The sequence below is a fragment of the Neovison vison genome, chromosome 2 (genome assembly GCF_020171115.1).
Source record: "Neovison vison isolate M4711 chromosome 2, ASM_NN_V1, whole genome shotgun sequence".
Taxonomy (NCBI): Eukaryota; Metazoa; Chordata; class Mammalia; order Carnivora; family Mustelidae; genus Neogale; species Neogale vison.
The window spans coordinates 75,953,571-76,025,659 of NC_058092.1; the positions used below are offsets into that span (position 1 = coordinate 75,953,571).

Genomic DNA, 72,089 nt, shown 5'->3' on the forward strand with positions numbered 1-72,089 from the left:
GTTCTCAGATGAACTTTACTCTTATTTGAAAACCAATACTAGACCCCATTTAGTTGCTCCTGGTCCAGGACTGCATTTTTTTACTGGATCCTATGTGTCCTGTTTTAATAAGGAGACTGTGTGTCTTTCTGGTATCTGGGTATCACTGCTGACTTGGATCCTGATTGCAAGAGTCCACAAATGTCCAGGCATTCCCATTTCCCCAGGACACTGGCTACATAGTACTCCCATGCATGCACATGTTCAATTTATACTACCAATTTATGTAGATAGATACTTAAATAATTGAATTAAGCAATATTTTGTCATTTAAAGTGATGCCTGAGTGGATTTTATATATATTTACAATTTTGCACATGTATTCTTCCTAAAAGTTAACACGGAATATCGAAGTATACATGCACTTATTCTATCTGATGTGAGTCAGGCACTGACATTTTCTTATAGGCGATTTTTATATTTAAAACTTTGCTGAATAAAAGTGAAAACCATGAGCACCAAAAATAGGCCAGAGGATATAGCCACAGGAGTATATAGCTGTCCTTTAAAAGGAGTGCTAATTCCCTTTAAATAGTGAGACCATACCTGTCACTATGCGATCAACAAATCTAATAGGGGCAGTAACTATTTTAAGAACATCACGGCCGAATCCCTCCACAGCTTGTGTGAACCAGGAAGTAGTGTTTTTTTCAGTAGCAGCAAGCCTAGATTTCAACTTCTTTATCTCTGCATCCATGCTCTCAGATTTCTCTCTAAATCCTTCATTTAATAGATCTTTTTGGACCTAAACAAAAATTAAGAAAATAAAATTGTTAAAATCATCATTCTTTTCAAGAATTGCACTTCATATCCAGAAACATGGTCAAACTATCTATGTTTTACTCTTAAAATTGCTCCTTTTTACTCAATCCTGAAAGGAGATTTGGCATTGAGGATTATCTCCAGTCTTGCATCGAAACATTGAGAGGAAGCATAATTTAAAGCCTTCCTCATATTCACACGACATTAAGATTTTGCTAGGATGCTCAGCTTGATATGAGGACAAATTTACATGTTTCAGTCAAAAAATGCCAGTTAAAGGTAGCCTTGGTCTGATTGCACTACCTCTTAATCCCACTTGGGTTGGTATAGTCACCCAAATAATAGAAATGATGGGAACTTATAAACTCTTCTAGAAATCTATTATAAACATGTTTGATGGACAATGAGAGAATTCCTCCCAATGCCATCTGATAACTTGGGTAAACTACCCACACCTGGAGACAATATAGCAAGTTTAGAAGCTATCACTTCCCTGTGTTTTTAAGTCTGTACATTTCTGATAGTTGTATGTCAACATAGACCTATCTCAAGGACTTTGGGCAGCAGTAGAGTTTCTGAATTGTCAGTGATCTTGGTAAAGCAAACCAGTCGCTGCTCAAATTAAGTACGTATAGTTGGAATATCTATCTAATCAAGCCTCATGAGATCATTTAAAAATCCCCCAAATAGCAGCTCAAATGCTATTTGTATTCTCCAAGGACTTGGAGGGACCATAGTCATCTTGAACCCTCCAGAGTCAATGTACAGAGTGCAATCCAAAGGCTTCTTTAGAAAAGAAGGAGGAAGAAGAAGGGAAGGAAGAGGGGCTACAGGAGGGAAAGGAGAAAGAAAAGGAGAGGCAGAGGAAGAGGGAGAAGAGAAGAATTCAAAGAATTCAGTGTTTTAATAAGTCACAAGTGGTTAATGACAATGGTGCTTCCTGTCATGAGCTCAATGTAGCCTTCTTTTCCTGGGATACCAGAAGAAGGACCACCAAGTATTACCAAGACCATGACTAGACTTACCTTCAATTTATGCTCCAATATCATGTTCTGTTCTTTTATTAGGTTTTCTCTCTCATTCTCCAGTTTCTCTTTCAGTTGGTCTATGTTTTCCTGGAGAGTCTTTTCTTGAGCCTCCATATGCTGTTGCTGCTCCAGTAGTTTCTGTTTTAGCATCTCCTGTTCCCTCTCAGCTGCCTCCTTGCTGACCCACTCCTCTGCCCCAAGGAAAGTTTAGAGAGGCAAGACAATTAAGCAAGGATTGATATCTATCTTTCTAAGCTCAGAGACAAAACCAAATTGGAAGGGAAGGTGGAAAATCTCTGAATCATTCATGTCCTCACCATCGGAACCACATTTCAGAATATTTTGGAAAAGTCCCTGTCTGGCTAACATACCACAACAACTTGCCTTGTTTTTAGACTTAGCAGAGTTGTTCCAAGAAGAGGAAGCTCCTTGTTTTGCCCTCACACCTGCCTGAGGGCTATACCCAACCCATTGTGAGCCAAGCCCTGTCCCATACCTGCTATGGCCTTCTCCCCATCAGTGAGGGCTTTATCTGCCTGCCAGATGGATTCCTCTATTGAAGCCTGTGACTGCAGAAAGCTCTGGAGGACCTCATTCGCCTGAGGAACCAAGAAGAAGCAAAGAACTTAGAGTTCCACTATGGAGATTAGTGATGCAAAAACAAGTATATCCATATAATTTTTGCCTCATGCTTAAAATTCTACAGTGGCTCCATACAAGGTGTCCAAGCTCCTTTGTGTGACCAGAGATTCTCCATAACTTCTGCTTACTGTCTCTCTCCAGGCTCTCCCCCAGTGCTACCTACTTTCTTCTATCCAGGAAGTTACTACTAATAACTTCTTCTTCTTCTTTTTTTTCTTTTCAGCATAACAGAATTCATTGTTTATGCACCCCACCCAGTGCTCCATGCAATCCATGCCCTCCATAATACCCACGACCTGGTTCCCTGAACCTCCTACCCCCTGCCCCTTCAAAACCCTCAGATTGTTTTTCAGAGTACATAGTCTCTCATGGTTCACCTCCCCTTCCAATTTCCCCCAACTTGCTTCTCCTCTCCATCTCCCTATGTCCTCCATGCTATTTGTTATGCTCCACAAATAAGTGACACCATATGATAATTGACTCTCTCTGCTTGACTTATTTCACTCAGCATAATCTCTTCCAGTCCCATCCATGTTGATACAAAAGTTGGGTATTCATCCTTTCTGATGGAGGCATAATACTCCATAGTGTATATGAACCACATCTTCCTTATCCATTCGTCCACTGAAGGGCATCTTGGTTCTTTCCACAGTTTGGTAACTGTGGTCATTGCTGCTATAAACATTGCGGTACAGATGGCCCTTCTTTTCACTACATCTGTATCTTTGGGGTAAATACCCAACTACTAATAACTTCTAGTAACAAGTAACTTCTAGTAACCTACTTCTAGGTTCCAGCCAGTCAGAACTGTGTTTAGTTCTATAAATCTGCAATCTCTAGTACTTTGATATATTTGCTTCTCACTGGGAAAAGCTGCCTGTAATTTGTGCCATTGCTCTCCTCTGTTATTTGCTGGCTTTAACTTTAGGCAAGTTATTTTAACCTGCCTGTGCCTCTCAGTTCATATCTATAAAATGTCGACAATAGATGTAGATGTGTCTTAATGTTGTTTGAAGGATTAAGCTAAAAAATCCAGTGAAACAGCTTTATGTTATGCCTATAGGAAATAAGAGTCCAGTATATATTAGTTGCATTTATTATTATCATTATTTAAAAATTATTATTATAGTTGTTACCACAACCTATGCAGCCCATTCTCTTTATTTAGTTATATCATTTTTAAATCCAAGTATAGTTGACACACAGTATTACATTAGTTTCAGATGTACAACAGAGTGTTTTGACAAGTTTATCTATTATGTTATGTTCACCACAAGTACAGCCAGCATCTGTCTCATTACATTGCTATTAGAATATCTTTGACTGTATTCCTTATGCTGTGTCTTTTATTCTCATGACTTATTCAGCTTCATAACTGGAAGCCTGTATCTCTCACCACCCTTTACCCATTTTGTCCATTCTACCAACGCCCCCCTTGGCAACCATCCTTTTGTTTTCTGTGTTTATAGATCTGATTCTTTTTGTTTGCTTATTCATTTGTGTGTGTGTGTGTGTTTTAATATTCCACTTATGAGTGAAATCACATGGTATTTCTCTTTCTCAGTCTGACTTATTTCACTTAGCAAATATCCTTTAGGTCCATCTCTGTTATCTCAGATGGCACGATCGCATCCTTTCTATGACTGCATAACAGTACACCATATGGAGACCATCGTCACAGATTGATATGTATTATAACTTTGTATGCAATTGTCCGTGTATTTGACTTCCTCTCTTACATTTGATCATACTTAAGTACAATGACTCTAACTTGTAAATTGTCAGCACTTGGCATCGTCAATGCTGTGTTGTTGGATGAAGAAATGAGTAATTTCTGTTCTGTCTCTTGTTGATTTCAGAAATCCATACTCTTTTGGGGAAATAGGCATTTGCACTCTTCTCAGGAGTAAATAGCAAATAGTGGACTTCAGAAGCTAAACTGTCATGATATCCCCATGCTGTTGTCACCCACAACAGGGGCTGTGCTCTCAGATTATTTGGCGACCCCTTAGACTCTATCATGTAGGCTCCCCATGCTCCCCTATTCCTCACCTTCACTCCTTTCCTGGGTACTTGTGAATATTTCCATTCAATACTTTCTTTTGCTTCCCTGTAGAGCTTGTATCCCCCAGGAACAGAGAAAGTTCCTGCTGAAATACTTTCCCTTAGGACCTGTGACATCTCATCAAGCCTGGACTGGCAGTATTTAAGGGATGCCTCTTCATTCTGCTGCAAGAAATGCTCTTTCTTATCCTTTATGAGTTCCTACAAGGGGAAAGTAGAGAGATGTCACCTGAAGAAAGGAACAGAAACAATACCATTCCAAAGAATCTGGTAGAAGGACTGGTCTAACTGTGGTCCTCATGAGAAAAGTGTTCTGTTGCAGAAGGACATGGAATAAAACAGGAATCACAAGACTTGATTTACTCACAACCTTGAAGGCTCTCTGCAAGACTCTGGGCAAGTTTCTTAAACTTCCTGGTTCTTCTGAAATGTTGGAGTTGTATTGCCTAATCTCTGGGACTCCTTGCCACTGGAGCATTCAGTGATTTCATCGTCAATGATACAGTGATACAACAGGGAGCAATATAAGTTGAAAATGACTTGGAATGAGCATCTGATAAGAGAAAATTTCCTTCGTGACAATGGGAGTATGTTCCAGAAAGCAGAAAGCACCCATGCTTAAGAATGACTTTTGGGTGTTGTGGGCAGGCTTGGAATCCACAGAAGTATTCAGATCAGGAAGATATCTATTGATTTTACTTCAGAGATAAGAGAGATAAAGTGCTCCAGTTTTAGGAGGAAAGGAAAAAGAAAGAAATGTAGTCATTTGAAACTCTCTTTCTCATGAGAATCTAGATTTCTTTTATCCTTGAGTAAGACATGAGCCACCGGGTCAATAAAGGTAATTCTAGGGTTCATTCTTTAAAGGGAAGGGTCCTGAAGAATAATTACTAAGACACATTACCACAAGAGACTTCTGGAACTCCTGTTTGTCATCCTTGAAGGAATGATTCATGAACACTTCAATGGCTTCCTTCTCACAGTCTGCATGCACATCCAGCAGCTCCTGGAGCGTGTCTGTGGGGAGTGCCAGTCGCTGGGACATCTGCTCACTGTAGTGGTTGGCTGCCTTCTGCACGGCCTAAGAGTTCTCAAACTGGGCTAGTGTTTTCATTGCATTCTCCAAACAAGGCACTGCTCCAGTATTGATGGCATCCACATAGGTCACCACCAGAGTCTTCAGCCCTGAATGAGTCAGGATATTGAAAGGATAAATATAGAATATTAGACTGAAGTCACAGGTGTGCACACATACTCACACCTCCCCCCACCCACCACAAACATAGAGCCCTGTGTCCTATCTTCACCTTTGTTTTCCTATTGACTCTTAATTTTTATGGTTCTCCAGGGCACATGGCTAAAATAATTTTTTAAAACTCTTTCCTCAACATTCTAAATGGTATCTGGAGAACATAACTTCCCATTTAAAAAAAAAAAAGCAAAATAGATTACACAGGTAGACAGATGAGACAGGATAAATCAGATTATATTTATTCCTAATTCTGAATTCTGAATGGATTTTTACTGATTCCTGAGCTAATATTTATTTTTAGACTGCTCTAAATTCCTCAAATATTTTTTATATTCTTTTTGCAAATAACACTTATGAGATAGGACTTCCCGTGGAGGGGGAATGCAAATATTCCATTCTTATACCCACTTAGTGATTTATTTTTGTCAGTGAAGGATTTAAAACAAAAATTTATTTATTTATTTGAAAGAGAGCAGGAAAGGGGATGGGGCCAGAGGGAGAAGCAGACTCCCCGCTGAGCAGGGAGCCTGATGCAGGACTCAATCCTGGGACTCCAAGATCATGGCCTGAGCCAAAGGGAGTCATTTAACCAACTGAGTCACCCAGGCACCCAGTGGAGGATTTTTTTACATAAGTAGATGCCATAGGTATCAGTGACAAAGTGTGTCATTTGGGAGAGTGATTTATAAACCCCTAAAAGTGAGATAATTATAAAATATACACATCTCTTCATGGAGTTAGAATGTGTGTATACCTAGAATTCCATATAGAATCAAACAAAATGGCTGATATTAGGCCCCACAGAAATGGGAAAAGGAGACTCACGATTTCCAGTGACTGTGACTCCTTCTCTGAGAGTCTTGGTCCTTGCCTGGGTGAGGATGTAAGAACAAAAATTTTTTGCTTGTGTCAGGAATTTAGGACCCAGTTGATGTTCAGGTATATTCTCAATATCAGCTAGGAGTTTTGTGTCATTTACTGGCCGATCAAAGACAAAACACTTAACACTTCCGTTTTGGAAAGAAATGCCTGATGCACTCTCTGAGTAGATTGGATGCTTGGATTCTAGAGTTGTTGCCTGAGGGATAGGAACAACAGATTACCTTGGGAACAGTCTTCAGGCAAGGGGGCTAATAGTTTGTATGATGGGTATTTTTATTCTTTGCTGTCTCCTGTGCTTGAAACACCTTTAACACAGACATTCAATACTTCCTTGAACAGCAAACTCATACCAATGGTAGCATTTTGGAAAGAAATTAGGGGAGACAACTGATCCAGGTAAATGAAACCTGTCGCTCATAACTCCAGACCTAAAAATGGTGGTAGAGTTGTCCATTAGATGTTTACTGAACAAATGGCAAAAAAAAAAATCAAGAGTCAAATGGAACTTTTTGGTCTAATGTAGAAACTGAGCTTGGGACAAAGAGCCACAGTAAAGGGATAATGGAGCAGTGTTAGGAACAATGGTATTAGACATATTCGAACACTCTGATTATTGAAGGAAAACTTCTTTGATGCTAGAAATAATTTGCATAATGTTAGCTTTTTTTTTTTTTTTTTTTTTTTTTTTTCACAAAAACCTCAGAAGAGTAAATGTAACTAAAATGTAATTCTAGGATGTCACCACTAGTCTACAAACTCCTTGAGGTAAAGAACTAGATATGACTTAACACCATTGCTTTTCTACCTATCCAGTTTCTCATTAAATGTTTTCAGAAACTTTTAGTAGAAAACTGAAAGCAAGAATGAGTAAATCAGAATTGATCTTTCTCTCAAGGTTTAATGAGATCTATACCATTGTAAATGTAACCCATTAAAATAATTTATTATTTCAAAATTATAAGATGATAAAAATATGGGAATAATGAGAAAACTATGATATATACAGTAAAATGAATATTCTGATAGTTATCAGAAATATTGAAAAGGTATAGATTGAAAAGGCATACTTCTTCAGGTTTATTTAAAACACATAGTCATTTTTGTATACTATATATCTATATAGGCATTAGAAAATTATATCCTTCTTTGAAAAGATTAATATCTAACTATAAAATATATTTTTATTGAAACATATTGTAGTAAATGTTGATTTTCCTTATAATTTTATGCCTAATATGTTTTGGTTAGTTTTCTTCAACACGGAAGGACAGAAGCCAAAGTAAGGAACGGGTATCTGGTCTTTGGAAAGTTCAAGCACCCTTTGGAATCTAGTAGCTACATTAGCCATTGTTTAAAGAACAGATCAGTTTTGAATAATTTCATTCAAGCCTAGGCTCTGCTTTTCTTGAGTGAACTGATACTCCAGTTCTTAGAGCTTTTCAGCCCAACCTCAAGTAACCATTTATACAGACTTCAATCTAGTCTTGAATACGAATACAAATGCCATCCCAAAGATAACAGACTGTGTTCAGCAGCTTCCACCCTCTGTTGGACCACCCACTGCCCAGGCCTTGTTCTGATACCTCCCATCAGCTTCAAGGCATTCTCCAGGTACTCATCTTCTGTGATAGGATGATCATTTAACTTCAGCTCCAGGGTAAAATCCCATACAGCCCAGATAAAGTGTGGAAAAAAAAACTCACAAACTCAGTTGAATCTTCTGCTCCATCCTTTTCTGGGAAGGACTGTGCCCTGATTAGTTTTGTGAGCTCTGTCACATAACTAGGGTTCAGTTAAGGAAAACAAGTTCCCACTCATCATTCCCACTTTCCTCTAACAATATTATTATAAACACTCTCTTTTGCCCCTCTCTCCACCAAAGGCAGCTAAGCGATAGGGAAGGAGAAACTAACTAGAACTCTATTCCCATCAACATAATGAGATGAGTGGTTTGGTCCCTGGAAGGATACTGCAACTGCTCCAGGGCCTGGTGGTTGATGGTGCCCATGCTGTTGTAGACAAAGGTGCTGCACAGAAGCACAGCCAGTGCAAAGATCCATGAGTCATTCTTAGGGTCACCCTAGAAAGCACATTAGAGCAAGAGTTTTAGGAGTTTAGTCTTTAGAAATTCATTCAGGGGGCACCTGGATGGCTCAGTGGGTTAAGCCGCTGCCTTCAGCTCAGGTCATGGTCTCAGGGTCCTGGGATCGAGCCCCACATCAGGCTCTTTGCTCAGCAGGGAGCTTGCTTCCCCCTCTCTCTCTGCCTACCTGTGATCTTTCTCTGTCAAATAAATAAATAAATAAATCTTTAAAAAAAAAAAGAAATTCATTCAGATACTTCTTCTATCAGTCTTCTATTACTTTAGCTTACATACTTGCCATGCAAAGAAATAACTTTGAAGACAGACATATATACAGATATCAACTTTGACAATTAAAAAAACATTTTTTTGTGATTGTGAGTCTTCCATATATAAAGAGATTCCAATATTGCAGAGGTTTCTTTTTCCTCAATTGGATGAAATAAAGTAACATATATAGAAAAACGAGTACAGTACCTGGTGTGCAATGGTGAGTGTTAGCATTCTATGTAGAGCTATATAAAATATACCAAAGTTGCCATAACTGGGGATTCAAATTATATTCAATTAAATTCCACAAATGTTTATAGGAAGCTACTGAATGTATCCCACTGCTTTTTTTTTCCAATTTATTTATTTTCAGAAAAACAGTATTCATTATTTTTTCACCACACCCAATGCTCCATGCAAGCCGTGCCCTCTATAATATCCACCACCTGGTACCCCAACCTCCCACCCCCCCGCCACTTCAAACCCCTCAGACTGCTTTTTTATTTAAGAAGCAAACTTGAAAATGGCAATCGTTACTTTCAGGGTGACTGTTTTAAAGTGGTGGTGACAAACATCCATAACAATGAATGTAATAAAGATGACAATACCTATAAAGATATTAGTAATCTTATATTTTAGTAATGTCCATAAGCAGTGGAACCTATAGCTATAATAGAAATTAAGATTTAGAATTTTATCAAGGAAGGCCGGAACTGTGGAACTTGGAGAAAGAGTATATATTTTGAAGGCTTACTGGAAGTCTTGAGCTGAGTGTTCAAATGGTCAAATACAGACATGAAGAAACACAGCCTTCGTTCTCAGCATGTCTCATGTGCATGTTGTTTCTTAATACATTTGTGTGTGTGTGTTTGTGGGTCTTAGATTCCACATATGAGTGAAGTCATGAGGTATTTGTCTTTCTCAGTCTTTCTCAGGTATTTGTCTTTCTCAGAAATAAGTCTTTTGACTTATTTCACTTAGCATAATACTCTTTAGGGCTATCCATGTTGTTGGAAATGGCATGATCTCATCCTTTTTTATATCATTGTAATATTATGTTGTGTATTTATACCACATCTTCCTTATCCATTTGTCTATTAATTGACTCTGAGGTTGCTTCCTTATCTTGGCTATTGTAAATAATGCTGCAGTAAACATAGATGTGCATATATCTTTTTGGATTAGTCTTTTCATCTTCTTTGGGTAAACACCCACTAGTGGAATTACTGGAACATATGATATTTCTATTTTTAACTTTTTTAAAAATTTCTTTTCAGGATTCCAGAATTCATTTTTTCTATTTTTAACTTCTTGAAAAATTGCCATACTGATTTCTACAAATAAAAAATTAATAAAAATACAAATAAGCACAGAATGTCTAACTTCTCTTTGGGCCGAAATAGAGAGCTACAGAAATTTAAATACCATTTCCAAGTAAGTCTAAAAGTAAGGCACAAAAGAAGCAATCATTCATGTCACCTATTAGTAGAAAATTAAAATACCAAAAATCCATCTGAAAATATTTTCTATAGAGCAAACATATGCTTTTGTAGAACCAGCACATTCAGAGGTATCTCAAACCCTTCCAGAATGCCCTTTGGATAGCTGGTGAACTTTACCAAAGGAAATGTAAACCCTAATCTTAGCTCCAAACCTCAAATACACGTGTTCATCAGCAAGATAAATCAGAAATATTTCTTCTCCTAGGAAAGCGTTGATATTTCTCCTCTTTCCTACCAAGGCACACTTATGCTTCACATATGTGATGCCACTGTGTTGTGCTGCCCAGATCACCTTATAAAATTAAAGGACTGATTCCCCCAGCTAGTGGGAGTGCTGATGGAAGACAGCTCAAACGTGCCATTCCCTTTAATCAGAAAGGCTTCCAGAGCAGCCTTTCCATGATTTATCAACACCCTTGTCCCAACTCAGGATAACTCAAAAGAGCCATCCCAGCCACAGAACACTCATGGAATTGACAGAATTTAGCAGTTGCCTTCCAGTGCAACTTCTTCCCCTGTCCCAACTTTCTTCTTTCTAATCATATTTTATTAAATCTGACTGCATATATGTGGTCTTCTCAACTGGACTAGATGCTTTGAGGGCAGGAGTTTTACTGCGGTGACTTGCATCCAGAGTACTAAGCCAAAAGACTACAACTCAGCTATTTATTAATTATTTCTTAAATTTATTTTTAAAAAGATTTCATTTACTTATTTGACAGAGAGAGAGAGAGAGAAAGATCACGTAGGCAGAGCAACAGGTAGAGATAGAGGGGGAAGCAGGCTCCCTGCTGAGCAGAGACCCTGATGTGGGGCTCCATCCCAGGACCCTGAAATCATGACCTGAGTTGAAGGCACAGGCTTAACCCACTGAGCCACACAAGCACCCCAGTTATTTCTTAAATTTATTCAAATAACTCACCCAGTGCCAAGAAATAAAATTTTATCTAATGTACCTTGATATCTTACCTAGAAGTGAGATTCAAACAAACCAGCATGCCTTATTTACTATAGTTGGAGTTCAGATTTTGTAAATAGATCACAGCAGTTAAATCACAAAATAATCATGAAGAGGTAAGGAGCAAATCCAGAATAAAAAAGATTTATCTGTAACTGTCTGCCTTACCTTTTCCACATCACCCAGGCCTTCAGTATCCAGAAGGACCAGAGTGTGGTTTGGCTTGCAGGGGTGAGGCACACACCACATCCAGATGCCCTTGGTTTTAGACTGCACTGTAGAGCCCAGAGGGAAGCCTGCAAGCAGACAGGAGAAGGCAACATTCAGTGACAGGAGATTCATCCAAGCAGCCAAAGGGTATGAAGTCACACTTTGGGAAATGTAAGTACTCCAGCATGTAATATGGTTCTTTCTTTATTTCATCAAGAGTGCCCTACTTTGTGTCATCTTTTTCAAGGAGGAGGAGATGTTAAACATGATAATGATGCCAGGCAATGGCTCAAGATGGAGACAAAGGCATTCATGAATCAGGAAAAAAAAAATGGAGATCATTGATAACCATCCATGAGCATTTTGAAAGAATAGTGAGGCACAAAGTCAAAGAGCAGTGTATTAAAGATAGACATGGGAAAAGGAATAGTGGGAAAAGGAAATTGACATCGTATGTTTTCCCAAAGTGATTAAAAAAAAAAAAAGAGGGGAAGAAGGTTGGTAGCTACAATGATATGTGAAACCCAGGAAAAACTTTTAAGATGATAGTTGTTGTGGGATAATTGAGCACAAAGATCAAGAAAGAATTCTTGAGATGTTTCAAGGTGTGCAACTTCGTAAGTTTATTCAGGTAGCATGGGGACAGGACCTGTAGGCAGAAAGAGCTGCAGTTTTGTTGTATGAAGTTGGTGGTTATATGCTTATGACTCAAGAGGAAGGGGATGTGCAGGGAGTATTAGATCATAAATATTTCTTTGAATTTCTACTTGTAAAACTATTCTCACAAGGATTCTCTGGTGCTTATCATTCAGTTCAATATCAACTATTGGTGAGAGGCACAGGCAGCCAGGAGACCCATTCAGCACATATTTGATTCTTAATGGAACTATGCAAGCTATAGGCCAGCCTTCTGGGCTTAAGGTAAACATTTTTCTGCTTCTATCCCTCCTCAATAGATATTCAAACTTCTTTATATGTTGATGGGAATATCCCTTAAAAAAGAAAATGTGTTTCAAGAGAGAGGAGATGCAATTATAAGAGCTCAGTACTCGATCAGGTTAAGAAGGCAGGATCCTGAGCATTAGCAGGGGAGATTTTCCTTAACAGTAGTAAAACAGCATGGTAACAGATTACAATAAGAGTAATTTAGTGGTGAGAATTAGAATCAGAAGGTTAGTTGATTGTGAGGAGTTTGGTTCTCCTTTCTTGTGACCAGGGAAAAAAATGAAAGGCCTAATAGATACAGCTAGAGGTAACCAGTTGGCCCCAGGCTGAGTACAACACTCACCTCGGTTCTGTCCCGCAAGACGGTTCATCAAGTAGGATTTGCCGGTACGATACAGTCCTACAATGGCTACAACCACTACTGGTTGAGAAATACCTTCAAGAATCTGTACAGCTGTCTGGTTCACTGACAGCTGCATATTGTTGTTTTCCACCAGACAGATGGGAGCCGTCATATGGAGTCCAGATGCCATGGCAACCTGACAACCTAGAAAAGCCTCCTAATAGAAATAAAATAACAAAGTAATTCTCTGACTTGGGGTTATCCAAAACACTCATCAGTTTAGGACTAGGTGAAACTTCTGTACTTTCTATGAGACAAAATATAACCTGGAGTTACCTGCAGAGAGCTTCCTCTATTACTCCCCCAAATCTGTGATATTAGTGAAGAAACATTGAGTATTGTTATTCTCCAAAGTTTTGCTTCAATAGTAATAATAAAATTCAAGCAAGTGTTACTGTCACTGAGGGCCTAAAATATACCAGGTCCTGTGATACATACCTTACATATCCAGCTTCATTGATACTTATAAGAACCTACAAGTTCGAAATTATTGTACCCACTTTGCAAGAAAATTAAATGAGTCTAACAAAAGCTGAGTAAGACACAGAGCCAGGATTAAAATTATACAACTGAGGAAAATGGCAAGCTAGGAAGCTCTAAGCTCCAAGAAGATACCAAAAATTACCAAAGCATTGGCTAGAATAATCTTATAGTGATTCTGTAAAGAGTGTCAAATATCTAAAGCAACCAAGGAAGCATCCGATCAAGAAACACACACACACACACACACACACACACACATATTAGAATGGAAGGAAATTCTGTGGTGTTTTTGTTTGTCTTTGGCCCACACACTCCCTGGTGTGGTATTAGTCTTGGTCTGGAGTAGGTGGCAACCCAGTTCTCACTTTTCTCCTTTGACCCAGAGGTAACAGAGCAGACCTTATTCACAGTGTTCTGATCTGTCTGGGGTTTACTTCCTCAAGTCTCTATTTCATGTCACATAGATCTCAGCCAGAAACAGGGACCAGGAATGTGGTAGTATAACTTGGATTTCATGTGGAAGGAAGCAGTGGCTTTGGTTTCAGGGAATTGCTCATGAAAACTGCAGAGAGATGGATCTGCAGATTCCTGACACAAGAGATCACCAGAGAAGACAAAGACTTGGGCAGTAGTTCAGTTCCCACTTTCCTCCTTTAGACTGGCTGGACCAGAGCAGACTATGTTTATAATGTTCTAATCTGTTCTGAATTGCCTGAAGGACTAGTCTTTGTTTCACCTAAATCAAATCTCAGACAGGAAGAAGTAATGGGCATTGTTTGGGAAAGCTGAAAGGAGACTGACCTGGCAAGATGTTTGAGTGTGTGATATTGTGATTTATAATAAGAAGTATATATTTGGTCTTTGTCCCTGCTCCTGACACACAGCTTCCAAAACACGTTTAATTTCGCAAGCAATGAAAGTAATGGAAGTAACTTTTGTTATAATATTTGGTCTTTTGTCCCTGGTTCCTAAGATAGGTCCAGAGTGAAGAAGGTGAAAGAAATGTCTTCTATTAATACATAATAAGAACCTTTCAACTACACCCATGTTTACGTCAATAGCATGACTTTGAAGAGCCCTTGGATGACCACCAAATGAAGGCTAGTTGCTAGGGGAACTGATCATGTGATTAAAGAGTTGGAACTTTCAGCCTCATCTCCCAGCCTCTGGGGAGGGGAGAAGGGCTGAAGGTTGAGTTAATCACTAGTGGCCAATGATTTACTCCACAATGCCTATTTAATGAAGACTCCATTAAAAAACAAACAAACAAAAAAACCCTAACTGAAGGGGTTTAAAGAACTTTCAGGTTGGTGAATATGTGCAGGTACTCAGAGGGTAGCGTGCCCAGAAAGAGCATGAAAGCTCCTCACACTTTTCTTGGTACCTTGCCTTACGCATTTCTTTCACTTTACTCTTCTGGGTTTTTTTCTTTCTTTCTTATAAATCAGCAATCTAGTGAGTAAACTGTTTTTCATGAGTTCTGGAAGCTGTCTAGCAAAGTACTGAATGTGGAGTACAGATGGAGAACATAGCCACTCAGAAGCACAGGTGACAAGCTGGAATTGAGATTGGCACCTGAAGTGGGGCTAGTCCTGTGGGGCTGTGCCCTTACTTTGTAGGGCAGGCACTAACTTCAGACTGTTTGTGTCAGAATTACTTACTGCGGAAGATTGCCCATATATGTGGTGACCAGAAGTGAGGTATTGAGAACAGTGTTGCGAGAAATAGAATTTTTTCCCTTTTCAGGGTAGAGACAAACAATAGACCATCAAAGGCCCCAAGGAGATTTTCAGAGGGTAATTAAGACATTTAAAAGCAGCATGTATATGGGGAGATTGAAAAAGCCACGCATAAGCTCAGGTAGGTTGTGTGCTCAGAAAAGCCCTAAAAAGACTTTGAAGGTTTCTCCCTAGGTTAAGCCTAAGGCTCAAGACCAAGACCCAGCTAATGAGCAAAGACTTCCTTAGTACAAAAGCTGTATACAAAGAATGGAAAAGGTGGCTGTTTCTACAAATGACCAGTTTTCAACAGAAACAGAAAAAAATCACAAGGCATGCAGAGAAATAAGAAAATGCAGCCCATTCAAAAGAAGTAAACAAATGTGGCAGGAAACATCCCTGAAGAAACACAAGCATTGCATGTTCTAGGCAAAGACAAAAGTAATTTTCTTAACTATGCTCAAAAAGCTAAAGGGAAACACAACTAAAGTAAATCAGGAAAACAATATATAAACAAAATTAGTCCAGTTGCAGTGTGTACTGGTGTAACGATAGGCATATTGACCAACGGAATAGAACAGAGAGCCCAAGAGGACATGAACAGACGTTTCTGCAAAGAAGACATCCAGATGGCCAACAGACACGTGAAAAAGTGCTCCATATCACTCGGCATCAGGGAAATACAAATCAAAACCACAATGAGATATCACCTCACACCAGTCAGAATGGCTAAAATCAACAAGTCAGGAAATGACAGATGCTGGCGAGGATGCGGAGAAAGGGGAACCCTCCTACACTGTTGGTGGGAATGCAAGCTGGTGCAACCACTCTGGAAAACAGCATGGAGGTTCCTCAAAATGTTGAAAATAGAACTGCCCTATGACCCAGCAATTGCACTACTGAGAATTTACCCTAAAGATACAAACGTAGTGATCCAAAGGGGCACGTGCACCCGAATGTTTATAGCAGCAATGTCCACAATAGCCAAACTATGGAAAGAACCTAGATGTCCATCAACAGATGAATGGATCAAGAAGAAGTGGTATATATACACAATGGAATACTATGCAGCCATCAAAAGAAACGAAATCTTGCCATTTGCGACAACATGGATGGAACTAGAGCGTATCATGCTTAGCGAAATAAGTCAAGTGGAGAAAGACAAATATCATATGATCTCCCTGATGTGAGGGAGTGGTGATGCAACATGGGGCCTTAAGTGGGTAGGAGAAGAATCCATGAAACAAGATGGGATAGGGAGGGAGACAAACCATAAGTGACTCTTAATCTCACGAAACAAACTGTGGGTTGCTGGGGGGAGGGGGGTTGGGAGAAGGGGGGTAGGGTTATGGACATTGGGGAGTGTATGTGCTTTTGGGTAAATTGGAAGGGGAGATGAACCATGAGAGACTATGGACTCTGAAAAACAATCTGAGGGGTTTGCAGTGGCGGGGGGGTGGGAGGTTGGGGTACCAGGTGGTGGGTATTATAGAGGGCACAGCTTGCATGGAGCACTGGGTGTGGTGAAAAAATAATGAATACTGTTTTTCTGAAAATAAATAAATTGGGGGAAAAAAAATAAATTCAGTTTAGTTAAAGAAAAAAAAAAAACAGAGAGCCCAGAAATAAACCCTCCCATATATGGCCAAATGATTTTTGACAAGCCTGCTGAGATTTTCCCAATGGGGAAAGCACAGTGTTTTCAAGAAGCAGTGCTGGGGAAATGTGATATTCACATGCAACAGGATGAAGTTGGACCATTATTTTAACATCATTTATAAAATTTATCTCAAAACATATCAAAGATTTAAACAGAAGAGTTGAAACTACAAAAACTCATAGAAGCAAACACAGGAGAAAACCTTCGTGGTACTGGATTTGACAACGATATTTTTGGATAGGACACCAAAGGCATGATCAAAATATGAAAAAATGGTAAATAGAAACTTCATCAAATTTAATAATTTAATAATTTATAAAATTTAATAATTTTTGTATATCAAATTTAATAATTTTTGTATATCAAAGAGCACGCTCAACAGAGTAACAAGGAAACCCACAAAATAAAAGACGAAAACTGCATATCACGTACCTGGCAAGGGATTAATATCCAGAATCTTTAAGAACTCTTCCAACTCACTAATAACAACAAAAACAATGCAATTCAAAAATGGGCAAAGGACTCAGACAAGAAGATATAAGTTTACGCAATAGATAAGTGAGAAGATGTTCAACATCACTAATCATTATGAGAATACATATCAAAACCACAGTGAGGTACAACTTCACACCCATTAGATTGGCTATTATTAAAAAAGTGAAAACAAAGCAAACAAACAGCGAACAACTAGCACTGACCAGGGTGTAGAGCAATTGGAACCCTTGTTCATTGCTGGTAGGCATATAAAATGTTACAACCACTGTGGAAAAAACTATGCTGGCTAATCCCAATATTGATCATAGAAATACCATTTAATCTAGTAATTCCACATCAGGGCACATGTACAAAAACATTAAAAGCAGGGACTCCAAACTCAACACCCAAAAAACAGATAATCATGTCAAAGGATCCACAAATGACATGAACAGACACTTCTCCAAAGAAGACACACAAATGTCTAGCAGATACATGAAAAAAATGTTCATCATCATTATCCATCAGGGAAATTCAAAGCAAAACCATATTGAGATGCCACCTTGTACCAATTAGAATAGCAAAGATTAACAAGACAGGAAACAACAAATGTTGGAGAGGATGTGGAGAAAGGGGAACTCTCTTACACTGTTGGTGTAACGCTCTTACACTGCTGGAATGCAAGTTGGTGCAGCTACTTTGGAAAACCATGTGGGGATTCCTCAAAAAATTAAAAATAGAGCTACCCTATGACTCTGCAATTGCAGTACTGGGTATTTACAAAGATACAGATGTAGTGAAAAGAAGGGCCAGATGTACCCCAATGTTCACAGCAGCAATGTTCACAATCACCAAACTGTGGAAAGAGCCAAGATGCCCTTCATCAGATGAATGGATAAAGAAGATATGGTCCATATATACAATGGATTATTAGGATTATTGCTCAGTCATCAGAAAGGATGAATACCCAACTTTTGTATCAACATGGATGAGACTGGAGGAGATTATGCTGAGTGAAATAAATCAAGTAAAGAAAGTCAATTATCGTATGTTTTTGTTTACTTGTGGAACATAAGGAATAATATGGAGGACATTAGAAGGAAAGGGAAAGTGAATGGGGGGAGCTGGGAGGGGGAAATGAACCATGAAATACTATGGACTCTGAGAAACAAACAAAGGGTTTTAGAGAGGAAGGATGGGGGGATGGATGGGCCTGGTGGTGGATATTAAGGACAGCACAATTTGCACGGAGCACTGGGTGTGGTACATAAACAATGAATCTTGGAACACTGAAAAAATAAAATAAAATTAAAAAAATTAAAAATAAAAGGAGGACTCAAACAGATTTTGTACACCAGTGTTCATAGCAGCAGTATTCACAGTAGCCAAGAGGTGAAAATATTCATCAAGGGATGGATGGGTCAACCAAATGTGTCATAGTCATACAATGGAATATTTTTCAGCTGTAAAAGAGAGTGAAATTCTGATACATGCTATGGCATTGATGAACCTTGAAGATATTATTCTAAAGTGAAATAAGCCAGACATGGAGGACAAATATTGTATGATTCCACTTGTAAGAGTACCTAAAATAGTCAAATGCATAGAGACAAGAGTAGAGTAGTGTTTACCATGGGCAGAAGGCAGGGTAATAGGGAGTTATTGTTCAAAGGGTACTGAGTTTCCCTTTGAGATGAAAAAAATCCCTGGAGACAAATAGTGGTAATAGTTGCATAACAATGAGAATATACTTAGTGTCACTGAACTGTACTCTTAAAATAGTTAAAATGGTACATTTTATTATATATATATATATATATAAAATCATAATTTTTAAAGTGTTTTTTAAAAACACAACTGAATAATCCATTTCTCTGTCACATGTTACTACAGCCACTTACTGGGCAGAATAGTCTTCCTCAAAGACATTGATTATCCTGTCAGTTCCTTTATTAGCAGATTAACCTATATAGCTTTCTTGTCATAATCACATATCACAAAGTGCTTTCTAATGCTTTCATGTGAACCATGTGCTCCATCTGCAGGTTGACCAGTGCCAGGAATGGGAGTGGTAAGTGGAATGAGATCAGTCTAAAGAATGTAGCGTCCCTTTCAACCAGGGCAGGCAGGATAACATCCTGAATCTTAAGAGATACAGGCTGAAGTTCTTAGCAGAGGGTCAGGTTCTTTACAAATTACTCCTATGAATGAGAACAAAAATGAAAATTCAGATACTATTTTACATTCTATGGGGACATAGGTACATATATGTATATGAAAGATAAAGCAAATCTAGCAAAATGTCACCAGTGGATAAATTTAGGTAAAAGGTATATGGGATTCTCTTGTAATTGTTTTTCAAGGTAAAGTTTAATATAAAAAATTAAATATCAAAAGGACAATTTTGCAGGGGAGGGGTTAAGATGGTGAAGGAGGAGGGGACTCTAAGTATCTCTAGTTCTTGAATACAGCTAGATAGTTATCAAAGCATACTGAACAGCTGTGAAATCAATCAGACTATGAGAAAAGAAATGCCGCAATTCTACAAATCGGAAAGGGATCACTTTTTGGAAGGTAGGAGGTGCAAAGACTTGAATACAGGGTGATATGTGGGAGGATATCACAGAAGAGAGGGAACCTGCTTAAAGAGGCTGGCAAAGTATAAGCAGTGGAGTGCAAAATTGGAACTTTAGAAGTCTGCTGCATGCAGTGGGGTATGTCCCTGGTTTAAAGGTGCTCAAGTGGTGAAGTGGGTCTGAATCTCAGGTAGGACAGTGTGGTCTCAGGATCCCCAGGGTCACAAGAAGGGCAGGAGTTCCTGAGTGCAGCAAACTGCTCAGGCATAGGAGCAGGTTAATCAGCTAAGAGCAGCAAGTCTAGGTGTCTTTCTTGCTTGGTGTTGCCATAGACTGTGAACCACTGCAGGGTTGTGCAAATGCCTTCCTGGCAAGCACCCAGCATAAGACACAAGCCCAGAGAGACACCCTCTCTTCCCTGGGGAGGAACAGTGCAGGTCCTCAGGAGTCCATAAAATTTTGAGTTTTGAACTCTAACACTGAGATAAAAATGCTTAGTCACAGGCAAGGTGAACACAGAGTTTGGACAGAAACTGGGGAGATAAGAGTGATTGGATGCTTTTCTGTGAGGGCAGACTGGAGAGTGGGGGATAGAAACTTTCAGCTCCGGGCCTAGAAGTCCCAGACCACCATTTTTATCATCAGTCTCAGTGCTGAAAGCCTTCACAAACAGCACCACCTAGTGCAAGCCAGAACCACTTACACTGAGCGAGGCCGCCTGGAAAGGGAGGTGCATTTATACAAGGGCAAGCACACCTGAGAATTAGGGCAACAGACCCCTCCTCAAGAAGAGTGGCAGAAACAACTGGCCCACACCAGTTATACTGATCATAGAGAGCTGCAAAGCTTCAGCCCTTGAGGGAAACAGTATGTTGAATCCATGGTTTTTTTTTTTTTTATTATTCTTAAGACTTTCAGTATTATTTTTTCAGCCATTTTCTTATTTTTTCTATTCTTTTTTGTCCTTTTTTAATATTTACTTTTATATATATATTAGGTTTTTTAATTTTTTGATTCTTTTCACTGTATTTAAAAGAAAATTTATATACATATAATCTTTTTTTCTTATTTTGGGATCTGGTTTCTTTTAACAAGCTGCCCAAACCACACCCAGAATCTAGTTTTTTAGTTTTGTTCTGCTCTGGTTTTTTTCTGTTTTTTTTTTTTCTTGTTTTGTATTGCCTGTTTTTTCTGGTTTGTTTTGTTTTTATTTGTTGTCATTTTGGTTATTGCCATATTTTCTCTTTCTCTCTTATTCTTTTCTGGACAAAGTGATGAGAAGGAGAAATTCACCCCAAAAGAAAGAACAGGAGGTAGTACCTACTGCCAGAGATTTAATCAATACAGATATAAGTAAGATGTCTGAACTAGAATTTTTTAAAACTATTATAAAAATAATACCTGGACTTGAAAAAAGAACAGAGAACCCTTTACTGTAGAAATAAAAGAACTAAAAATCTAGTTGAGCTAAGATTAAAAATGCTATTACCAAGATGCTGTCCCAAATGGAGCCTCTACAAGCAGAAGAGAAAATCAGTGATATAGAAGATAAAAGTATGGAAAATAAGAAAGGTGAAAATAAGAGAGAAAGATTAAAGTAAAATAATTATATCATGAAGGGAGACTTATAAAACTCTGCGATTCCATAAAGCAAAATAATATCCAGATAATATGTGTTCCAGAAGATGAAGATAGGGAGAAAGGGAGAGAAGGTTTATTTGAACAAATTATAATTGAGGACTTCCCTAATCTGGGCATTCAAGTCCAGGAGGCTGCCACGGTCAAAATCAATAAAAATAGGTCAACACCTCTACATATAATAGTGAACCTTGAAAATTTCAAAGGTAAAGAGAAAATCCTGAAAGCCGCTTGGGGCAAGAGGTCTATAACCTACTAGGGTAGAAACATAAGGCTAGCAGTAGAATCATCCACAGAAATCTGCCATGCCAGAAAGTACTGGGATGATACACTCACCATGCTAAATGGGAAAAATATGCAGCCAAGAACACTTTATTCAGCAAGGCTCTCATTCAGACTAGAAAGAAAGATAAAGACTTCCCAGGACAAACAAAAACTAAAGGAATTTCTGAACACTACACCAGCTCTTCAAGAAATATTAAAGGGGACCCTTTGGGCAGAGAGAGGGCCCAACAAAGACCAGAAAGAGAGACAATTTATAGGTACAGCGACTTACAGGTAATACAATGGCACCAAATTCATATCTTTCAACAGTTACTCTAAATGTAAATGGATTAAATTCTCCAAACAAAAGACAGAAGGTATCAGAATGGATTAAAAAACAAAACAAAACAAAAACAACAAAAAACACAATCCATTGATATGCTGTTTATAAGAGTCCATTTTAGACCTGAAGACACTTCCAGATTGAAAATGAGTGTGAGGAGAATCATTTATCATGCCAATGGACATCAGAAGAAAGCTGGAGTAGCAAACCTTATATCAGACAAGCTAAATTTTCAACCAAAGTCTGTAATAAGAGATGAAGAAGGACACTATATCATAATAAAATGGTCTATCATCAAAAAGATCTAACAGTTATAAATATTTATGCCGCCATATTGGGAGCACCCATATATATATATAAACCAATTAATAACAGAACTAAAGAAATTCACTGATAATAATACAATAACAGTAGGGGACTTTAACACCCCAGTCACAGCAATGGACTCATCATCTAAGCATATCAGCCAGGAAACAAGGGCTTTGCATGACACACTGGACCAGATGGACCTAACCAATATTCTGAGCAATTCATCCTAAAGTAGCAGAATACACACTCTTCTCAAGTACACATGGAACATTCTCCAGCATAGATCACATACTGGGTCACAAATCATGTCTCAACTGGTACAAAAAGATTGAGATTATACCATACATATTTTTGACTACAATGCTATGACACTTGAAGTCAACTACAAAAAAAGATTTGGAATGACCAAAAATAAATGGAGGTTAAAGACATTCTACTAAAGAATGAATGGTCAATCCGGAAATTGAAGAATAAGAAAATACATGGAAACAAAAGAGAATGAAAACACAATGGTTCAGAATCTTTGGGATGAAACAAAGGCAGTCTTTAGAGGGTAGTATATTGTAATACAGGTCGACCTCAAGAAGCAAGAAAAGTCTCAAATACACTACCTCACCTTACACCTAAAAGAGCTGAAAAAGAACAACTAACAAAGTTTAAACCTGGCAGGAAAAGAGAAATAATAAAGATCAGAGCAGAAATCAATCATATAGAAATCAAAAAGCTAATAGAACTTATCAATGAAACTAGGACTGAGTCTTGGAAAGAATGAATAAGATTGCTAAGCTCTAGTCAAACTTACCAAAAAGACAGAGAATCCAAATAAATAAAACCATGAATGAAAGTGGAGCAATCACAACCAACACCAAAGAAATAAAATTAAAAGATAATATTATGAGCAATTATATGCCAATATATTAGGCAAGTTGGAAGAAATGTATGCATTTCTGAAAACATATAAACTGCCAAAACTGAAATAAGAAGAAATAGAAAACCTGAACAGACCCCTAACCAGCAAAGAAATTGAATCACTAATACATGATCTCCCAAAAAGGAAAGTCCCGGACGAGACAACCTCCCAGGGGAATTCTACCAAACATTTAAAGAATTATTACCTCTTCCTCTGAAACTGTTTCAAAAAATTGAAATGGAAGGAAGACTTCCAAACTCCTTCTATGAGGCTAGTATTACCCTGACCCCAAAACTAGACAAGACCACACCAAAATGGATAGTTACAGTCTAATATCCCTGATGAATATGGATGCTGAAATTCTCACCAAGATACTAATTAGTAGGATCCAACAGTATATTAAAAGGATTTTTTGCCTCAACCAAGTAGGGTTTATTCCTCATCTGTAAGGATGGTTCAACATTGGCAAATCAATCAATGTGATATATTACATTAATAGAAGAAAGAAAAAGAACCATAGGATCCTCTCAATAGATACAGAAAAAGCATTTGACAAAATAGAGCATCCTTTCTTGATAAAAACCCTCTGCTGTTTTTTAGATAGAGGGAACATACCTCAGTATCATAAAAGCATATCATAAAAGTGAACAACCCACAGCAAATATCATGCTCAGTGGGTAAAAACTCTGTTTTTGCCCCACGGTCAGGAATATGGCAGTAATGTCCACTTTTACCATTGCTGATTAATATAGTATGGGAAGTCTTAGCCCCAGCAATCAGACAACAAAAAGAAATAAAAGACATCCAAACTGGCAAAGAAGAAGTCAAACTTTGAGTCTTTGCAGATGACATGATACTCTTTATATAAAACCCAAAAGACTCCACAAAAAATTGATCAAACTGATACAGCAATTCAGCAAAGTCACCAGATATAAAATCAATGCACAGAAATCAGTTGCATTTTTATACACTAACAATGAAACAGAAGAAAGAGAAATCAAGGAATTGATTCCATTTCCAATAGCAACAAAAACCATAAGATACCTAGTAATAAACCTAACTAAAGAATAAAGGATCCATACTCTAGAAACTACAGAACATTTATGAAAGAAATGGAGGAAGACAAAGAGATGGAAAAATATTTCACACTCATGGATTGGAAGAACAACTATTGTTAAAATGTCTATGCTACCTAAAGCTATCTACACATTCAGTGCAATCCCTAACAAAATATTATCAACATTTTTCACAGAGCTGGAACAAACAATCCTAAAATTTCCATGGAACCAAAAATGACCCTGAAGAGCCAAAATAATGTTGAAAAAGAAAACCAAAGCTGGAGGCATCACAGTTCTGGACTTCAAACTGTATTACAAAGCTGTAATCATCAAGACAGTACGGTACTGACACAAAAACAAACACATGGATAAATGGAACAGAAAAAGAACCCAGAAAGGGACCCTCAGTGCTATGGCCAACTAACCTTTGACAAAGCAAGAAATAATACCCAATGGAAAAAAGGCAGTATCTTCAACAAATAGTGTTGAAGAAATTGGACAGCCACAAGCGGAAGAATGAAACTGGACCACTTTCTCACACTATACACAAAAATTAACTCAAAGTGTATGAAAGACCTAAATATGAGACAGGAATCCATCAAAATCCTACAGAAGAACATAGGCAACAACCTCTGTGACCTTGGCCTCAGCACCTTCTTGCCAGACTCATCTCCAAAGGCAAAAGAGACAAAAGCGAAAATGAACTATTGGGACTTCATCAGGAGAAAAAGATTTTGCACAGCAAAGGAAACAGTCAACAAAACTAAAAGTCAAATTATGCAATGGGAAAAATTATTTACAGATGTCTTATCAGATAAAGGGTAAGTATCCAAAATCTATGAAGAACTAATTAAACTCAACAACACTCCCCCCCAAGAAAAACTAATCCAGAAAGTCGGCAGAAGACATGAACAGACATTTCTCCAAAAAAGTCCAACAGACACATGAAAAAATGCTCCACATCACTAGCCTTCAGGGAAATACAAATCAAAATAACAATGAGATACCACCTCACACTGTTCAGAATGGCTAAAATTAGTAAGTCAGGAAATGACAGCTGTTAATGAGGATGCAGAGAAAGGGGAACCCTCTTACAGTGTTGGTGGGAATGCAAACTGGTGCAGCCACTCTGGAAAACCATCTGGAGGTTCCTCAAAAAGTTAAAAATAGAGTTACCCTGCAGCCCAGCAATTGCACTATTAGGTATTTATCCAAAGGATACAAATGTATTGATCCGAAGGGGCACCTACACCCCAGTGTTTGTGCAACAATGTCCACAGTAACCAAACTAGGGAAAGAGCTTGGATGTGCATTAGCAGTTGAATGGATAAAGAAGATGTGGTGTATATATAAAATGGAATATTATTCAACCCTCAAAATAATGAAATTTTGCCATTTGCAGCGATATGAAATGAGAGGGTATTATGCTAAGCAAAATAAGTTAGTGAGAGACAGACAAATACCATGTGATCTCACTCATATGTGGAATTTAAGAAACCAACATGAACATAGGGAAGGAAAGGGAAAATAAAATTAGATGAAAATAGAGGAGGCAAACCATAAGAGATGCTGAATTCTAGGAAACAGACAGGGTTGTTAGAGGGGGGATGGGTGAGAGGAAGGGGTAACTGGATGATGGGCATTAAGGAGGGCACATGACATAATGAGCACCGGGTGTTATATGCAACTGATGAATCGCTAAATTCTACTCCTGAAACTAATAATACAATATGTATTAACTAAATTGATTTAAAAAAGAACTGTTTTAAAAGTATAGTTTTGGTATCTTGGCATATTTTTTATTACATTATATTCAGATAGTTTTCTATAATATTGAAGAGTTATATAAAATTTTTGGATATAAAACACTCCATTTTGAAGCTCCATTTTCTTCTCCAAATAGTGAACTTCTTTTTTTTTTCCAATTTATTTATTTTCAGAAAAACAGTATTCATTATTTTTTCACCACACCCAGTGCTCCATGCAAGCTGTGCCCTCTATAACACCCACCACCTGGTACCCCAACCTCCCACCCCCCCGCCACTTCAAACCAAGATGGGGTAGGGAGGGAGACAAACCATAAGTGACTCTTAATCTCACGAAATAGTGAACTTCTTAAGTGGTTTAGAGTGCCAACAGTTTTCAAGAAATTGAAAAATTTCTCATAAAATTTCAGCAGAGCAACTGACATTGGATAATAAGAGGACAGTAAAGTTAATGTATACCAGGGACAGTTTCATTTGAAAGCACCAGTAACATCATCAATAAGATGGTAATCAGAAGCAGCTCAACAAAGGAGCGCCAAATTAGTGTTTTTCCTCTTCTCTTATCTAAATCGTCTTATTGCCCCTTCCTTCTTTCTCATAAAATCCCAGTGCTTTTCCTACATAAGCAGGACACTTTCTCGACACTTTAGAATCTGTACTCCCCAAATTACAATTCTGAGATCCCAGTAAAGGCCTTTGTTCTTTTTCTGTTTTAACTCCTTTTCTCGGTTGACAATATGTATTTTTCATGATCAGAATATGTAAACATGCTATTATATTCAAATGTCTCCAGTATTCCATTTTATATTTTTATGTCACATATTCAAGAGGTATCTAACACCAGCTCTATCATTGCTGCTTATGGCACCTTAAACAAGGAGTCTTACCTAGCCAACCCTAAGATTTTAAAGATAATTATAGGGGTAATGTGGATAAAATTATAGGTCCAACCTGGAGGATATTTTGATAACTATATTAGATACCATAAGCTTTTATCTTAGCATAGCATACAGCACAAAATAGGTTTCAATGTATGTTTTTAGAGTAAATGGAGATTAATCTACAACAATTGCATTGGGTAATTTGTCCGTTGGGCTCTGCATTTCAACCCACTCCACAAACTATAGATTTCTAAGAAACAAGGTCTACAAATAAATTCTTTGTCAGATCAGAACAGTAAGCAAGTTCCGACACACTGCTCCTGTCCCACCTCCTTCTGTCTGATTCTTCAGTGTGGGGAGCAATGAACGTGCAGGTAAAACAGAAGCCTTGAACAGCTACGTTGTAATGTCTGAAGGTGCATGGTGCCCTCCTTACAGAGAAGATTAGAAGAAGCTGAGGGAGATGTGACAGGAACAACTGAACAACTTTATGAAAACAGGTCTGCGGTTTCCTAGCTGTGAATGAGCCACAGAGCTTTTTACTTCAAATGAGCAAAGTGCAACTGTTCGATCCTGTTCAGGACTGGCTTTCAACATTTGAACTGCCTAAGGATCATCCAAAGAAATTGTTAGACCCAGATTCTATACATTTAACAATTGGTACAAGTGCCTCTTATGTTCTTATGAAAAACAAACCAACAAACACCAGAGGGGGGCAAGGAGACAGAGACAGACAGACTGACAACATAGTTATTTTTAACTAATAAAGATCAGCAATATGGGAACTAAATTTATTTCTACATGGAGATTTACAGAACTCTCAATCTGAAGCTTTCTTAAGTTTGACTAATAGAAAGATCAGAAAGAAACTATCTCTTTAGATTATCATTGCCTGTAAGCTCCTTGATGGACACTGTCTTGTTCTATGAATTCTAATGCCTGGTAAGAGTAAATTAGGGAAGCTCCCATGGGGACTCCTTCTACTCTACTCTCTGCTTTCCTGAGCTGACATTGTTCCTGAAGCAGCATATCCAAGGAGACATTATGTGCTTGGCTGTTCCATTTTGTAGCTGATACTGTTTCAAATGGCAAAGCTGAGCTTCCCTAAAACTAAAGCCAGCCAAGACTCTCATGGGCCAGACAAAAGGCAACCTGCCATTTCCTGCCCATTCCCCAATGCTGCTTTGAGTCAGAGGTCAAGTGTTGAGGGGTGCTTGGGTGGCTCAGTTGGTTAAGTTTTTGACCTCAGCTCAAGTCATGATCTTGGAGGTCCTGGGGTCAAACCCTCCATCCAGCTCCACATTCATTGGGAAGTCTGCTTGTCCCCTGCCTCTCCCCCAACTTGTGCTCTCTCTCTCTCTCTCTCTCTCAAACAGATAAATAAAATTGGAAGGAAGGAAGGAAAGAAAAAAAAGGGAAGGAAAGAAAGAGAAGGAAAGGAAAGAAGGAGGGAGGGAAGGAAGGAAGAAAGAAAGAAGGAAGGAAGGAAAAGAAAGAGAAAGAGAGAGAGAGAGGAAGGAAGGAAGAAAAAAAAGAAAATCAAAAAGAAAGAAAGAAAATCAAAAAGAAAGAAAAGAAAAGAAAAAAGGAAATCAAGAAGTCAAGTCTTGAATTCAAGACAATGTTGCTGGTAAAAGGAGATGTACATACCTTCCCTAGAACACCAAGGGTCCAAGAACGGTTCTCAGCCTCTCACTGTTTTCTCACTTGCTTCGTCCACTCTTCTGCCCCTCCTTTATAAAATCCTTAAAAAACTGAGTAAGTTAGAAATTTCTACCATCTAAATCTTAAAACTGAAATTGTGGGGGCACTTGGGTGGCCCTGTTGTTGAACGGCCAACTCTGATCTCAGCTCAGGTTTGGATATCAAGGTTGTGAGTTCAGACCTTGTGTTGGACTCCACTCCGGGCATGGAGCCTATTTAAAAAAGAAAGCAAACAAATTTTTAAAAAACACCCTGAAATTGAAAGTAAAAATAGATCAGGCACCCTGAATCACCAGACTAAAGCATGAATATGGATATTTAGTATAAGATAAGATGAGGTTAGAGAAACCCCACATTTATTCAACAGACTTTAGTAAACACACTCCACCAGCTTTCTTTTGTCTTGCCCACCTTGTGGGCTTTCCTGGCTTCCTTTCTTCATGACTCTTTCTCAGTTTGCTGAAGTTTCCTTAGCGCACAAGAAAAATAGAAAATTCTTGGCGCAAATGTAAGTAAAGCTGTATAGGGGTGCCTGGGTGGCTCAGTAGGTTAAAGCCTCTGCCTTCAGCTCAGGTCATGATCTCAGGGTTCTAGGATCGAGCCCCGCATCGGGCTCTCTGCTCAGCAGGGAGCCTGCTTCCCCCTCTCTCTCTGCCTGCCTCTCTGCCTACTTGTGATCTCTGTCTGTCAAATAAATAAATAAAATCTTAAAAAAAATGTATTCCTAGGTATTGTATTTTTTTTTTTTTAAAGATTTTATTTATTTATTTGAGAGAGAGAGACAGTGAGAGAGAGCATGAGCGAGGAGAAGGTCAGAGAGCGAAGCAGACTCCCCATGGAGCCGGGAGCCCGATGTGGGACTCGATCCCGGGACTCCAGGATCACGCCCTGAGCCGAAGGCAGTCGTCCAACCAACTGAGCCACCCAGGCGTCCCGGTATTGTATTTTTTTTAGTGCAATTGTAAATGGGATTGTTTTCTTAATTTCTCCTTTTGCTGCTTCATTATAAATGTATAGAAATGCAACAGAGTTCTGTAGATTGATTTTGTATCCTAAACATTACTGAATTCATTTATCAGTTCTAGTAGTTTTTTAGTGGAGTCTTTCAGGTTTTCTATCTATAGTATCATGTCATCAGTAAAAAGCGGAAGTTTTACTTCTTCCTTACAAATTTGGGTGGCTTTTATTCCTTCCTCTTGACCAATTACTGTGGCTGAGACTTTCAGTACTATGTTGAATAGAAGCAGCAAGAGTGGACATCCTGACCTTAGGGGGAAATCTCTCAGTTTGTCATGGTTGAGGATGATGTTAGCTGTGAGTTTTTCACACAAGACCTTTATTATGTTGAGTTGTGTTCCCTCTAAACCTACTTTATTGAGGGTTTTATCATGAATGGATGCTGTACTTTGTCAGATGCTTTTACTGCTTCTATTGAAATGATCTTAAGGTTCTTACTTTTTCTCTTGTTATTGTAATGTATCATCCTGCTTGATTTGTGAATATTGAAGCACACTTGCAACCCAGGAATAAATGCCATTTGATCATGGTGAATGATTTTTTTAAGATATTACATTCAGTTTGCTAGTATTATGTTGAGGATTTTTGCATCTGTGTGCATCATGGATATTGTCATGTAACTCTCTTTTTGTGTGTTGTCTTTATCTAGATCTAGATCTGGGTAATCCTGGCCTCATAAAATGAATTCAGAAGTTTTCCTTCCTCTTCTATTTTTTGGAATAGTTTGGGAAGAATTGTTATTAACTATTCCTTACACATTTGGTAGAATTCACCTGTGAAGTCATCTTCACAGATGACTTTTGTTTGTTGGGAGTTTTTAAATTACTGATTTAATCTCATTGCGGGTAATTTGTCTGTTTAAATTTCCTATTTCTTCCTGTTTCAGTTGTGGGAGGATATATATTTCTAGTAATTTAACCATTTCTTCAAGATTGTCCAAGTTTTTAGCATATAATGTTTCATAATATTCTGATATAATTCTTTGTATTTCTGTGGTCTTGGTTGTTGTTTGTCCTCTTATTTCAGATTCTGTTCACTTGGGTCCTTTTTTCCGCACCTTTGGATGAGTCTAGCTAGAGGTTTATCAGTTTTGTTGATCTTTTCAAAGAACCAGTTCCCAGTTTCATTGATCTATTCTGCTGTTTTTTTAAGTCTCTATTTTGTTTATTTCTGCTCTACTCTTTGTTATTTCCTTCCTTCCACTGGTTTTGGGTTTTGTTTGTTGTTCTTTTTCTATCTCCTTTAGGGGTAAGGTTTGGTTGTTTGTTTGCTATTTTTCTTGCTTCTTGAGGTAGGCATGCATTGTTATGAATTTCCCTCTTAGAACCACTTTTGCTGTATTCCAAAGATTTTGGTCTATTATGTTTTCATTTTCATTTATCTCTATGTGTTTTTTTAATTTCCTCTTGATTTCTTGGTTTAGTAGCATGTTATTTAATCTCTATGAATTTGTACTCTCTTTGGGTCTTGTGTGTGTGTGTGTGTGGTTGATTTCTAATTTCATAGTGTTGTGGTCAGAAAAGGTGCATGGTCTGATTTCGACTTTTTTTTTTTTTTTTTAGTTTGTTGAGATTTGTTTTATGGCCTATTAAGTGATCTATTCTGGAGAATGTTCTGTGTGCATTTGAAAAGAATGTGTATTCTGGTGTTTTAGGATGGAATGTTCTGAATATATTTGTTAAATCGTTCTGGTCCAAGTTGTTATTCAAAGTAACTATTTCCTTGTTGATTTTCCATTTGGATGACCTGTCCATTGATGTAAGTGGGATGTTGAAGTGCCCTACTATTGCTTATTAGTTACTTCATGTTTGTTATTAAGTGCTTCATGTATTTGGGTGCTCTCATGTTGGGTGCATAAATACTTATCATTGTTATATCTTCTTGTTGGATTGTCCCCTTTATGATTATATAGTGTCCTTCTTTCCTTCTTTCTCTCTTGTTACAATCTCTGTTTTAAAGTCTGTTTTGTCCAATATAGATATTACTTTCTCAGCTTTCTTTTCATATCCATTTTCATGGTAAGTGTTTCCCCATGCTGTCACTTTTGATCTGTATGTGTCTTTAGATTGGAAAAGAGTCTTGTTGGCAGCCTTTAGATGAGTCTTGTTTTTTTATACATTCTGTCTTTTGATTGGAGAGTTTAGTTCATTTACAATCAAAATAATTTTTGATAGGTATTTTGTTACTTATCTTATGGTTGTTTTTGTAGGTCTTCTATGTTCTTATCTTCTTGCTCTCTTTTCTCTTGATACATTGGCTTTCTTTATTGAGATACTTAGATTCCTTTCTCCTTATTTTTTGCATATCTTTTACTAAGTTTTCATTTTTGGTAACCATTAGGTTTGTGTATAACATCTTCTGCACATAGACTCTACATTAAGTTGATGGTTGCTTAAGGTTGAACCCATTCTCTACTCCTCTGCCCTCCCCACCCATGCCTTAGGTTTATGGTGTCATACTTTATATCCTTTTGTTTTATGAGTCCCTTGACTGATTTTTACAGATATTCTTATTTTTATTGCTTTTCTGTTTCCCACTTCTTTTACTCTTACTTATGATCTTTCCTTTCTTCTCAGAGTTCTATTTAACATCTTGTAGGGCTGATTTAGTGGTCATGAAGTCCCTTAACTTTTGCCTGGGAAATTCCTTATTTCTCCTATTCTCCATGGTATCCTGCTAGATAAAGTTTTGGTTGTAGATTTTTCCTTTCAGCCCTTTATATATATCCAACCATACCCTTCTGATCTTCAAAATTTCTACTGGAAAATCTGCTGATAGCCTTATGGGATCCCTTGGTTGTAATTGTTTTGTTTTTTTCTTGTTGCTTTTAACATTCTTTCTATAGTACTACTTAGTGCCATTTTTATTACAACATGTCTTGGTATAGAATTCCTTGAGTTTATTTTGTTGGGGAATCTCTGTGCCTCCTGAATCTGGATTTCTGTTTTCTTCCCAGATTCAGGAAGTTTTAAGTATTATTTCTTTAAATAAAGTTTCTGCTCCCTTTTCTGTCTCTTCTGTTTCTGGGATTCCTATAATGCAAATGTTATTATACTTCATGGAGTCACTGAGTTCCCTAATTCTATTCTTATTATGCACATTTTTTTCTCACCTGCTCAGCTTGATTACTTTCTATTACTCTGTTTCCAGGTGGATGATTGGTTCTTCTGCTTCCTCCCATCTACTATATATTCCATCTAGCATACTTTTAATTTTATTTATTGTGTTCTTCATCTGATTTTTTTCTCTCTTTGTTAAAGGTCTTACTAATTTCTTCTATGCATTTCTCAAGTCAATATCTTTATGATCATTTCTTTAAATTCTCTATCAGGAATATCATTTATCTCTGCTTTGCTTAGATCTCTTGCTGTGATTCTGTCCTGTTCTTTCATTTGGGACATATAGCTCTGTCTCCTCATTCAGTGTAACTCTCTGCATCTGTTTCTCTGTGTTAGGAAAGTCAGCTACATCTCCTATATTTGAAAGTAGTGGCTTTATGAAGAAAGGGTCCTGTAGTGCCTTGCAATGCAATATCTCTGTTCATCAGAACCTGGCACTTCAGGAGTGTCTCTTATGTGTATTGTGTGCCCTGCTATTGTGATTGAGTCGCTTTTTTTTTCAATCCAGTCATCTGCATTGGCTCTCTTTGCCAATTGTGGACAGTGTTTGGTCCCTGTTGTCTTCGTGGGCTAGTCTGGGGATACCTTGGGCTTGAGTTGAGTCATACCAGGTATTTGCCAGAAATGCAGGCACTAAACTCTAAAGTGCTTTCCTGTGTTATACCCTGAGAAATTGTCGCTAATGGGTGGAGCCTGCAGTGAGACCACCTGTCGGCCTCCACCCCACTGCTGGGTCCTCAGTCTGACTGGTGTTGTGGTTATCCCTCCCTCTCCCCAGGGCAGGAGTCACCTTGGAGTGGTGCTGGCCCTTGTTGGGGCTGCTTGCACACTGCCAGCCTCATGGACCTGGTTTGGGTGGGCTTCAGTCAAGAGTACATTAAAAGAGGCAAATCTACAAAGTGCACAAGGGCAAGGCATGCACACTTATCTTCCATAAGTGGGTACCAGCCACCACTAGGACCAACGCCTAGCAAAGTACTTTTGGGTAGATAAGTGTTGTCAAGATTGACAGTCTTTTTTGGGAGGGGACTTGCAGCAACCAGACTGAGGCAGGCGTGCTTGTAAGGGGCAGATATGCCAACACACAGGGTGGGGCAGGGGGGTGAAGACCTGGGTATACCCTTATCAAGTTAGGCAGGCATATAGGACTGTGCTGGTTCACACAGATGGCCCTCTATTTATGCAGGGTGTTTATGTTGGTTACTGGGGGAGTGAAATGGTGCCTGCCTGCTCCTTTGTTCCTGAAGGAGTTTGCAGTGATCCCAAGAATCTCCCAGGCTCTGAGATTAGTAAACAGCCCTCCTCCTGTATGCCCCAGGCAGTTTTCAAACAGCTGTTTGTGTGCTGTACCTCAGCTAGGTTGTTTGTTGTGCTGAATCTTTAAGGACTGGGACTTCGTTTCCTCTGGCTCTCCTGGCTCTTCCAGAGCTGAGCCTACTGACTTTTAAATCCTGCTGGTTGTAAGAACTTAAGAAATTCAGCCCCTCTGGTTTTCAAAACCAAATGCTTTGGGGATTTGTGCTCCTTGTGCAGGCTTCCCGGTGTTAGAGTTTGTTTCTCTACCCTCCCTGTGCCTGCCATGTCCCTCTCTCCCACAGATAGACCCATCCACCCACTGTAGTCACTTAGCTCCTGACTGTGTTCATCTTTCCTACCCTCTTCTGTGTGGCCTCTTCTCTATATTTAGTTGTGGAGTTTGTTCTGCCAGTCTTCAGGTGGTTTTCAGAGTTGTTTACACTGATGTGGCTGTTATCTAGTTGATCCATGGGACAAGATGAGCTTAGAGTCCTTCTCCTCTGCTATTTTCCCAAAAATCCCTAGAATTTCTTTTCTTTTCTTTTCTTTTCTTTTCTTTTTTTTATTTGACAGCGAGAAAGATCACAAGTAGGCAGAGAGGCAGGCAGAGAGAGAAAGAAGAAGCAGGCTCCCTGCTGAGCAGAGAGCCTGATATCGGGCTCCATCCCAGGACCCTGAGATCACGACCCGAGTGAAAGGCAGAGGCTTTAACCCACTGCGCCACCCAGATGCCCCCCCTAGAATTTCTTTTGAAAAGGAGGGAAGTTTAATTCGAGCCCAATTAGGACAGCTGCCTGGGATACACAATCTTCATTAAGAGCAATGTGCTGGCAAAGGAACATCCAATGCAAGGTTATATACATTTTTTACATAAAAAATTACAAATTATTAGACAAAAGACATTTCAGGAAGTTGCAGACCTTATCTTAGGTTTCTAGTATACGCAGGGGTGTATGACTCAAGTCTAGTGGGAATTGGGGAACTTTTTTTTGCTTTTTCTTATCTTTTGGGCTTAGAATGCTCCTTCTTGGTTATTTTCTTTAATGAAGCAGATGTACAATGTGTGCTTGGTGCAGAAATAGAGCCCATGCTTGGAGGTTTTGCCCAGTCATTTTGACCTTGGTTAAATGTTAAGTACAGCTTCCCTGGAGCCATGGCATAGGACCCACAAATACTAAAGTTGAAAATTACTTTATCAATACATAAGGAAAGAAATGGAACAAATATGTAACAGGAAAATGACAGCCATTGGGGAAATTCCTGTGAAAGCCAGGCTGTGTGAGTTCAGGGGAGCTCTTAGCCTTCCTCCTCCATTGCCTCACCATCCTCCTTGTCTATGGAAACTTTCTCATAAGGGGCCAGCAGGTAAGTATTTTAGAATTTGCCAGCCATTGGGTCTTTGTCACAACTGTTCAGTGAGAGCACACATAGACACAACCCATGATAACCAAATGGGTGTGGCTATATTCTGTTGAGATGTTAGGGGCATACAGGATGCCTGGCTCAGTTAGTTAAATGTCTGCCTTTGGCTCAGGTCAAGATCTTGGGGTCCTGGAATCAAGCCCTGATCTGGCTCTCCACTCAGTGGGGAATCTGCCTCTTCCTCTCATTCTCTCTCTATACTCTCTCTCCCTCTCTCAAATAAATACAATTGTGAAACAAACAAACAAAAAACTTTTGCAGGGGCACCTGCATGGCTCAGTCTGTTGAGGGACCAACTTGATTTCAGCATGGGTCATGATCTTGGGGTTATGGAATTGAGCCCCGTGTCAGGCTCAGTGGGAAGTCTACTTGGGATTCTCTCACTCTCTCTTTGCCCCTCCCCCTGCTGGCTTGATATCTCTCTCTCTCTCTCTCTTTCTCTCAAATGAATGGATCTTAAAAAAGAACAAAAAGGCTATTTACAAAAGTAGGCAATGGTGCATGTCTGGCCTATGGGCATGGCTTGCTCGTCCTTGGTTTATATAAATGTGGTGCTTCTACAAACTGGGGGTTTTCATGGAGTTATCACCCCATAGATCCTTGTCTTATAAAGAAGTTCCAGTTCCAGAATCTCAATCGGAGCATCTCCTTCTATGGACCTTTGGGCCAAATGGTATATAAGAATTTTATTGTTTTGGAACAGAGATACAAAAAAAGAGTGTGTTTACTCCATCTGTCTGTCCATTACTCCATTACTCCATTTGTCTGAGCATTTCCAAGGGAGTGCCTGCCTGGATATATAGACCATTCATCCACATGTCTGCATACCTAATTGTCTTATTCCAAAAAACAGCATTTCAGTAGCTTCTAGGTACACCAAAGAGAAAGAAGTGGTGATGTAATACAGTCACCGGTAATAAGGAAGGGGCTGGTTTGGTAGAGGAAGTGGGGAGGTCTTCCCAGGTCTACAGTCCTCTGTGAGTGAGTGAAGAAGAACCTAACATTTGCATATATATCGAGGTGACTTCAACTAGCCCGAGAGGGCTGAGCATTGGTAATGTTTATACAGACATTTCGTGGGTTTTCTGCCCACATTTGCCAGACACGGTCTTGCTCATTCCAAGCACAGATTAAGCATCAGAGTTCCGTGGGTGCAGTGCAAGGTCATACCTAAGATACAAAGGCTTGTGGGTAGTGCCATCATGTGGTTACTCATAATCATAATTTATCCAATAATATATAAGTGAGTGAATTTTCCTGTGAAAATTGCTTTATTGCTATCAAAAATAGAATTTATACAAATTTTATTATAATAAAGTAGAAATCCACATGTACAGATATGTCATATGTATGCAATGATAATACTCCCTCTGTATGTCTCCTAATATAAACATTGGCTATAATGTAGGTTCTTAAAAGGTTAATTGAAATGGGCCAAGTGCCAAGGTCCTAAGTGTCTGTGGAAAGAATGTTTCTCTTGGGTTCTCCCTCCTGGAAAAGACTCGGATGCATGAAGTATATTTGGGAAGTGATGTCAAGAAGCCAGAGGATGGGAGAAGGAGAAAAAGGAGAGTAAGATGGGAAATTGGGAAAGTCAAAATGTGAATTATCTAGCTGATTCCCAGTGTAGGAGACTAGAGATCAGTCCCTATGTGAATATTCTGAAGAACCACATAGAATTTCAGAATAGCATTTCAGAATTGTCCTTTTGAAGGGTGCTGTGGTGATTTATCCAACAACCCATGTTTCCCATTGACTGGGCCCTGCCTTAGGGGTCTTAACCCCTCCTAAACTTACAGGCCTTGCTTGAATAGGCCCAGGCTGCCTTTCATAGCTTGAAGAAAAGCCTGAGAGAGAAGAGAAGAAAGATGCTTAAGGTAGGACATAGCAGAATGCTAACAGGTACCGTGACTGCACTGCTACCTTGAGTGTGAGAATAGAGCCAGGAGCCAAAATGAACAGGCAATAAATACTGGAAATAACTGAAGCCCAGGAATTGGAAAATTGGTGACATAACTTGAATAATCTTTTCAGACAAAGCCTTGTGCTAAAAGAATTAAAATTCTAGACTAAGAAAAAGTTTTATCTTTGTAAAAACAATACAAAATTTAGCAAACTGGTAGCAAATGACGTTACAAAGCCAAATTCCCACAGAAAGTGGGAACTTAAAGAGTTGGCTGGAGCTTTGAAGTTGCTTTTCTTGGTGTCCCTTGCCAAGTGAGGAAATGTACTATCATTTTGAAGGTTAGGAGATGGGGGGGCCAGCATTCAAAAACCTTCCCTTGCTTAAAGCAGAGTCTATGGGGACATAATGTAAGCATAATGACTATACTCAACAGTAATGTTTGGTGTATTTGAAATTGCTAGGATAATAGATCTTAAAGGTTCTCATCACAAGAAAAAACAACTATGTGTGGTAATAGATGTTAACTAGATTTATTATGATGATAATTTTGCAGTGTATATTTCTATCAAATATGAGATACATAGGGTATAATTATGATATATGTATATCAAATTGTTATAATGTACACCCAAAATGAATATATTATACCATTTGTGAAAAAATCCCTGTATACATATAATTATATCTCAATTTTAAAAAGTAGCATAAAAAGCCATTTAACAAATTAACAAAATATTATGATTCAGGATCAAAACTTGCTAGTCTGTTGTTATCAATAAGAAAAGTAAAAGGTAGAGAACTTGGTTTTAATAAAATGGTACTAAACCAATTATGAGATGTAAAGGCAATATAAAATGGAATGGATAATTCTTTTTTTTTCTCCAATTTATTTATTTTCAGAAAAACAGTATTCATTATTTTTTCACCACACCCAGTGCTCCATGCAAGCTGTGCCCTCTATAATACCCACCACGTTGTACCCCAACCTCCCACGCCCCCGCCACTTCAAACCCCTCAGATTGTTTTTCAGAGTCCATACATCTCCCCTTCCAATTTACCCAAAAGCACATACCCTCCCCAATGTCCATATCCCTACCCCCCTTCTCCCAACCCCCTCCCCCCAGCAACCCACAGTTTGTTTCGTGAGATTAAGAGTCACTCATGGTTTGTCTCCCTCCCTATCCCATCTTGTTTCATGGATTCTTCTCCTACCCACTTAAGCCCCCATGTTGCATCACCACTTCCTCATATCAGGGAGATTATATGATAGTTGTCTTTCTCCGCTTGACTTATTTCGCTAAGCATGATACGCTCTAGTTCCATCCATGTTGTCGCAAATGCAAGATTTCGTTTCTTTTGATGGCTGCATAGTATTCCATTGTGTATATATACCACATCTTCTTGATCCATTCATCTGTTGATGGACATCTAGGTTCTTTCCATAGTTTGGCTATTGTGGACATTGCTGCTATAAACATTCGGGTGCATGTGCCCCTTTGGATCACTACGTTTGTATCTTTAGGGTAAATTCCCAGTAGTGCAATTGCTGGGTCATAGGGCAGTTCTATTTTCAACATTTTGAGGAACCTCCATGCTGTTTTCCAGAGTGGTTGCACCAGCTTGCATTCCCACCAACAGTGTAGGAGGGTTCCCCTTTCTCCGCATCCTCGCCAGCATCTGTCATTTCCTGACTTGTTGATTTTAGCCATTCTGACTGGTGTGAGGTGATATCTCATTGTGGTTTTGATTTGTATTTCCCTGATGCCGAGTGATATGGAGCACTTTTTCATGTGTCTGTTGGCCATCTGGATGTCTTCTTTGCAGAAACGTCTGTTCATGTCCTCTGCCCTTTTCTTGATTGGATTATTTGTTCTTTGGGTGTTGAGTTTGTTAAGTTCTTTATAGATTTTGGACACTAGTCCTTTATCTGATATGTCGTTTGCAAATATCTTCTCCCATTCTGTCAGTTGTCTTTTGGTTTTGTTAACTGTTTCCTTTGCTGTGCAAAAGCTTTTGATTTTGATGAAATCCCAAAAGTTCATTTTTGCCCTTGCTTCCCTTGCCTTTGGCGATGTTCCTAGGAAGATGTTGCTGCGGCTGAGGTCGAAGAGGTTGCTGCCTGTGTTCTCCTCAAGGATTTTGATGGATTCCTTTCTCACATTGAGATCCTTAATCCATTTTGAATCTATTTTTGTGTGTGGTGTAAGGAAATGGTCCAATTTCATTTTTCTGCACGTGGCTGTCCAATTTTCCCAACACCATTTATTGAAGAGGCTGTCTTTTTTCCATTGGACATTCTTTCCTGCTTTGTCAAAGATTAGTTGACCATAGAGTTGAGGGTCTATTTCTGGGCTCTCTATTCTGTTCCATTGATCTATGTGTCTGTTTTTGTGCCAGTACCATGCTCTCTTGATGATGACAGCTTTGTAATAAAGCTTGAAGTCCGGAATTGTGATGCCACCAACTTTGGCTTTGTTTTTCAATATCCCTTTGGCTATTCGAGGTCTTTTCTGGTTCCATATAAATTTTAAAATTATTTGTTCCATTTCTTTGAAAAAGATGGATGGTACTTTGATAGGAATTGCATTAAATGTGTAGATTGCTTTAGGTAGCATAGACATTTTCACAATATTTATTCTTCCAATCCAGGAGCATGGAACATTTTTCCATTTCTTTGTGTCTTCCTCAATTTCTTTCATGAGTACTTTATAGTTTTCTGAGTATAGATTCTTAGCCTCTTTGGTTAGGTTTATTCCTAGGTATCTTATGGTTTGGGGTGCAATTGTAAATGGGATTGACTCCTTAATTTCTCTTTCTTCTGTCTTGTTGTTGGTGTAGAGAAATGCAACTGATTTCTGTGCATTGATCTTATATCCTGACACTTTACTGAATTCCTGTATAAGTTCTAGCAGTTTTGGAGTGGAGTCTTTTGGGTTTTCCACATAGAGTATCATATCATCTGCGAAGAGTGATAATTTGACTTCTTCTTTGCCGATTTGGATGCCTTTAATTTCCTTTTGTTGTCTGATTGCTGAGGCTAGGGCTTCTAGTACTATGTTGAATAGCAGTGGTGATAATGGACATCCATGCCGTGTTCCTGACCTTAGTGGAAAAGCTTTCAGTTTTTCTCCATTGAGAATGATATTTGCAGTGGGTTTTTCATAAATGGCTTTGACAATATTGAGGTATGTGCCCTCTATCCCTACACTTTGAAGGGTTTTGATCAGGAAGGGATGCTGTACTTTGTCAAATGCTTTTTCAGCATCTATTGAGAGTATCATATGGTTCTTGTTCTTTCTTTTATTGAATTGTTGTATCACATTGACTGATTTGCGGATGTTGAACCAACCTTGCAGCCCTGGGATAAATCCCACTTGGTCGTGGTGAATAATCCTTTTAATGTACTGTTGAATCCTATTGGCTAGTATTTTGGTGAGAATTTTTGCATCTGTGTTCATCAAGGATATTGGTCTATAGCTCTCTTTTTTGATGGGATCCTTGTCTGGTTTTGGGATCAAGGTGATGCTGGCCTCATAAAATGAGTTTGGGAGTTTTCCTTCCATTTCTATTTTTTGGAACAGTTTCAGGAGAATAGGAATTAGTTCTTCTTTAAATGTTTGGTAGAATTCCCCCGGGAAGCCATCTGGCCCTGGGCTTTTGTTTGTTTGGAGATTTTTAATGACTGTTCCAATCTCCTTACTGGTTATGGGTCTGTTCAGGCTTTCTATTTCTTCCTGGTTCAATTTTGGTAGTTTATATGTTTCTAGGAATGCATCCATTTCTTCCAGATTGTCAAATTTGTTGGCGTAGAGTTGCTCATAGTATGTTCTTATAATAGTTTGTATTTCTTTGGTGTTAGTTGTGATCTCTCCTCTTTCATTCATGATTTTATTTATTTGGGTCCTTTCTCTTTTCTTTTTGATAAGTCTGGCCAAGGGTTTTTTCAATTTTATTAATTCTTTCAAAGAACCAGCTCCGAGTTTGGGTGATTTGTTCTATTGTTTTTTTGGTTTCTATTTCATTGATTTCTGCTCTGATCTTTATGATTTCTCTTCTCCTGCTGGGCTTAGGGTTTCTTTCTTGTTCTTTCTCCAGCTCCTTTAGGTGTAGGGTTAGGTTGTGTACCTGAGACCTTTCTTGTTTCTTTAGAAAAGCTTGTACCGCTATATATTTTCCTCTCAGGACTGCCTTTGTTGTGTCCCACAGATTTTGAACCGTTGTATTTTCATTATCATTTGTTTCCATGATTTTTTTCAATTCTTCTTTAATTTCCCGGTTGACCCATTCATTCTTTAGAAGGATGCTGTTTAGTCTCCATGTATTTGTGTTCTTTCCAAACTTCCTCTTGTGGTTGAGTTCTAGCTTCAGAGCATTGTGGTCTGAAAATATGCAGGGAATGATCCCAATCTTTTGATACCAGTTGAGTCCTGATTTAGGACCAAGGATGTGATCTATTCTGGAGAATGTTCCATGTGCACTAGAGAAGAATGTGTATTCTGTTGCTTTGGGATGAAATGTTCTGAATATATCTGTGATGTCCATCTCATCCAGTGTATCATTTAAGGCCTTTATTTCCCTGTTGATCTTTTGCTTGGATGATCTGTCCATTTCAGTGAGGGGAGTGTTAAAGTCCCCTACTATTATTGTATTATTGTTGATGTGTTTCTTTGATTTTGTTATTAATTGGTTTATGTAGTTTGCTGCGCCCATGTTGGGGGCATAGATATTTAAAATTGTTAGATCTTCTTGTTGGACAGACCCTTTGAGTATGATATAGTGTCCTTCCTCATCTCTTATTATCTTAAAATCTAATTGATCTAAGGATTGCCACTCCTGCTTTTTTCTGATGTCCATTAGCATGGTAAATTCTTTTCCACCCCCTCACTTTAAGTCTGGAGGTGTCTTCGGGTTTAAAATGACTTTCTTGGAGGCAACATATAGATGGGTTTTGTTTTTTATCCATTCTGATACCCTGTGTCTTTTGATTGGAGCATTTAGCCCATTAACATTCAGGGTAACTATTGAGAGATATGATTTTAGTGCCATTGTATTGCCTGTAAGGTGACTGTTACTGTATATTGTCTCTGTTCCTTTCTGATCTACCACTTGTAGGCTCTCTCTTTGCTTAGAGGACCCCTTTCAGTATTTCCTGTAGAGCTGGTTTGGTGTTTGCAAATTCTTTCAGTTTTTGTTTGTCCTGGAAGCTTTTAATCTCTCCTTCTATTTTCAATGATAGCCTAGCTGGATATAGTATTCTTGGCTGCATGTTTTTCTCGTTTAGTTTTCTGAAAATATCATGCCAGCTCTTTCTGGCCTGCCAGGTCTCTGTGGATAAGTCAGCTGCCAATCTAATACTTTTACCATTGTATGTTACAGACTTCTTTTCCCGGGCTGCTTTCAGGATTTTCTCTTTGTCACTAAGGCTTGTAAATTTTACTATTAGGTGACGGGGTGTGGGCCTGGAATGGATAATTCTATATTCTTGTCTCTCAAGAGCATTGAGGATTAATGGGATGACAACAAGTTCCACTCGATACAAAAGGAAGGCAATGAAGCTCCAATAGGAAACTGTCTTTATTATGAGGAAGTATTGTTTTTGAAAAATTACAAATTCTAAGTTTGGAATTTCCCATACTAGAGCCCTAGTAAAGTAGTCTTGTTGCTATTTTAAGAACTTAGAGTTCTGTTTCAGAAAATAATGACAGGGGCACCTGGATGGCTCAGTGGGTTAAGCCTCTGCCTTCATCTCAGGTCGTGATCTCAGGGTTCTGGGATCGGGGCCTGCATTGGCCTCTCTGCTAGGCAGGGAGCCTGCTTCTCCCTCTCTCTCTGCCTGGCTTTCTGCCTACTTGTTCTGTCTGTCATATAACTAAATAAAATCTTAAAAAAAAAAAAATGACTGGTAAGGATGCCCTTTATCCTATGAGGTAGGTAAGTTATTGTCTTTTTTTTTTTTTTTTAGAGTTACAGAGAATAGTCACTGTCTCATCCTTCTGAGCATCATCCATTGTTTCACATCTGTTAGCCTCATTTAAAAATAAAATTAGAATGGGATATATGGAAAATATAAAAATAGAATATTATATTTATTAATATATATTGATACTCTACCATGTTCAATGGTACTGTGCTAAACATGTTCAATGTTAATATATTAAGCATATTCACTACCATACTTCATGAGATTGCCAATGTGATTGTGCTATTTATTAATTCATTGAATCCAACTCCAAATCTATCTTCTATTCCCTGTTCTGAAAAAATAGAGCTGAACCCTTTAAAAATTGTCCCTTTGCAAAATGGCACAAGGTTAAGCTTTGTAAGTTGAGCATGTTGGGAAATCAAAACAAAAAACAAAAAACAAAAGTCTAGTAGGAGACCTCCTTTAGATGTTAGAAGACTAACTCTGTAATTCTTAACATTTGCTACATGTGAATATCATCTGAAATGCTATATATTAAAAGATACGTCAACTGGAATGCTATAATATTAAAGGATACTGATTTTTAAGTCTGGACTTGGAGCAGATCATGAGTCGTTGTTTGTTTTTTTGTGCTTTTTTTTGTTTTTTTGTTTGTTAAGATTTATTTATTTTATTTGAGGGATGCCTGGGTGGCTCAGTTGGTTGGAATACCGCCTTTGGCTCAGGTCATGATCCCAGGGTTCCGCGATCAAGTCCCGCACTGGACTCCCAGATCCACGGGGAGTCTGCTTCTCCCTCTGACCTTCTCCTTGCTCATGCTCTCTCTCACTGTCTCTCTCTCAAATAAATAAATAAAATTTTTTAAAAAAGATTTATTTATTTTATTTGAGAGAAAGCATGCCCATGAGAGAAAGCAAGCAGTGCGGGGAGGGACAGAGGGAGATAAACTCAAGCTGACTCTTGCTGAGCACAGAGCCCCAACTGGGGCTCCATCTCACCACCTTGAGATCATGACCTGAGCTAAAATCAAGAGTTGGATAATCAACCAACTGAGCCACCCAGGTGCCTCAGCATGAATGTTTTTTAAAGATGCCTCCCCATATGATTCTAATTGCAGTCAAGAATGAAAGCAACTGGAGTAGAATTTCTAAGAAAGTGTGACCTAGAAGTAGATGTGCTATCCCACATTCCTAATGGATTATGCACAAGTTTGATTTGGTGCCATATGAAAAAGAGAAAAATAAAAGGAAAAACAAAGATCCCTGGGGAACTATAATGACAAGATAGCTATCACATGTATTTGAAGCTTGGGGTTTGTTTTAAATATAGGTTGATTATTATTATCATTATTAAAGTATGATGAAGCAAGATAATTGCTATTGAAAAGATAGTTGTTATTCACAGTTCCCAAGGAGACTGTTCATGCCACACATGCAAAGCCACAAAGGGAAACGAAAGGTCAATCAGGAGGCAGAAGAAGCAAAGTAAAACATGGGGGAGAACCTTTATTGTGATTTTTTGCAAGAAGGAACAGGTGAGGCATGGTAAGCAGTCTTAAGATGGGCTAACTTGAATAATTTCAGTGGTCTCTGGTGTATATGAGATGTCTACAGTTGTCTGATATCTGACCCTCAGGTGAATAGGGCATGTAGATAGTGGCCCAGAGTGTAAGAGCTGATAGAGGGGATGGTTGGGTATGGACTATAGGTTGGTTGGTTTGTATTTGAAAGACACACTTACAGGGGAGTCCCTGCCTATCTCTAAGAATTGGCTAGCCCTGGGATGGTCAGTCTCTCTAGGGTCAGAAAAGCCCCACGATGCCAAAGCATTAAGCACATGAGTTAGGAAATGCAGTTATTACAGGAGTATCGCTCTTGGATGGTCTAGCAACTCAAGCCAAGATCTTGGTTTAAGGTTTTTCTGGACTAATATCCAGGCACCTGCAAGAATTAAAAGTAAATATCCACAGTGGTAGATAGGGAAATTTTTAAAGAAATTTAATAGAAATAAAGAGAAAAGTAACCAAGCTTAAAGGAAGTAATGAGCAAACACACACACATACACACACATAGACACACACACATACACACAAAGACTAACAAAGTTGAAATATGGGAAATTATAATACAGATTACAGTGGTTACCATGGGCTTTCCCTGCTTAAGCAAATGAAAAACAAACTTTAAAATACTTGTAATAACAAACTATATAAAGTGACATAGCATTCCAAAAGGAATGGAAATTTCTTTAAATGGAAATGGAATAACCAAAATACATTATTAAAAGCAGATTAGAGACATCTGAGGAAAAAACTCATGTGCTGGAAGATAGTTCAGAATAAAATATCTTGAGTGTAGCAGCAATAGCAGGAGAAGAAGGCAGAGTGGTCAGGAGAGGGGAATGTGAGGGGGAGGAGGAAAAAGAGAAAGAGAAAGAAGGAAGAAGGAAGAGAAGTGAGGAGTCAGGGAGGATAAGGCAAGAAGACATGAACTATGTTGAATGAGGTTTCCAGAACAAAAGAGGGGCTAATGAAATCTGAAATAAATATTGGCTGATAATTTCTAAAAATATTGAAATCTTCAAGGCCAATTAATCAAACAGAATATTTTCCAAAAATCCCCACATAGACACACCACAGTGGAGCTGCAGTACCACAAAGGCAAGAGAAATCTCAAAATTAGTTGGTAAGATAGAACAATTAACATAAATCAACAAGGATATAGAGGACTTGACATCACTATCAACCCACTAGACCTAACAGACGTCTGGAGATCACTCTTCCCAATAACAATGGAGTGAATATACTCTCTTCTGAAATGCACATGTAACATTCTCCAAGGTTGACTATATGCTGGGTCATAAAACAGTCCTTGGTAAAAAGGACTTAAATCATGTGATTTATATTGCCCAACCACAGTGGAATTAAACTCAAAATCAACAATAGAAGGAAATTTAGAGATCTACAAATATATAGAAATTAAACAACATGCTCCTAAGTAATGAATGTCAAGGAAGAAGTCACAAGAGAAAATAGAACATACTCTGAGATGAATAAAAGCAAAAAGACATGACATACCAAATACCAAAATGCATGCATGTAGCAAAAGCAGAGTTTAGAGGGAAATTTAAATCACATAACAGACCGTAAAACAATTCTTAACAAACTGAAGAAGATTGAAATTATACCAAGTATTTTCTTCAACCATAATGGTACAAAAACGCCTAAAATCAGAAATGAAACAAGGATGCCCACTCTTACCGCTTCTATTTAACATAGTACTGGAAGTCCTAGCCAAAGCAATAAGGGCAGAAAAAGAAATAAAAGACTTCCAAATAAGAAAGGAAGATGTGAAATTATCTCAATTTGTAGAAAACTTATATTATTTGTAAAAAAAAATAAAAAACCAAATACTCCACAAATATTATTAGAACAAATTCATAAATTCACTAAAGTTGTATACAACATACCAAAATCAACATAAAAAAATCAGTCACATTTCTATACACTAACAATGAGCTATACGGAAAGGAAATTTAAAAAATAGTCCTATTTACAATAGTATCAAAAAGAATAAAATACTTAGGATTATACTTTACCAAGGAGGTGAAAGACTATACACTGAAAAATACAAAGTATTGATGAAAGAAATTTTAAAAGACACAAATAAATGGAAAGACATTCTGTGTCCATGGAGTGAAAGATGTATTTTTTGTAACATGTCCATACTACTCAAGTCAAGCTACAGATTAAATGCTATCCGCATCAAAATCCCCAATGCATTATTTACAGAAACAGAAAAAAAATCCTAAAATTCACATATGACCACAAAAACCCCAGAATAGCCAAAGCAATCTTGAGAAGACAGAACAAAGCTGAACATAGCACACTTCCTAATTTCAAAATATATTACAAAACTACAGTAATTAAAACAGTATGATACTGGCATAAAGACAGACATATAAACCAATGAAACAGAATAGTTCAGAAATCAAGCTACACATACTTGTCTAATGATCTTCAAGAAGAAGAATATACAACAAGAAGAATTCAACAAATGGTGTTGGGAAAACTGGATATTCACATGCAAAAGAATGAAACTGGATCTCTGTCTGACACCTTACTAAAAAATCAATTCAAAATGGAATAAATATTTAAATGTAAAACCAAGTAAAACTCCTTGAAGGAAACACAGGGGATATCTTCTTGACATTGGTTTTAGCAATGATTTCATTTCTCTGATAAGACACCGAAAGCACAAGCAACCAAAGCAAAAATAAACATGAAACTACATCAAACTAAAAATCTTCTACACAGAAAAAAAAAAACCCACAGGATGAAAAGGCAACCTACAGAATGGGAGAAAATATTTGCAAACCACATATCTGATAAGGAGTTAATCTCCAAAATATATAAGGAAATCCTACAACTCAATAGTAAAAATACTAATAAACCAGTTCTTTAAAATGGGCTTAAGACTCAAATGAACATTTCTCCAATGATGACACACAAATGGCAACGTCTATGGAAAAAATGTTTAACATCACTAATCAGAGAAACACAAATCAGAATCACACTGAGATATCACCTCACACCTATTAGATGACTATTACCAAAAAAAAGATAAGTCTTGGCAAGGATGTGGAAAAATTAGAATTTTAGAATTTGCTGATAGTGGGAATGCGAAATAGAGTGACTGCTCTGAAAAGCAGTGGGGAATTTTCTCAAAAAATTAAAAATAGATTATTAATTAAAATAAATTAAAATAATTATAAATTAATTGTAAATTTATAAATTCATATAAATATTTATATAGTTATATAATTATATATAATATATTTATGTTATAAACTTATATAAATATAAAAAATTAATTAAAAATAACTTATGATCCACCAATCCCATGTCTTGCTCTTATACCCAAAAGAACTTAAATCAAGATCTCAAAGAGTTATCTGCACTCCCATGTTATCTCAATAGCCAAGCTATGGAATAATAGCTTTATTGGAATGATAGCATTATTCCCAATAGCCAAGCTATGGAAGCAACCCACATGGCCATCGACAGATAAATAAAGAAAATGTGATGTATTCATACAATGGAATATCATTCAGCCTTTTAAAAAAAAGAAGGATATCCTGCCATTTGCATCAACATGGATAAATCTGGAACGTGTTAGGTAAATGAAATAAGGCAATCACAAAAGAACTAATACTTCATGGTTCCACTTGTATGAGGTATCCAAAATTGTCAGACTCATAGCAGTGAATAAAACAGTGGTTGCCAGGGGCTAGGAAGAGGGGGGAAATGAAGAGTTGTGTTCAGTGGCTTTAAAGATTCGGTTATGAAAGAGGAGTAAGTTCTAGAAAAAAGCTGTACAACCTATATCCTATAGTTAACAGTAGTGTATTTTGCACTTAGAGTTTTGTTAAAAGAAGTGGATCTCTTTTAAATGTTCCTGAAGAAGAAAACCTCAAAACGAAAAGAATTTTAAAGCACAAGGAAACTTTCACAGGTGATGGGTGTTTATAACCTTGATTGTGGTGACGGTTTCAGGGTTGTATGCATATGTCCAGACTCGTCAATTGTATACATTAAATAGATACGGTTTTTGGTATATCAATTATACCTCAGTAAAGCTATTTTTATTTATTATTTTTTATAATTTTTTTAAGTAGACCCCACATGGAACTTAATGAGGACTTGAACCCACAACCCTGAGATCAAGACCTGAGCTGATATCAAGAGTTGGTCACCTAACCAAGTGAGCCATCCAGGTGCCCCTCAATAAAGCTGTTAAAAAAAAAAAATCATAATAATCCTGACGACAGCTATGTCAAGAGGGGAGAATTGATCATTGAAGCAATTGATCACTGAAACAGAAACTACAACTTACATAACTGTACCATGATTTACCAAATAGATTAATTATCTAAGCAAGAAAAATTATCTAAGCTCAAACCCTTTTCATCTGGCTCATTTCAGACCATAATTTTTAGGAAAGACCATAATCCTTCTAACAATTTATCAGGAGCCCATGTGTTTTGAAGATAAAACTACAACTATATCAGCAACTCACTTACTTCATGAATACTAAGTAATTCCTGCTGATTTTATCTTGTGCTGACTTCTAAACGTCTCCTGCCCTCCCTAATGCCCCACTTTGGAGATGCCCCCATATGTTCTATGGTGTGCACTTTCCTTTGCTACAATAAGCTAGATCAATCTAACCTTTGCCTTGGTGTATTTTGGTTGGTGAGTGCTTAAAATAAAAATATAAAATCAGTTAAGAAAAAATTTTGTAATATAATTTGGATTTGAAAAAAAATTATTTATTTTAAAGAGAGAGGCAGAGGGAGAGGCAGAGGGAGAATCCCAAGCAGGCTCCATGCCCCCAGCAAGGAGCACAACATGCAGCTCAATCCCACAACCCCAAGATTATGACCTGAGCCGAAATTAAGAGTCAGACACTTAATGACTGAGCCACCCAGGTGACCCTGGAATTGAAAAAAATTTAAATATATATATATAAAATAATTTAGCCCACTAAGATCTCCTTGTTCCAATAGCATTCACAATAATGAACAAATTCATCTCCCAGATTTTTGTTTTCAAATAATTTTTTTCACTTAAAAAAAAACAAGACAAAACAACAACAACAACGAAACAAGCAAACAGTACTCCTTTGAATAAAGAAATCACATATTCTAGGTGTAGGGGAAAAATACAAGTTGTGGCTAGGACATATTTCTGTGCCAGAGAGCAAAAGCACACTTAAAGATTAACTGGATCATATCAAAAAGGATAGAGAAGCTAATGTAATGAGCATCCTATTGACAAATTTGGGACAATTATAACATCAAAAAGAAATGTGACTATCATGATTATAATCATATTGTCTAAGCAAGTATCTAGATCTAACTTTTGGTGAAAGGAATCATGGGAAAGAAAAACAAGGTAAATGACACCATGAGGGAATGAGCAGCCAGATTCTATTGGATATTCTACAAGAAAACTTAACCTAGTTTCCTCAAAAAGTCAATGGTGTTTAAAAAAGGAATAATAAAAACATAGAATGACTCTTCTAGATAAACCATAAACATATGTAAATATAAAGTCCATTTGATCCTGCTTTTAAAATATAAATAAATAAAACAGCTATAAATGTGTTTTGAAAAGCTGTTGGGGAAATTTGAACATAGGTTATCAGATTATATTGGAGAACTACTAATTATTTTTAATTTTACAAAGTGTGCTTTGTGTCCTGACTGCTGCCAGAGAGGGAAGTGATGTGTTTATTTAGGAGAATGTACTTATTCTCAGGAGATGCATGCTGAAATGTTCAGGGGTAAAGTACATTGATGTATATGCAACTCAGTTTTACATGGTTCATCCAAAAAGAAGTGCAAAGAGAGAAAGTGGAAAAATATTAACAAAAATATAATCTTGATGAAAAGTATATGTGTGTTCATTACACTATTCTTTCTGCTTTTTTATATGTTTAAAATGTTTTGATTTAATGTCGGAAGGGAGTAAAGAACTGTCCAAGTGAACAATGATGTTCTTATAATGCTGTTAAAAATATTTAAACACTGGGTACAGTCTAAATGTTCTACAATAAAAAATTGCTTAAGTGCATTTGGTAACTAGAGTCTGTCTAGCCATAGAATGAGCTCAGTCAGTCAATAAATATTATCCTGGCAAATTCTTTGCATCCTCTACTACTAAGCCCCGAGGACAGAGTGATAAAGTAGAAAGAGAAGGTCTCTGCTCCCAGTGAGCCTACAGTGATAAAGTAGAAAGAGAGTCTCAGCTCCCAATGAGCCTACATTCTACTAGGGGAATGGCTGAAACAAACCAACAAGTGAGCAAGATTATTTCAGATAGGAAGGAAGCATGACATGAAGGAAATGCCAGATGTCAAAGGAGGCTTCCCAGATTAAGGGGTTCAGGAAGGCCCCATGGCTGTGGCCCTATTGGAGCTGAGACTTGAATGACAACAAGGAACCGGCCAGGGGACACCTTCTTAATCTTCCTGTCCTCACAAATGAAAGCCAAGTGCAAAGACACTAATTTGAGCAAGACAGTCTCCACAACTTGGAAAGGATGGTGGAAATTATGTATCATAGCATCGAAGGGGGTTTGCAAAATGTGTGAATAGAGTAATATAAAACCACTTCTATAATAGGATACATTTTTGGGGAGATATGTATGCATATAGGATAATGCAGAGGTGATTCGTATTGTCTTTCTTTCACTGTCTGCTTTTCCTAAAGCATGTACAAATAAGTGTGTTATTTTATGATAATTCAAAGGAGGATGTATGCCCCACACTAGGGGTATAGACAAAAAGCAGCAGTGGAAGTAGCCCACAGGAGCTCCTGGGTGCTCAGAACAAAGGTCAGTCTGGACACCGGGGAATGACCATTCTGACCCACCTGGTGACCGTCCACCAAGGGGCAGCCTGCCCTTTTGGAAAGGGAGGCAGCTACTGTCCACCAGAGACTTTAAACATTTTTAATGAAGAAAATGGAAACTACTATTACGCTACCTGCAAAGGGAAACTGGCTGAATCTATCAAATTAAATGAAAGAACTAGTGTAGTTGTGATTGCTCATCAGTGTCCTGACTGCTGCCAAAGAGGGAAGCAATCCCATCAGTGGGAGCCAAGTGATCATCCCACGGATTTCCGAAACCATTTTGCAAATCAGTTCATCGGTTTTGAATAGGATGCCTGCTTATCAGCAGATATCCACAAGAGGGCAGCAGAGGGTGATTTGGTTTGTGGTTTTTTTTGTAGTTGTTTTTGTTTGGTTGGTTGGTTTTGGTTTTATTTTGTTTTTTAAGAGCTGGAGTTCTCTATAGAGCTTAAGAGAGGAAGACAGAGAGGAGAGGGAGATATTTTTAAATAAATTTTAGAAACAAGCAAGTGTGTAAGAGATTTATGAACTTCATAAGGTTTATAAAAGTTGGTAAGAAGAGATTCAGGGCAAACAAGCCAAAGATGGTAGAAGAAAGGGGTAAGGAAATCTGATTCACCAGAACCTGCTATTAGTAAAACATAAAAGGGATGGAAGGAAATCAAGAATAAAGAAAGATCAACTTTTCGGAGATGGCAGGGAATATTCGGCAGCAAACCAAATATTCCGGGTTATTGTACACAGAGCTAGTTTTATATTCACACATAGTAGCATCTGAGGGGTCCTATAAGTCCTGTCTATAAATACCTACTTTGTGCCTTTATGTTTTTATGGTTATTTGGGATTAGAGCACCTACAAATACATACATACTTGAAAAAATATATATTTTAAGCCTTTAATTTATGAAGGTGGTTTTTTTTTTTTCCTCCCTGTATGTTTTTCTTTCCTCTCTTTCAGACAAGTAGCTGGCTCTGTTTCGTTGCTTTTGGAGAGGTCTGTAGCAGAGCTCAAAGCAACAATCTCCAGGTTCTATTTCACAAAACCTAAACCCATGGGAAAATTTAGACGTGTGGAGGAGAGAAAATAGGAAAGAAAATTTACAGACAGAGTATCTTGGATGAAGTAGGCACGATAGAGGGGCTTTTCCCAGCCCAGAAAAGGATTTTCCTGAGAGCAGCGGAGGAAGCACAAGAAAAAATATGGGGCCCTGGGAGCCAGGGGAGAGCCAAGACCCTAGAAAGCAATGACTGTGTCATTTTATTTATTTTCTTTAAAGATTCCATTTATTTATTTGAGAGTGTGCACAAGAGCACGACTGGTGGAGAGGGGCAGGGGGAGAAGTGGGCTCCCACTGAGCAGGGATCCCAGGACCCTGAGATCATGACCTGAACTGCAGGCAGATGCTTAACCCACTGAGCCACCCAGGCATCCCTGACTCTGCCATTTTAGACAAAGAAGATCAAGCACAGAGCTCAAAGTTTCTTGTGGTAAGTAGAGCCCGGAAAGATCCCCGTAGGTCCGTGAGAGGCCCAGGACCGACATTCCTGGTGGAGATATGCAAAGGCCAAGTTGAGTCCTTATGCTGCTGGGAGGGGGGGCGGTGTGCTCATCCACAGCACAATTCCACCAACTGGTCATGACCAGCCCTTGTCACATAAACACATGGTGTGGTCTTACAGACCCTCACCAACCGGAGATGGGAAGAACAAAGGGTGGAGGGGATAGAGAATCCCATCTTTCCCCAATCATATGTGATTTCTGATCCCCCCCCAAGAGGTTTATTATTTAAGGATAAGCATCCTAGACCCTTGGATTTCCACTTAAAACCCCTTTCATCCATTTCCCTGATCACAGAAACAGAGGTGGTAGAAAAGTAGGGCAGGAACACTCAAGACAAGAACTTCCTTACGAACATCTAGTGAGAAAAAGGGTGAAGTATTATGATGCTGAAAGTAAATTTGCTGTGTTGTCTGAGGGTTTCATTTTTTTTTCTTTCCATACCATTCTTCCTGCTTAATGCCAATAAAGTACTAAAAATCTGTCCAGTTTGTATTAAATGTTTGAACACAAACAAGACCATTTGCTTACTATTTCTGGACTGTTGTAAGTCTTTGAAACCTGTTCTCATTAGTCTAACAGGTCCAGAAGTCTGTATATCCACTGGAGTAGAATCATCTCTTCAGACCTCTTACACATTCTAACCCCTTCTTCTTTTGAAGTGCTGTCTTCTCTTTTCTCTGCCTTTAGGACCCAGACACTTTCCCTTGGCTGATCTCTGCTCTCCATGCAGTCCTAAATAATGGCATTCCTTTGGATACAATGCTAGTTGATAGCTATCTTATCTGATAAACTAATATGTAGCTCTGTGTGGTTTGCATTCTGGCTTCTAAGCACAGATGGGATTGACTCTAAGTTCTCACACTTTGTCTTCCAGTGGACTTTCATCTGCATATCTTCTATATTGAGGAGCCTCATAGCATAGTCAGATTATGAACTGACACTATCCCATCATTTGACAACTATTAATTAAGCATTTATTATATGTTGGGTATTGTGTACATATTGTGCTGCATTAGGGAATGCAAACAAATAAGCCATTGTCTTTATCTTTAAGGGTTTGTAGGTAACTAGGAAGAGACAAAGTCGAGTTATTCAGCTCCACAGTTAATTTTCTTGGACTTTTACCAAAAGCAAGCAGGGCATGTCCAAAATCTGCTACAAAGTGTGATCATTTTCCTCTTGATCCATGGTTGAAAAATGGATTCTTATCAGTCAGGGCATTTTTGAAATGATTGACTGTGTCTCCAATACACACACACATGCACACTTTTTTTTTTTTTTAAACGAACATTTTTGTTAATCATTTTGCCCTGCTTAATCTGTGGGCAGCATGGAATGGCAGAATTTGGGAAAGCATGCCCCAAATCCTGAGCTGAACTCAGAGTGACCCCTTGCTTCCTTTCTCTCATTGGCTCTTTCCAACCCCAACTTGGCTTTGAAAAGTTCAGTCCACACTTGGCAGAAACTAAGGTGCTGACTAATTGTTGACCTAAGCTTTTTCTAAAGGCTTAAGTTGAATCATGTTGAGGTAAATTCAACCAAAACAGCCATCATGTTCCTTCAATTGAACTACTATAGTAGTAAAGGGATATTTCTTCCAAATTAACTAATTTGGCAGGAACAAGTTTCTTCTGCGATTGGTTCCTTTTTAGAAAGGCTGACTAAAACCAAATTTTCCTGTGGGAATGCCAGATACCTTCCAAATGAAGTATTTTTATAGATAGTTATAATTATCGAGGACAGATCCAAGAGTATAACCCCTGGAGTTCCCATGTGTTAGATGGTCTTTGAGCCAGGAAGGCCAGGATGTGTTCTGGTGGGTCACAAAGCCTTCCTTGAATTCTGTGCTCAGACCCTTCCTCACTCTCCTACAGGAGGTACCGGGAGAGGGGGAAGGGGTGAGGAGTGACAGCTTTCACACCATTCACTGAAAGACTCAATCTCACAGCAAAGCTCGCCTGTTGGGGCTGGCAGAAAGGCAGAGCGATTGCACTGAGTTTATAGTCACTATGGGCAACCTGGTAACAGTACGCTTTTTAAATTAATGGCAAGTCTAGCCAGCTAAGCATTTTTTTTGCTTTTTGTTTTTGGTTTTTGGGGTTTTTTTTGTTTTGTTTTTGCTGGCATCCTTTCCTTAGTTCTGAAACTGAGACTGCATAGACGGAATGTGAATTACAATTTTAGGGCCTTCAGAAGAGATCACTGCCTGCCCACCTTGCAGAGCCATCTTTAGCTGGAGACTGAGATTTCTGTTTCAGCGCAAATATCGCTGGGAGAGGCAGCCATTACACCTTATGGATCCTTTACACCTTGATCTGGATGAATTTCGGATTATTGCCTGAGACACAAATGACCAGGGCAAGGGGAGATCAAAAACGTGAGGGGTGTGAGAGTGAGCACCTGAACAGGAAATGGACACAGATCTATACAGAAGTCCCCAGGGCATATGTGGTTGCTGCAAAACTTTCTGCCAGGCCAACTCGAGTCAGAGCAAAGTATCTCCTGGCTGATACCTCTCCATGGGCACATTTTTCAGAATATTTATTCCTAGAGATAGAAATCTGCCTTTGTGAGACAGAGAGCTTGTAGACTTGGTCATCTTTAACTGTGCCTCCAGAGTATAATAAATGTTTAGATAACTGTAGAAACACAACCCAAAAAGTGTATATTTAATCTCTTGCTTCAGAATTAGGGCTTTGGACATACCAGAAAGAATTTGATAGCCCATAGGGCTCCCAGTATGTAGAAATGATCGGTGGCCACAGAGTCTCCAAAATTGGGAGATCCTGTTTGCAATCACGTCTGTACGTGAAAGGATTTCATAAAGTATTCTAATGCTTTAATTTTATGATGATAGAAACATTCTCATAACAATACACCTTTGCTGTAATTGTAGGCCAGGCAAAATCCTGTTTATATTCCAAAGATAATTCCCAGTCTCTATGTAGAAAAGCACAATTCATCCCTCAATAATTTGTAGTTCTCTATAGAAATAGTTCTCTGGCACCTACAAACATTAGTCTTCATGTGTTATCCAGTGCCAAGAATCAGATTTCACCTGTCATTTTCATTAAATTCCCATAAAAATTATAACAGAAATTTTAGGGGACCTCAGCAAACTTAGCATATGGAAGAATAAAAGTTTGTGAGTGCCAAAAATTCTTTCTTTATGTATAGAAAAGAGGACTCTGCCTGTTAGAAATTAAGATGTACTATATATTTTTAAAACATATGGTACTCACATCTAAAACTAATGATGTACTGTATGGTGACTAACGTAACATAATAATTTTTTTTTAAAGCACGTGGTACTCCTACAGGGACAAATAGACCAATGGACCTGAATATCAAGTTCAGAAATAGGTCCCTGTGCATATAGAAACTTGCCTTGTGATGGATATGGTCCCACAGATAAGTGGAAAAAGAATGTGTGGCTTGTGAGATGGTATTAGGAAAACTAGTTGGGGCACCTGGGTGGTTCAGTGGGTTAAAGCCTCTGCCTTCGGCTTGGGTCATGATCCCAGAATCCTGGGATCGAGCCCCGCATTGGGCTCTCTGCTCAGTGGGGAGCCTGCTTCTTCCTCTCTCTCTCCCTGCCTCTCTGACTACTTGTAGATCTCTGTCTGTCAAATAAATAAATAAAATCTTTAAAAAAAAAAAGAAAAGAAAACTAGTCATTGGATGGGAAATAACTAAGTTGGATCTCTACCTCATATCATACACAAAGGTGAGCTTGAAAGCATTAAAGAACTAAGAGTAGAAAGGAATGTGTAAAGATAATAGAAGAAAACATAGGAGAGCATCTTTGTTATCTTGGGGTGGGGAAGAAATTTTTAATAAGACCCCAAGGTCATATGCCATAGGTAGAAAATTATTGAGCTTCTTGTCATCAAAAGAACTTAGTAAAATACAAGTGATTGGGCAAAGATAGTTACAGCATCAATAACTAACCTATCTATATCTGAGTATTTCTAGCATATAAGTCAAAGGTAAAGTTAAGAAACGGATGTGGATTTGGAGAAAAAATTTGAAATATCTAACCCCAACAAAGAAATAACATTTAGAACATTCAGGGAACACCAGTATATTAACAAATAACAACAACAAAAAGCTAATTAAGCCAAAAAAGGAAAAAGGAAAAAAGAAAGAAATGAGCAAAGAATTTATATCCATATGAATATGTGTGTATTATATAATTTATAATTATCATCTATCAACAAGAGAAACCCAAAAACCAGCAAGTATGTAAACTTGTGCTCAACTCCACTGGTGCTCAGAGAAATTCAGAAATAAATGGTAATGGGACACCTGGGTGGTTCAGTCAGTTACGTGTCTCCCTTTGGCTCAGGTTATGATCCCAGGGTCAAGAGAAACTATCAAGGAAATGGATTCTCCTGTGACCCTCCAGAGGGTACCTGCACCTAGATTTTAGCCCCAAAGGACCCATTTCAGACTTCTGACCAGCAGAATTCTAAGAAAATAAATTCGTGTAATATAAATTTAAAGCCACCAACTTCATGGTGATTTGTTATAGCAGCAAAAGGAAACTAATTCATTTAGAAATGTTTCAGATTCACTTTAAGATCCTTAGAGCTGTCAGCCAAGTAGTAGATATGTTTCCAACAAGGTTGAGCAACTAGTTGATACTGGATATGGAACCAGTAGCTGGATCTCCTGGTGCTTCAGTGCTGGGCTATTTCCACTACATCTTTCAGTAGACATGCCTAAGTGTCTGGAGTAATAGCAACATGGAACATGGAGTCAAATTAAATACAGACCTTAAAAGTGTGTGACTTGTTTCCAAGAGAGCACAAGTTTAAACATTAGGTTCAGAGACAACATATTCCCCGTGGTTTTGTTACAGAGACTAGCCCAAGATACAATAAGAAATGTTTCTGTGCTTAAAGTCCAAACTTGGTTATACGTGTAGTCATGCAGTTCAGGTTGGACTCAAGTGCTCCAGCAATGCTATCTGCACATATATGTAGATTCTTAATAGAAATCACTTTCACAGGGTGAGGACAGGTACAAATAATACTACTATGGAGATTATTGTAATATTGTAAAAAGAAAAGAAAAAGAAGGTTGGGCTTGAAATCAGAATTAGGTTCAATTTCCAACTCTGCCATTAGCTCTGCGACTTGGGTAAATCAGTTCACCTCTCTGGGTCTCAGATTCCTTCTCCATGCAAGGACCCACACAGTCTGTTACAGCTCTTCCATGCTAGAATATTCAGTGCTTTCTGAGGAAACTGAGCCGGGCTGGGGCCAGAGAGAGGAGCCGCATGTTAAGCTGGTTCCTCCTAAGAGCCTGGAGCTGTTCTCTGCACTTCACCTTGGACCTGCTGGTCCGTATTCATAGCTCCACACTGTCATGGTATGATACGCATTTCACAACAGAGGAAACAGAGACCCAGAGAGTTCAAATAGCATGCTCAAATTCATGCAGCAATGTTAGTACCAGTTGTGTCTAACCTGCAGTGTGGTGGTCCACCACACCATGCCATCTCCCATCTCCTCCCCAAATGTATATAATAAAACAAACACTCACACATTTTTCAGCATGCAGATAGACATTTCCACACCCATCTGTTCATTCACTCCTAGCAGCAATCCTGGGACAGAACCAAAAAGATGAGGAAACCAGTTCAGATGGTTTTAAGAAACCTGTCCGATGTCACAGAGCTAGGAAATGGCAGACATGGCAGGCCTTGGATTTGAGTTTCTCTTACATGTTTCTCCTTTCATGATGCCCCATGAAAGGGACCTTGAGTAAGTCACTTAATATCTTTGAACTTCAGTTCCTACTACTGTAAGATCTCAATTATAATACCTGTCCCCAAAGCCATCCTGAGGATTACAGAATTCTGAGAAAGTATTTTACAAGCTCTTAAGAATATACAAACAACAGGAGTGTTTCAGCTTCCCCTGAGTAGTGTTCATTTCTGTCATCTGGTTTAGCCCTTCTTTCTTGAAAGTTTAGACAGAATGATCATGACACTCTATAAAATATAATTCTGTAATGCCTAGCACAGGCTGCAGGCTCAGTAAACATGCGTGGGATGGCAAAACCAAAACCAAGGTAACAGAAAAATTATTTTGTAGGACAGATCTCACAAAGTAGTTTTTCCTACCATCTTGGTTAATGAAGATACTGTGTGGTTAGCAAGACACATCATTATCCACAAAGAGCCATGTTGTCACGGCAAACAAGTCTTATCTGCGAGTTCCTACAACATGATTGTACTATCATATGGACTCACCTGAGACATAGCTGGATTTTTTAATGAGATTGACTTGTTCACCATTACATTTTCTTTCAGAATAATTGTGTTAATGTTTTTGTAAGTAAAGAGGCACCTTCTTTTGCTTTGTCTTTTTTTTTTAAGATTTTATTTATTTACTTGACAGAGATTACAAGTAGGCAGAGAGGCAGGCAGAGAGAGGAGGAAGCAGGCTCCCTGCTGAGCAGAGAGCCTGATGTGGGGCTCGATCCCAGGACTCTGAGATCATGACCTGAGCTGAAGGCAGAGGCTTTAACCCACTGAGCCACCCAGGCGCCCCTCTTTTGCTTTGTCTTAAGCAATGGATGTATAGTCTATGAAAGGAGAAGAAGGTGGGCCAGAGAAAAGAAAGGATATAAAGAGGGTTTTTCACAATGATAAATGTTTATTTCATGACAAAGTTATAATATTTCCATGATTTTATGAGTAATAGAGCCTCAAAATCAAGCCTCAAACAAATGTCGAGTTGTTGAAATCATAGACTATATATTTGGCCACAAGAAATTAAGCTAGTAATAAAAAAGTAAAAGGTAACTAGAAAAATATTTATGTATTTTAAATAACCTGTAGGTCCAAAAGAAGTAACAATGAGAATGAGAAATTGTTTTGGACACTTCTTTGTAATGACAAATGGTGTATACATTCTTAATTTGAGTGACAGTCTCTGGAGTTATTCTTTGCTATCTAAATAAAATGCAGGGCACGTTTCTGTTCAGTTGGGAAAATACAGCATGGTACTTTCAGATCAAGTGTAATTCCCTGCTTTAGTGAAAGCAACTCTGAGAATCAGAATCGAATCTTCATTTGCTTAATGTTAGTAACATCCGATACTGTCTCAAGTTAGTTCTTGTTAGCTAGAAGCTAGGTGTTTAAATGTTATGTGTGTGTGTATATATACATATACACATATACTATACATATATACATACATGTTTTTTGAGGGAGGGGGGAGAGAGCATGCATGTGCAGGGGGAGGAGCAGAGGGGCAAAGAATCCCAAGCAGGCTTCTTGCTGAGATATGTGGGCAGGGGTACTTCGATCTCACAACCCTGAGATCATGACCTGAGCCAAAGTCGAGTCAGTCACCTGACTGACTGAGCCACCTAGGCACCCCTAGGTTTATATTTTTAAATAACAATGGAAGAAAAAATAGATAAAAATCACTTTATTCTAGTTTTGTATTATGTGTGTCAATCCCTGAAGTGGAGAAAGGTCTCTAATATGATTTTCTGTATGCCTAATTAATTACATGAGTTTATTCTCTTGGAAGGTAGCAGCCATATAAAATGTTCAACCACCATATTAGAGAGGCACTTGGATAGATAGGTGGGTGCATGGAAGAATGGGTAGATGAATGGGTAGATAGAGAGATGATATATAGACCAGTAAATAGATAGATAGACCCATGTATATAGAGAGAAACCCTGAGTAACAGATTTTGAAAGAAAAATAGAAACCCAGCAAATCTCCAGCTGATCCAACCTCCCCAGGTGAGACACCAGACTTGCAGGTAAAACTTCTAAGTGTTCCATTTTCAATTGAACCAGCCCAGCCAACCCCATATGAACAAAGAGAAGCCATCCCCACTGAACCGTGTCCCAAATGCAGAATCATGAGAAAATGAATAGTTACTCCTGTTGTTTTAGTTACTTCTTGCTATATAACAAACCACCCCAAATTATAAGCAATATGTAACTGAAATACCTAGAAAATTCATTCATATTATGTTTTACATTGAGCAACAGAAAAAAATTATGAGTGTAAATGGCTGGCTCAGTTTTTTAATCAAGCTGAAGCTAAATAACAAATTCTTCTTCCTTGCAGCTTAGTGGAGACTGTGAATCTTTTAATATAATGCCTATAGTGATTTATTTTTGATGTTCAAATTTGGAAATAGCAGGGCTCCAGGCAAATATCCCATTTAACTCTTAAGGCAAATATAACAGATTTTGGAAGGTTAAGACAAAAATCCTGACTATTTTGAGAGCTATGATTTAAAAACTGGGATGTCCAGACAAATTATAAATAGAAAGTACTCTTCCCAAAGTCTTTTTCAGTTTATTTAGTTTAAAACAGCATAAATCAAATTTAATGAAGCTGCAGAGTTTGAAAAGGAGAATAAAAGAAATTTAAAAGATGTCAGAAATCATTTTACAATAGCTGGAGACAAAGCCAGTTTTGTTTTTTTTTTTTAATTCCCACCAAGTTAGGAAAGATATAGATGAATGAGCTCCAGAGCTCATCCTCAAAGTAGGCCCTAGTTTCAGTCCCTCCTCCACTGAAGCTCAACAGGAACTCTGTAACGAGAGCAGTATTTTCTCGGATGGGATTTCAGATCCCAATCTGTCTTCACTGGTCATCTCATGACATTGGAGATGGCCAGAACCCAGACAAAACCAAAGGCTAGGCAAGGTTTCTGGGTATTAGGAAATACTGTGAATGACTGAAAAGTGGACTCAGAACAGCTCTCTGGAAATTCTGGAGGTAAAGACCCTCTGTCTGGCGCTTGTGTCACTACATTTATCACCAGGTTTGATGGTTGATAAAGGGGACTGAAGGCCCCGTCCTCTCTCAGTAAGTCACATGCATCCCTATCAATGCTGCGAGGCCAGCCCAGAAGACAGGATCCCTCACCAAGGACTGAGTAGCTGCCCTTCCCTGCTGGATGCCCCAAGAGATGTCTCCATTGGTAGAAGGGTATTCAGGAAACCTTTCTAAATTATATTAACTGACAAGGAAGTTTACATGCCAGAAAATCTAGTTACAGAGTAATCTAACAAACCTAAACTATATCATGAATTTAAGAATTAATCCGTAGATGCTCCAGGCTCTGAGCTAGAGTAAACATATTAGGAGTAAGAACTCTCTAATAAATAAGTAAATCAAAGTAACTAATTCACAAATTGTTTAAACTTCTAGCTATAAAATGAGTTGTTTTGTTAAGACTCTCAATCACTGTAATCAGCTCAAGAAGTGTTGTTGCTGACCAACTACTCTGATGCAAAACAGAGTAATAGTACATTTAATTTTTCCTAAATCCTATTTATTTTATTTCTAATAGTGAAAATATCCATAGGATTCAAAATTCAAATGGGTGTAGTGTTCAGAGTAAAATTCCTATCCTGTCTCCCCACCACCCTGTTCCCTTGCCTTGAGTGTCTTGTATGTCTTCCAAAGACATTTGATGCCTTTAAAGGCGTATGTTTTCCCCTTCCCACATGTTTTAAAACTATAAATGGCCACTTTATATTTGTATATTGTTTTGCAGTACACATCAAGATAAATTATGTTTTTAAACCTCAAATTCCCTGAGGTCAGCATTCATTCTACCCAAGTAAAGATCCTGAGAAAACATTTAAAACACTTATCCAAGGTAGAGATGGCACATAAACATAGCTTTTCCTATTCCAATCAACTTTCCCTTCATTGAACTCCTGCATCCTTATTAATTCATTCATTGCTCCATTTATTTATTTAGTAGGCTCCCTGCCACTATTTATTTATTTATTTATTTAATAGGCTCCCCGCCCAGCATAGAGCTTGAACTCATGACCCTGAGATCAAGAGTCCCAAGCTCTACCAACGGAGCCAGCCAGGTGCCCCTTTTAGTAAATATATATTAAGTTTCCATTATATGTAAAATATTATCATAAATATTTTGGAGTGTATATATTTGGGTGAGATAACTTATTCTTCCTAAGAGCTTAAATTGTACAGTGACAATAGAAGATAGAGTGTTACAGTGTAGTTTTACAGCTATACAAATTAATACTAAAGTACTAAAGAGAAAGCAACTATTTTGCCTTGAGATATAAAAAAGTTTCATGGTAGAAACGGAATTTGTGTCAAGCTTTGAAGTACAAGCAGAACAGAAATAACACAAACATACCTGTACAAATAAAATGCATGTATGTACAAAGTGTTCTAAGCATGCCAGAGGCCTTTAGCTATATAAATAAAGAATTTTCCATAGGATCAAAAAGTGAAACCTCCCAATATTCATTAATTTGTTCACATCTTCTTTTATTCAAATTAGAATTGTATATTTACTTATAAAGATGTATTACTTTATGCAGAGTAGAGCATATTGTGAACATTAAGTGAAAGAGGAAAGCACACTAGACTTATTTTCCACTTCTAGCAATGATAAAGAATCAGATCCACCCTTCCCCATAGAATGACTAAAAGAAGTAGGAAAAAAGTATCCAAACATGTGTCTCAGGGCATCAAAGCATAAAAAAGTGAAGAAAAATTAGGTGGCCAAATTCTGGAAGAAGAAACCCAGATGGTTGACCCAAGCAGTTGGGGCTGCTTTTCTCCTAGGGATACCTGCCAACTCCAGCCATGACAAGTGAAAGCCTAAGAAGCTGGGCCAGGATGTAAACAAATCACATGGTTAGCAGGAATTAGGGTTCAGGACCTGCCAAGGATTGAAGATCCTGATAACCCACTAGCTTTTTACTGGAATCTTAAAAAACCCTGCAGTACAAATAAGGTATTATCTGGAAGGGGCATGCCCTTCCAGGATGGATGTTCAACTTCAAATATATGAATTGTGATTACATATCTGAGTTTGCAAACATTAATCCTCTCTAGAAGACTATAACATCATCCTAAACATCTAACAATCTCTATAATCTTATAACACAATTTTCAATGTCCAATACTCCATCAAAAGTTACAAGCCATATGATGAGGCAAGTCAAAGAAACACCAAACAAGAAAAATAAGTCCACAGGCGATACAAATAATGAATGACCAGATATGTCCTTTTTATAAGTTATGGTTAACGTGGTTAAAGAAATTTCTTAAAAGATTGAGTTTTCCAAAAACTAGAAACATTTTATTTTATTTTATTTTATTTTTTTAAGGATCTCAAAAGAAGGAGGAAATTCTGCCAGGTGATACAACATGGATGAACCCTGAAGACATCATGCTGAATGAAGTAAACCAGTCACAAAGGGACAAATATTGTGAGTTTCCACTTATATGAGCCAACTACAGTAGTCAAAACCAGAGACAGAAAGTGGAATGGTGGTTGCCCAGGGCCAGGGGAAGGCAGAATAAGGAGTCATTGTTTAATAGGTATGAGTTTTAGTTTGGGAACTTGTCAAAGTCCTAGAAGTGGTTGGTGGTGATCACAGCACAACAGTGTGAATGTACTTCATGCCAATGAACTGTATGCCTGAATAATGATTAAAATGGTAAATTGTATGTTATGTATATCTTATCACAATAAAAAACTATTATAAGGGGAAAAAGAATCACATGGAAATTATAGAATTAAAACAAAATAAAATCACTGAAATTAAGAACTCAGTGAATGAATTTGGGCCAGATTAGAATGCCCTATATTGCTGCTGAAGAAGGATTTCTGAGAATGACAATAGTTCATAAGAAAAAAGCCAGAATAGGAGGGAGGAAGCAAGATGGTGGAGGAGTAGCAGACTGAAACTACATTAGGTCCCAGAAGTTGCTAAATATTTATCAAATCATTCCAAACACCTATAATCTCAACAGGAGATAGAAGAGAAGAAGAGCAGCAATTCTAGGAACAGAAAATCGACTACTTTCTGGAAGGTAGGACATGCGGAGAGGTGAATCCAAAGTGATGGGAAAATAGCCTGTGAGGGGAGGGCCCATATTCTGGCAAGTGGTGGAGCAGTGTAGCACAAAATCAGAACTTTTAGAAGTCCACTCCACTGAAGGACATTGCTCCAGAGGCTAGGCAGGGCTGGAGCCCTCGTGGGGACAGTGTGGTCTCAGGACTCACAGTGTCACAGAAAGATCAGGCATGTCTGAGTGTGGCAGAGCCCCCAAATATCAGAGTGGGAAAGGTGGCTACAGAGATGGAGCTGGAGCTGAGGAGGGGCTCTCAGCTCAGGGTTACCTTAAGCTGTGATCCAAAGCACAGTTGAGCTACTGTTCTTTCAGCAGGGACACAAGTGGCAGACCCAAAGACACCTTCTGATTTAAAGTGAGGAGCTGGAAAACAATTTACCATGCTAATGGACATCAAAAGAAAGCTGAGGTGGCAATCCTTATATCAGATAAATTATATTTTAAGCCAAAGAATATAATGAGAGATGATGAGAGAGATGAGGAAGGACACTATATCATACTTAAAAGGTCTGTCCAACAAGAAGATCTAACAAGTGGCAGATATGGGGAGACCCCCTCCTTCCTCCTCTGGGAAGAGCAGCATGGGAGCATGCAGCAGGAATCTACTGGGTATGGAGACTCCAAATGGCGCCATGTGCCAGAGATAGAAACATTCAGTCACAAGCCAGGTGAGCACAGAGCACGGCCAGAAACCAGGGAGATGGGAGAGATTGACTGCTTTTCTCTGAGATGCACTGAAAAGTGGGGCCCAAAGCTCTTGGCTCCTCTGGGCTGAAGATTGGGAGGCCTCCATTTCTATTCCCATCCTCCAAAGCTGTACAGAAAGCATTCAGGGAACAAAAACTCCTGGGAGTGAACCTGAGGAGATTACTTAGCCTGGCCCATGGCAAGGGTGGTGCAATTCTGCCTCAGGCAAAGACATTTGAGAATTACTGCAACATGCCCCTCCCCCAAAATATCAGCAAGAATATCCAGCCAAGACCAACTTCACTGATCAACAAGAACTGTGAACTCCAGAGCTAGGGGAAAACAATGCATAGAATTCATGGCATTTTTCCCATCATAATTTAATCTTGCAAAGTGAAATTTTATTTTATTTTATTTTTTTCTTATTCTATTTTTTTAACTTTTCCTCTTTTAATGTTTTTCTATTTTATCTTAACAATACTTTTTTTTTTAAGACTTTATTTATTTATTTGTCAGAGAGAGAGGGAGAGAGAGCGAGCACAGGCAGACAGAGAGGCAGGCAGAGGCAGAGGGAGAAGCAGGCTCCCTGCCGAGCAAGGAGCCCAATGTGGGACTCGATCCCAGGACGCCGGGATCATGACCTGAGCCGAAGGCAGCTGCTTAACCAACTGAGCCACCCAGGTGTCCCTTAACAATACTTTTTTTTAAAAATATTTTTAAATTTTCATTTTTTTTCAGTTTGTTGGAGTCTTTTTTTTTTCCAATTTATTTATTTTCAGAAAAACAGTATTCATTATTTTTTCACCACACCCAGTGCTCCATGCAAGCCGTGCCCTCTATAATACCCACCACCTGGTACCCCAACCTCCCACACCCCCCCCACCACTTTAAACCCCTCAGATTGTTTTTCAGAGTCCATAGTCTCTCATGGTTCACCTCCCCTTCCAATTTACCCAAAAGCACATACCCTCCCCAATGTCCATAACCCTACCCCCCTTCTCCCAACCCCCCACCCCCAGCAACCCACAGTTTGTTTTGTGAGATTAAGAGTCAAATAATCCAATCAAGAAATGGGCAGAGGACATGAACAGACGTTTCTGCAAAGAAGACATCCAGATGGCCAACAGACACATGAAAAAGTGCTCCTTATCACTTGGCATCAGGGAAATACAAATCAAAACCACAATGAGATACCATCTCACACCAGTCAGAATGGCTAAAATCAACAAGTCAGGAAATGACAGATGCTGGCGAGGATGCGGAGAAAGGGGAACCCTCCTACACTGTTGGTGGGAATGCAAGCTGGTGCAACCACTCTGGAAAACAGCATGGAGGTTCCTCAAAATGTTGAAAATAGAACTGCCCTATGACCCAGCAATTGCACTACTGGGTATTTACCCTAAAGATACAAACGTAGTGATCCAAAGGGGCACGTGCACCCGAATGTTTATAGCAGCAATGTCCACAATAGCCAAACTATGGAAAGAACCTAGATGTCCATCAACAGATGAATGGATCAAGAAGATGTGGTATATATACACAATGGAATACTATGCAGCCATCAAAAGAAACGAAATCTTGCATTTGCGACAACATGGATGGAACTAGAGCGTATCATGCTTAGTGAAATAAGTCAAGCGGAGAAAGACAACTATCATATAATCTCCCTGATATGAGGAAGTGGTGATGCAACATGGGGGCTTAAGTGGGTAGGAGAAGAATCCATGAAACGGGATGGGATAGGGAGGGAGACAAACCATGAGTGACTCTTAATCTCACGAAACAAACTGTGGGTTGCTGGGGGGAGGGGGGTTGGGAGAAGGGGGGTAGGGTTATGGACATTGGGGAGGGTATGTGCTTTTGGGTAAATTGGAGGGGGAGGTGAACCATGGGAGACTATGGACTCTGAAAAACAATCTGAGGGGTTTGAAGTGGCGGGGGGCTGGGGGTTGGGGTACCAGGTGGTGGGTATTATAGAGGGCACGGCTTGCATGGAGCACTGGGTGGGGTGAAAAAATAATGAATACTGTTTTTCTGAAAATAAATAAATTGGAAGAAAAAAAAGAAAAAAAGTAACAATAAAAAATATATATAAAATAAAATAAATAGTAACTCTATTCACTTTAAGCAAGTTTTCTCCCTATATGAATGCATGCGTTATGTATCTCTTTATAAGTCTGAAAATGTCTCAATGAGTCTTCCTTGTCAACTGGTTATTAAAAATAGAGCATGAGGGGCACCTGGGTGGCTCAGTGGATTAAGCCGCTGCCTTCGGGTCAGGTCATGATCTCAGTGTCCTGGGATCGAGCCCCTCATCCGGCTCTCTGCTCAGCAGGGAGCCTGCTTCCCCCTATTTCTCTGCCTGACTCTCTGCCTACTTGTGATTTCTCTCTCTGTGTCAAATAAAGAAATAAAATCTTAAAAAAAAAATAGAGCATGATTTTCTTCCACCCCTTTGCTCTACTTTATAATGCTTTTAGAGTCAGACCAGATCAGAAGTAGAAAGAATGTACAGATAAGTGGGAAACAAGGATTGCATAAATAAGAATAAACACATTTTGAAACTAATCAAGAACCTTAGTCGTTGGTCATGAGCATTCCAAAGGAGGTGCAGGGATGAGCTAGTATGTACCAGCAGGACTATGATGGTGCTTGCTTAAAGGTGAGAGGTACAGAACTTGAGGCCGGGTAAACGGGAATTCATAGACTTGGGGCACTTTCCCAATATAGAGTTTAATAACCAGTGAAGACCCAGAAAATAGGACAAATTCACTGCTCGAATGGCCCTTAAAAGCCTGGAGAGAATGATTGTCCACACCAAACAAAGTGGGAATGCCTGAGTTTCTCGGGGATACAGTTCTAGAAAGGGTCAAAATGGCTCAGAAAAGTGATTTGCAGGAGGGAATATATTATGTGAAACCAGACCACTCAATGGAGGATTATATGCTGTAAGAATGCCCAGGCGGTACATCCATTTACCAAAGTAATCAGAAACACCACTGGTGAAAGGGATGCTGGTACCATTTTGTACTGTAGAGACTTTCTTCTGTAGGCCATGGCTGATGGTAAGAAAGAATATCACAGAGCTTGGCTTTATAGCAATAGAAAAGATGGAACACCAAAGCAACAGTGAAGAGGTGGGAGTTTATCACTTCCAGAAGCCAAGGGACCACAATTACTATAGTGAATATCAGAACGATAAGCAAGGGTCTCCACCCACAGGAAGTTAAAGAAATGGTTAATAAAAACATAGTCTCTTGGGGGGCGCCTGGATGGCTCAGTGGGTTAAAGCCTCTGCCTTCGGCTCAGGTCATGATCCCAGGGTCCTGGGATCGAGCCCCGCATCGGGCTCTCTGCTCAGCAGGGAGCCTGCTTCCTCCTCTCTCTCTGCCTGCCTCTCTGCCTACTTGTGACCTCTGTCTGTCAAATAAATAAATAAAATCTTTAAAAAAAATAATAAATGAGGGATTTTGTTAATATGTGAGACCAATAACATGTTGGAGACCATTATCGTTAAATCACTGGGAATGCAAGAGTGCTGAGGAAGTCAAAGTTGCTTGAAAGGAGTATTTCAAATTGGGTCACATGCACATTGCTGCATCCATTTGCAGCCAAATCTATGCTAGGTGGTGGGAAAGGGAAAGAACATAATGCTGGAGTCAAATCCTTGCCTTAAATACTAGATGCTGGTAGCTGTGGCCAGATTGCTTATGCCCTAACTTAAAATCAGTAAAACTCTCAGTCATTTATTTACTCCCATATAAGGTCTTAAATACAAAAGAGGCCAAATTTAAGTGTCTATAAATCAACTTTTGCAGGGCGCCTGGGTGGCTCACTTGGTTAAGCGGCTGCCTTTGGCTCAGGTCGTGATGTCAGGGTCCTGGGATTGAGCTCCACATGGGGCTCCCTACTCTGTGGGCAGCCTGCTTCTCCCTCTCCTTCTGCCTGCTGCTCTGCCTGTTTGTATTCTCTCTCTGTGTGTGTGTGTCAACTAAATAAACAAAATCTTTAAAAAAATAAAAAATAAATAGACCTGTGGTGTTCCAGTATGAGGAATGATGAGACAGGAAGCATTCTATAGTCCTATGATTAAGCCTCATGATATTTTAGTGAGGCCTTTAGTTAATGGATGTCTCTTCTAAACTATGAGCTTCATAAGCACTTCTCAGTTTTGTTTTGTTTGCTTTTTTCCTTTCCTTTAGGTGGTACAGGATGGCTAGAATGCCTATACTTGGCTATTTCCCTTCTTTCCCATAGAAAATTAGACTGGCTGGGCTTGGCTATTTTTCTTTCAGCAGGAGACCTGGATCTCCTAACACCCCAGTAGATTAGACTCTGGTTAAATAGTTTTCCTTGAGGGGAGGCTTTGTTAAGGAGAAAGCAGTTTGCTCTGGTTAGTTCTTTATTCTTTAAAAAAAAATTTTTTTTTTAGCTTTCTATTCTTTTTCTATTACTGTGGAAAATTTCAAACATTCACTAAAGTAGAAGGAATAGTATAATTACATCCAAAATACCACGCATTTCATCCTGAATAATTATCTACATTTACCAACTTCAAATTTTCCCCCGCCCCTGCCCAAAACACAGGTGGGGGAGGTTTCCTCCATTACTCATGGAGGAAACCTGGTCAAGCTCATGGAGATATATCTGGTGGGGGCCAGTTTATGACTCTTCTCCCTGGGAGTTTTTAACTCTCAGAGTTGTGTTTAGCCTCTAGGAACTCAGCAACGGCATCTCGGGTTTTCCTACCCTAGTTCTCTTTCAGTGTGATTTCTGCTAGAGTTTCTACTGCGTTAAGTCATTAAGTCGTAGCTCCTGTGTTTTTCTATGTTTGTCTCTCCAGTGCTGGGGGCAGGTGATTTGTTTCCCTGTGTCTTGTCTCCTCGTAGAGAGCCATAAAGAGCGACTGATTTTTCAGTCTGGTTAGTGTTTTTATTTGTTATAACTAGCAAGAAATTCCAAGTTCTTTGCATGTGGAGCTGGAACTGAAAATTAGGGTTTTTAAGAATTAATAAATTATGTTTTAGACTAATATTGGGTTATAGGAAAATGAGAACTGAGAATTTGGTATATACTCTCTTCCTCCACATATACTTTCCTCTAGTTTCCCAAGTTAGTAATTTGCTGCATTAGTGTGATACCTTTGTTGAAACTGAATCATTACTGATATGCTATCATTTCCTGAGGTACGTAGTTTATGTTAGAGTTCACTCTTCTTTGTGTTGTATATTCTGGAAGTTTTGATAAATGCATAGTATCATGTATATATTTCATTACCATGTGCTACAAAATATTTTCACTGCCTTGTAATTTCCTGTGCTCTATCTACTTATCTTTCACTCCTACCCCTGAGCCCCAGAAACCACTTCTCTTTTTACTATCTCCATATATTTGTCTTTTCTGAATGTCCTTTAGTTGGAAGGATACTATATATAGTCTTTGTGGACAGGCTTCTCCATAATAAACATTGAAGGTTTCTCCCTGTTTTTTCAAAACTCGGTAGTTTGTTTCTTTATATTGCTGAATAATTTTCTGTTGTTAGGATGTACCAATTTATCTGTTCACCTATTGTATGACATGTTAGTTGTTTCCCATATTTTACAATTATGAATGAAGTGATAGAACCTTTATGTACAGCTTTTTATGTGAACATGTTTTCAACTCATTTGAGTAAATATTTAGAAGAGTAACTAATGGATCATGTGATAAGACTGTGATGAACTTCGTAAAAAAGCATCTAAACTGTATTCTACATGTATGTGGTTAGACCATTTTCTTTCATTCAAGCAATGAAAGAGAGTTTCTGTTGCTCCACATTCTCATCAGTATTTTGGTGTTGTCAGTGTTTGGGGTTTTAATCATTCTAGATGCACAGTGGCATCTTGTTGTTTTAATTTGTAGTTCCCTAGTGCCCAAAGACACTGAGCAGCTTCTCATGTGCTTTCATTTGCCCTTTATTTTTTCTTCCCAACCTGTGTACCTTTTACATATTTTTTTTTCTTACTATGTTA

The 72,089-nt window shown here is 38.5% G+C and overlaps 1 protein-coding gene across 1 annotated transcript; it reads right to left on the minus strand.

Annotated features, from left to right (window-relative positions):
* Nucleotides 1-329: 329 nt before the first annotated feature.
* On the minus strand, nucleotides 330-28,970 carry LOC122900174 (guanylate-binding protein 6-like). Its single transcript, XM_044238646.1, is given in 13 exon segments — nucleotides 330-784; nucleotides 1,827-2,020; nucleotides 2,326-2,428; nucleotides 4,524-4,736; nucleotides 5,440-5,720; nucleotides 6,613-6,790; nucleotides 6,792-6,865; nucleotides 8,253-8,364; nucleotides 8,367-8,451; nucleotides 8,640-8,749; nucleotides 11,651-11,778; nucleotides 12,981-13,197; nucleotides 28,771-28,970. Coding segments are annotated over 12 exon segments (1,896 nt in total). The 5' UTR covers nucleotides 13,171-13,197; nucleotides 28,771-28,970; the 3' UTR covers nucleotides 330-556.
* Nucleotides 28,971-72,089: the final 43,119 nt, after the last annotated feature.